A 72,089-nucleotide genomic window follows, 5' to 3' on the forward strand; every position below is an offset into this window, starting at 1 on the left:
GAAGGCGTTCAAGGCAACGTGGGATGATTCAAGCGCATCCGAAGAAGAGGAGTCCAACACCGAGCAAGTTGCTCATTACGCGCTAATGGCTTTAGGAGAAGAGGTATGTGATTTACTTAATGAAGATTTATCTTTTGAAGAACTCTCTATCGCTTTTCATGAATTATTTGATGAATGTAGAACTATTAGCAAGAAGTTAAGTATCTTAAAGAAAGAGCATGCTTTGCTACAAGATAAGTTTGATAATATTCAAACTCCTCCATGCTCTAAGTGTGAGCATTTAGAAGCAATAAAAAATGAAAATTTGCTTCTTAAAGAAACCTTAAACAAGTTTAAGGTTGGTAGCAAAGGATTAGATATGATCCTTGCACACAAGGGTCACATCGCAAATAGAAATGGAATTGGATTTGTAAAAGGATTACATCAAAATCCTACCACTTTCATAAAAGGACCTACATTACATGTTTCCTCTTATATGCAATGCAACTTCTGTTGCAAATCCGGACATATTGCCTACAAATGTCTTTTTAGGAAAATGAGTTCACAAAAATTAATATGGGTTCCTAAAGGAACTATAAAGGATTCGATAATAAATAACAAAGTTAGTGGGTCAATTTTTGAGGCACCCAAAATCAAATGGGTACCTAAAAATCATCCTCTTTTGTAGAAAAACCCACAAGCTAGGAGCAAGAGATGGTATCTCGATAGTGGATGCTCAAGACATATGACTGGAGATCCATCTCATTTCTCTATGCTCACTAGCAAAGAAGAAGGGTACGTCACCTTCGGAGACAACAACAAAGGCAAAATCATTGGCAAGGGAACTATTGGTAACAAATTTAGTTTTTCCATTGATGATGTTTTACTAGTTGATGGATTGAAACACAATCTCTTAAGTATAAGTCAACTATGCGATAAAGGTTATATCGTTAGGTTTGAATCAAATATGTGCATTATTGAAAAACCAAATCATAACATGACTATGATTGCTTTAAAACAAAATAATGTCTATACCATCAATCTTGATGAACTAAGTAATGAAATGTGCTTCTCCGTCGTAAATGATGATGCTTGGCTTTGGCATAGGAGATTAGGCCATGCAAGCATGAAAACAATATCTAAGATCTCATCTCAAGAATTAGTACGAGGAATTCCAAATTTAAAGTTTATTAAGGACAAAGTATGCGATGCATGTCAACTAGGCAAACAAATAAAAACAAGCTTCAAACCAAAAAATCAAATTAGCACTACTAGACCATTACAATTGATCCATTTGGACTTATTTGGACCAATTGATACAACAAGTCTAGGTGGAAGCAAATATGCTTTTGTGATTGTGGATGACTACTCTAGATACACTTGGACCTATTTCTTAGCTCACAAAAGTGATTGCTTCAAGTGTTTCTCTAAATTTTGTAAACTCACTCAAAACGAAAAAGGCTTCATGATTTCATCAATTCGGAGTGATCACGGTGGTGAATTCCAAAACCGTGACTTTCAAAATTTTTGCGAAAGTAATGGGTACAATCACAACTTCTCAACTCCAAGAAATCCTCAACAAAATGGAGTAGTTGAAAGGAAAAATAGAAACCTACAAGAAATGGCAAGAACTATGTTGAATGAACAAAGTTTACCTAAGTACTTTTGGGCCGAAGCTGTAAATACGGCTTGCTACATTATGAATAGAGTCCTAATAAGACCATCCTTATCCAAAACTCCCTATGAATTATGGAATAACAAAAAACCAAACATCTCCTATTTTAAAGTTTTTGGTTGTAAATGCTTTATTTTAAATGAAAGGGATGCTTTAGGAAAATTTGATGCTAAATCCGATGAAGGCATCTTTCTTGGTTACTCTTCCGTTTCTAAAGCTTTTCGGGTTTTTAATAAAAGAACTTTAGTAATTGAAGAGTCTATTCATGTAGTTTTTAATGAAATTTCCGATTTAAAGAAAAATGATTTTGATGATGATCTTGGTTTTGATAATTTGAATTTAAATGAACCCTCTCCTCAAAATAGCCATTTGAATGCATCTTCTTCCGAAATTTCTTTACCAAAAGAATGGAAGTATGTAGATGCTCATCCAAAAGAGCAAATTATAGGAGATACATCAAAAGGGGTTCAAACTCGTTCTTCTTTCAAAAATTTTTGTGCTAACGCCGCCTTCCTTTCTCAAATTGAACCTAAATGCATTGACGAAGCCTTAAAAGATGATTTTTGGATCATTGCAATGCAAGAAGAATTGAACCAATTTGAGAGGAATGAGGTATGGAAGCTTGTTCCTAGACCAAGTGACCACTTAGTCATAGGTACTAAGTGGGTCTTTAGAAACAAGCAAGACGAAAATGGTATTGTGGTTAGAAACAAGGCTAGATTAGTGGCCAAAGGTTTCAACCAAGAAGAAGGTATCGATTACGAAGAAACCTTCGCTCCCGTGGCTCGATTAGAAGCCATAAGGATGCTCCTTGCCTATGCTAGTAGTAATAATTTTAAACTATTTCAAATGGATGTTAAAAGTGCTTTCTTGAATGGTTTTATTTCCGAAGAAGTATTTGTCGAACAACCTCCCGGATTTGAAAATTCTCTTCTTCCTAATCATGTATTCAAATTGACTAAAGCTCTCTATGGCTTAAAACAAGCTCCTAGAGCTTGGTATGAAAGGCTTAGTTCCTTTCTTATTTTAAATAATTTTACCAAAGGCAAGGTTGATACTACATTGTTTATTAAACATTTTGAAAATAATTTTCTTATTGTGCAAATTTATGTTGACGATATTGTGTTTGGCTCTTCGGATGAATCACTATGTGAATCATTTGCCAAATGTATGAGTCTTGAATTTGAAATGAGTTTAATGGGTGAATTAACTTTCTTTTTGGGATTACAAATCAAATAACTTAGTGATGGTATATTTCTTAACCAATCCAAATATACATTAGAATTGTTAAAACGATTTAACATGGATAATTCAAAAGCAATAAACACCCCTATGAGTACTGCGACTAAGTTAGATATGGATGAAAATGGTGAAAGTTTCGATCAAAAAACATATAGGGGAATGATAGGTAGTCTACTCTACCTCACTGCGACTAGACCGGATATTATGTTTAGTGTAGGACTTTGTGCTAGGTTTCAATCTAATCCTAAATTATCTCATCTTAAGAGTGTTAAAAGAATATTTAGGTATCTTAAAGGAACTTCAAATTTAGGATTGTGGTATCCAAAATCTGAAAATTTTGATTTAATAGCCTATGCGGATGCCGATTTTGGCGGATGCAGAATTGATAGAAAAAGTACATCCGGAACATGCCAATTTTTAGGACATGCACTTGTTTCTTGGACTTCCAAGAAACAAAATTCAGTTGCACTATCTACGGCAGAAGCCGAATACATAGCTGCAAGTGCATGTTGTGCACAAGTCATTTGGATGAAAAATACATTAGAAGACTATGGAATTCACTTTAAAAATATTCCCATAAAATGTGATAATACTAGTGCCATATGTCTTACTAAAAATCCAATTCAGCATTCTAGAACTAAGCACATCGACGTTAGGCATCATTTCATACGCGATCATGTCCTTAACAATAATGTTGTTCTAGAATTCATTGACACAAAGCATCAATTAGCAGATATATTCACAAAAGCTCTGAACGAAGATCAATTTGAATTCATTAGAAGGGAATTAGGCATGTTAAATTGTCCCTAAAATGAGCTTCACGAAAAATGACTCGTTCTTTTCCTTTCTTTTATGGATTTGATTTCTTCTTCAATTCAAAATGATCCATTAAAGTATAACTTATTATCTTGAGGGAAGCAAACAAAAAAAAGGGGGAGGGTGAGGAAGAAAATTTTTTCCTCCACGGGATGCCAGCGGTGGCACCGCCAGATTTGGCGGTTGCACCGCCTGAGCGCTCGGGCGCCAGGCGGTGACACCGCTCGGTTTAGCGGTGGCACCGACCGAGCGACCCTTATTAACCCAAGGGGTTAGGGCCGGCGGTGACACCGCCCCCAACCCGAAGAGAGAGTTCTCAAAACCCACTCCCATTTCCTCTAACCCTCATTCTAACTCTTAGAAACATTGGAGAAGGATTCTTGGTGGTCCAAGCCTTCCATCTCTCAACATAATCTCCACAAGGTAACTCTTGAAATCCCTCCTTTCTTTTCTCTTTCTCTTGCTTATTTTTAACAATTGGTATCATCATCCTGTCTAGAAAATGGCTCCAAAGAGATCAAAAGGAATAAGGATTCAAGGAGATTCATATAACCATGACCTTTTTAGATCAAAAGAGGTAGCCCTTAGCTTTCCAAAATTTGAAACACGATGTGTCCATAAGGGAAAATACATTGATTTGGATGAACTAGAAGACTTAGATCCAATTAAATGGTTTGCTCAACTAGAAGCTCTACCTCTACTACAAATAGATGAACCAATCTATCCACGGTTAGTGAGATTGTTCTATACCAACCTATATGAAGACAATGATAGCCTAAGCACTTACATTCTAGGAACACCCATTAGAATTTTTGACAGCACCATTTGTGAGCTAATTGGCATAACTGAAAAAGATAGGGGATGCTATTTTAAAGGTAAATGGGACGTCAAAAAAATAGGAGCAACCTATTCCGAAGCCGTGAAAACAATTTTTGCAAATCCAAACCTTGACTTCCTACCCAAGAGCTGTGAACACTTAATGCCTTTCAACTCTAAAATTCTTCATCACATTATCACGAGCATCATATTCCCCAAACAATTTCATCTTGACGAAGTAAGTCAATTAGAGATAGGAACCATGTATTGGATTATGACAGGTCAGCATAATTGTTTCGGGTACTTGATTCGCCAACACATGCAGGAAATTATGACTAAGGATACTATATTGCCGTATGGGAGGTTAATCACTAGAATTCTTCATACCTATGACATTTGCATTCCACCCGATGAAGAATCTATTCAAAATGATCGATATAACATAATAAATAAAAACCTGCTAAAAAAACTTAGGTGCACTTTTAGCAATGGCATATGGGTTAGGCAGCCTAGAAGGACGGATCCAATTCCTATACCAATAGAACAACCCGAAACACCAATTCTTATGGGAAATGAATCTCCTCCTCCTAGTCCCTTTGGAGCAGCACCTTCAGCTCCTGTTTCCTCCTCTGAAGATATCATTATGGCGGAGCTATCTCAGATCAAATCACAGCAAAAACAAATTCAGAATCAACAAGTTGAAATTTTGAAGACACTACGACAGATGAATGAAAAAATAGATATCATGTATCAGCACTGTGGATTACCTCCTAAGGATTAAATTGATGTATCTTTTTATTCTGTCCTGTTTGCTGTTAAAAAACAAGTTCATGTTTGTCATCGATTGTACGATAACTGATCTTTCCTTTAGATAACTACTGTCTTAATCTGCATAGATGATGATGTCTTTTGGACAAACTATTTCTGGAAAATTTGAATGAAGAACTTTGATAAATGCTAAACCTTTTTCTATGATCATCAATTAGCTGGCTTGTCTCTTTTTGTTGATGACAAAGGGGGAGAAGTGATGACTTCCACCAGAACGATAGCATGGCTAATATGAATTTGTGATATGAATGTCTTATATGACTTGCAAATCCTTGAAAATATCACAAGATTGATATCATGAAATTTATATTGAAAATCTTTATCTTCTATCGTAGCAAAACTCGTCCCGTATCATTTAACTTATGATTTTCATCGAAGTTTCGTACTCACTATTGTTTAATGAGGATAACGATAAAGTTCCACGATTAGAACTTATCGGGTTATGATTGAATCCAATGGGATGGAATTCAAGTGTTTTTTCTTTTTCTCATAATATGGCATATAGATAGGGGGAGTTATGTTTAACTCCGTCATCAATTGATTGTCATCATCAAAAAGGGGGAGATTGTTGAATCTCGGATTTTGATGATATAATCAATTGGTGGGTTAATTGATCTAATCCATATTATTGAGTTAAGTGTGCAGGATTAACTACGATAATCAGAAAACATAAAGCAAGGATACCGGAGTCGAGCTCGATGGACGTTTAAGAGACCGAAGAATCATCGGAGATGCTGCCGGAACCGTCCGAGAAGAAATCGGGAACGTGTCGGAAGTTCGCCGAAGAAATCGTCGGAGGCTCGCGGAGATCACCAAGAAGGCTCGGCTACTCGTTAAAGTCATCACAAAGATTGGGAGCTTGCAGGGAGTCCGTCGGAAGAAGTTCGTCGGAAAGCTCGCCGGAACAAGACTCGACGTTCGCGGTTAAAAAACTTGCTTAGGATGTTTTTTTTATGTAGTTCACCTGTAATTAGGATTAGGATTAAGAGATAATCCTATATCCTGGTTAGGGGCCAACTGGGCCCAAAGTCAAATTTGGTTTGGGCGAAAAATAAGCCAAACCAATGAATTGGAAAGCCAGGCGGTGGAACCGCCTGGCTGGGCGGTGAAACCGCCCAGCACCCGAGTGCTGGGCGGTGACACCTCCTTGGCTGGGCGGTTGCACCGTCCAGCACCCGAGCGCTGGGCGGTGGCACCGCCTGGCTGGGCGGTGGAACCGCCAGCACCGGGAACCCTAAGAGAATTCAAATTTTGGAGCCCAAAATTTGAATCCTCTTGAGGCCTATAAATACCCCTCAAATCTCAGCTGAGGTTACAACTTTTGAGAAGCATTTTGATTGAGAGAAAAGTCTTAGAAAGTCTTAGCAAGTCTTGTTTTCAATTTGCTAGAGAGTTCTCCTCCTTCTTTCTTATTGAAAATTTGTAAGAGGTTGAGCTGCTTGTAAAAGGTTGTAAGAGGGGTGTTTACCCTTCCATTTCAAGAGACTTGCTAGTGGAAGGTGGGAGCCTCATCGAAGAGGGGCCTCGCAAGTGGAGTAGGTCATTTGACCGAACCACTCTAAAAATCGGCGTAATCTCTGGTTTGCTTTTTATTATTGTCATTTACATTACTGCAAATCTTCTTACTGCTTTAGTTCCTTATTACTCTTGCTGCGCAACTTTAAGAATACGCCTTCAAGTTAAATTTCTCAAGTTTCATTCTTAACGTACGAAAGATTTTGATTAAAATCGAAGTTTTAATCCGCTGCACTAATTCACCCCCCCCTCTTAGTGCCGCTCCGATCCTAACAAATATCACATTGCAGTCATAATATATTCAAGAACTAAAAACAGAAGCATACTTAAACAATGACAAGATGCTGAGTTTCTCTTGCTGCCATAAACACTTTTCCAAATTGCAAATTTATAACTATCTATTACATCATTGAATTGACATTGAAGTATAGATGATAGAAAATTAAGCATGAAGCACGGCTATCCATTCCTTGGAAATCTTACAAACGAATAATGCTTATAATAATTGTAACTTCAACCCAGTGATTTAAAAAGCGCTAGGCGCCAAAAGGCACCAAGGTCCAAAAACGCCCGAGGCGCTAGGCGCTCGCCCGAGCGAAGCGAGGCGCTAAAAAATAAAAATATAAAATATAATTAATAAATATAATTATTTAAAATTATAAATAAAAATATAAAAATATATAATATAATTAATAAATATAATCACATTAACAGTATAAACCTGCTGACGGAGAAACGAGGAAGCAGCGGCGAGCGGCCGCGGCAGCGGCAGCGGCGAGCGGCCGCGGCAGCGGCAGCGGCGGCGAGCGGCGGCGAGCGGCGAGCGACGGCAGCGGCGGCGAGCGGCGAGCGACGGCAGCGGCAGCGAGAAAGGGAAAGGGAAGGCTCGCGGGAGGGCTCGCAGGAGGCGAGAGGGCTCGCGGGAGGCACGAGCAGCGGGAGGGCTCGCGGGAGGCGTGAGCAGTGGGAGGGCTCGAGGGAGGCGCGAGCAGCGGGAAGGCTCGCGGGAGGGCTCGCAGGAGACGCGAGCAGCGAGAGGGCTCACGGGAGGCGCGAGTAGTGGGAAGGCTCGCGGGAGGCGCGAGCAGCGACAGCGGCGAGCAACGGCAGCGGGAGCAGCGGCAGCGAGCGACGAGATCGCGATCGGGATCGGGATCGGGATCGAGAGCGGTAGCGGCAGCAGGTTAGTGTTGGGTTAGGGTTAGGGTTAGGGTTGGGGTTATATCGGTTTAGTTGGTTCGATTGAACCAACTAACAACCGAACCAGGACCGAACCAGACCTAAAATTCTGGTTCGGTCGCCTTGGTTTACCCAGGCGCTCGCCCGAAACGCCCAGCGCCTGGGCTCGGGCGAGCGCCCAGGCGGCGCCTGTTTGAAGCGCACCGCCTGGGACATTAGCGAGGCGCTCGGGCCTCGCCTCGCCTCGCCCGAGCGCCTAGGCGAGCGCCCGAGCGCCTTTTGCAATCACTGCTTCAACCTAAGGAAACAGGATGCTATCTAACGAGAAAATGTATTAAAAAAGATAACTTATTAAGTGGCTTCATATGCACAATTTACTTATTCTGCATTCTCTTAACAAAATTATTCCACTTTATTAAAGGAGCCAATGATACCAAGCCACGCATCAAGGAACAGACATGAAATGGAGTATGGATTAATCATCAGAAGTGAAAAAACATCATGAGAATTATAAAACACAAAAGAAATCATGAGTGATGTAACAAAATACATCTGATTCGAACTCACAAAAAGCCAACAAGATTAGCAGCTTTTATTGCAAAGAAGTATAAGTAATAGGAGAGCAATTTACATATTTATATATTGTACAAGGAGTCAGTCAGCATAGTAAACACCTAATAATTATTTCAGTCTTCTTATATTACTTACAAAATCAATTTCCTGGCAGCTTTTGAAGTAGGAAAAAGTCACAAAAGAGTCTAGGCAGATCTATGAAGTTATGATAAATAGAAGAAACAGATTAAATACTTCTGTACCAGTCATACACTATGCATCTTGCAGTATTGTTTTAAACACTTTAAAATAAGTATCGGCAAATAAAAATGTATAGAATACAATTCCAATTATAGGCAGAAAACAATCAATTATTCAAAGCCTTCAAAACACAAAAAATATTCAACTGAACCATCCTCATCATACGTATTCACAGCTTTACCTCTTTTATTCTGAAGCCCCAGCAAGAATGAATTTTTCAATAATTTTAGCACATTTCTTCACTCAGATTATATAAATTATGAAGACAGACTCTTATGAAAGCCACCAAAAGATTTATACCACATCTAAGAGGTATTCATTATCTCTGTAGCTTTCCAAAATAAGATCCTGGAACTGTGCAGGGGCATATATTGCCCCAAAGATATTCCTAAGACTCATATATCACTTCACCCTAATGATGCCTATTCCAACCAAACAAAATATTAGCTAGATTGTTTCGTCTTACTTTTGCAGCACCTATTGCACCATAATATTTGGATTGAACTCCTTATTCTAGTATAGTAAAGATGTAAAAGGCCATTATATCATAAATGCAAGCATGTCATACGAATTACAAAGTGCGCCACTCAGATCAAAGAAAACAGAAGAAGGATCTACGCACCTTCAGACTGAGATACTAAGGCATACTGAAGAGTAACAAAAGGCATGGCCAACAATATCGCTTTCTATTGCCAGTGCTGTCTAGACTACATTTTCTCTTCATGTCTGGCAGGTCTTGTTCAACTTGTGATATGCCTCAAAGATCAATGCCTAAGAACCTGTCTCAGCATTTAAGCAACAGTGCAGTGGATGATGGCATCAACTTTGCACAAATGATTTGGTATATCCAACAAGAAACCTTCTTTTAATTTTTCAAAGAAGAGCTTCTTTGTCAATCTGATGCTTCAACACAATGCTAAACCGCTTTGCTTATATCAGCATACTTCTATTACAAACCTCAATTACATTATCCATAACTCATCTTTACAAAAAGAAGGGAACATTGAATAGTAATTGTTGACAAGTAAAGACTGCCTTTTATATAGAGACAGTTTAGCCATGATGCTTCAACACAATGCTAAACTGCTTTGCTTCTATTAGCATACTTCTATTACAAACTTCAATTACATTATCCATAACTCATCTTTCAAAGGAAGGTAAGATTAAATAGTAACTGTTGACAAGTAAAGACTGCCTTTTATATAGAGACAGCTTAACCACGATGACTGAAAACAGCGTAATCAATCCTTAGAGCAGGGTTCGTGGTATCATGGCATACGGCCCAATATGAGTGGTGCATACCAATCAGATAGGGGACCAATACTTTGACCATCTTGTACCAGGTGGTATATACTAACAGGCTCTATAATGCTCTAAACAGGCATATACCACTTGGTAATGGTCGAAATCCGACCATTACCGATGGACGGCTTATATCTGACCCTATCCAACAGTTAACTCCATTTGAAAGTGTTTTTAAACCCTTTCCTCCCCCTCTTGCACCCCCTTTCACTCTCTTAAACTTAATACTCTCTTAATCTCTTTCTCACTCACTTTTCTCTTAAAACTTCACAAAGCTGCAATTTGTGGATTAGATCTTAGGAGGCTAATTAGGAAGAGTTAACACCCAAGTTAGAGGAAGAACTCTCTAATCAAAGGCATGTAGACAACCTCTCAATTGCATTCAGCAACCTACTCAATCCAGAGACATGATAGCGACATGGACAACAATGCCTCGACCGACATTGGTGATACCGTCGGGGAGTTGATGATCCTATCTGCATAGCTCGAGGGTGGTGCATGGATCGAGGAGCAGTATTTTACGTATTGTCACGAACGATCATCGCGCACCCGCAACAACTTCATTCAATGAACCGTTCATCGCTTTTGCATACTTGTACAGATATATGGCAGTATGTTTTGCCTTGGTTTTGTGTGTTTTTTTTTGCTTGAAAAATATAAGCAACAATAGTTCGTAGCGCTGCAATGCGACTGCTCACCGTGCCGAGCCAAACTGCCCCAAAATGGCTCCATATTCGCATGTCATGGTCTGTTTTTTGTAGACCACAGGCTCACACGAAACATCAATCATCTCAGCACCATGGAACCCCCACGGTGGCACCAGGGGGGATGGGACTTAGGGGTAGTGATATGAATGAGCAAGTTGATTTAATTCTGCTAAAGACCCTTTAACTATTCATGGAGGACCAATGACGAGAGCTAAAGCTAAAAGGATGAAAGAAGCCTTAACTTGTTTAATGGAAGGCATTTGGAAGGAGCAAGCTAGTCAAAACTTGGTCAAGGTTATATGGATACAAGAAGAGCCTAAAATAGTCAATCTGATTCAAATAAGTCCATATCGTGAAGAGAAAGTCCAGCCTTGAAAGAAGGATGAATTTTTAGCCCATTTTGAAGAATAAAGGTTATTCAGCCATATTGGACCATATTAAGAATTATGGGCTTATTCATGAATAATCATTCAAATCAATTCAAGGCAGATTCATGAGTAATCTACATTCGTATATTAGAAATATGAATGTCATTTAATATATTTAATGAATTCATTCCCTTTGTACTTGGCCTTTGTACTATATAAACAAGGTTGACTCCCTTTGTAAGGAATACAATTCAGAAGTGTATTCAACTTTCAACACGGTGAGTGTTTTGTTTTTAAGTTCTTGCATAAACTTTGGAACTTATCAAGCTTTTCTGCTTGTGGCGTTCAAAACACAAAAATCTTTGTTTTTCCTTTCAACTTATCAAGCTTCTTAGTTTATGACGTTTTAAGGGAATCAAAGTGCTGTTCTAATTACTTTATCAAATTTTCATTGATAAAGTGATTAGAATAGTTCCCCTAACTTCAATCTTGAACGATCCATCTTGTTTCAATTCGTTGGAATGGGTCAATTTACATTCCATGTGTATCATAGCTCTTTAGCTATCGGGGTGTACGGTTGCTCTGATACCAAATGATGGAAATCATCAACTTAACAACCATACACCCCGATAGCTAAAGAGCTATGATACATATGGAATGTAAATTAACTCCCTCCAACGAATTGAAACAAGACAGATCGTTCAAGATTGAAGTTAGGGAAACTATTCTAATCACTTTATCAATAAAAATTTGATGAAGTATTTATAACAGCACTTTGATTCCCTTAAAATGCCACAAACTAAGAAGCTTGATAAGTTTAAAGGAAAAACAAAGATTTTTTGGTTTTGAATGCCATAAGCAGAAACGCTTGATAAGTTCCAAAATTTATGCAAGAACTTAAAAACAAAACACTCACCGGTGTTGAAAGTTGAATACACTTCTGAATTTTATTCCTTACAAAGGGAGTCAACCTTGTTTATATAGTACAAAGGCCAAGTACAAAGGGAATGAATTCATTAAATATATTAAATGACATTCATACTTCTAATATACGAATGTAGATTACTCATGAATCTGCCTTGAATTGATTTGAATGATTATTCATGAATAAGCCCACAATTCCTAATATGATTCAATATGGCTGAATGACTTTTATTCTTCAAAATGGGCTAAAAATTTATCCTTCATTCAAGGCTGGGCTTTCTCTTCACGATGTGGACTTATTTAAATCAGGTTGACTATTTTAGGCTCTTCTTATATCTATAGAACCTTGACCAAATTTTGACCAGCTTGGTCCTTCCAAATGTCTTATAATAAACAAGTTAATGTTTCTTCCATCATTTTATCTTTATCTCTTGTCATTGGTCCTCCATGAATAGCAGTGATTTAAAAAGCGCTAGGCGCCAAAAGGCGCCAAGGTCCAAAAACGCCTGAGGCGCTAGGCGCTCGCCCAGGCGCTCGCCCGAGCGAAGCGAGGCGCTAAAATATAAAAATATAAAATATAAATAATAAATATAATTATTTAAAATTTTAAATAAAAATATAAAAATATATAATATAATTAATAAATATAATCACATTAACAGTATAAACCTGCTGACGGAGAAACGAGGAAGCAGCGGCGGCGAGCGGCGACAGCAGTGGCGGCAGCAGTGGCAGCGAGCGGCGGCAGCGGCAGCGGGAAAGGGAAAGGGAGCGGAAGGCGCGAGCAGCGGGAGGCCTCGAGGGAGGCGCGAGCAGCGGGAAGGCTCGCGGGAGGGCTCGCAGGAGGCGAGAGGGCTCGCGGGAGGCGCGAGCAGCGGGAGGGCTCGCGGGAGGCGTGAGCAGCGGGAGGGCTCGAGGGAGGCGCGAGCAGCGGGAAGGCTCGCGGGAGGGCTCGCAGGAGACGCGAGCAGCGAGAGGGCTCGCGGGAGGCGCGAGCAGCAGGAGGGCTCGCAGGAGGCGCGAGCAGCGAGAGGGCTCGCGGGAGGCGCGAGCAGCGATAGCGGCAGCGGGAGCAGCGGCAACGAGCGACGAGATCGCGATCGGGATCGGGATCGGCAGCGGCAGCGGCAGCAGGTTAGTGGTGGGTTAGGGTTAGGGTTGGGGTTATATCGGTTTAGTTGGTTCGATTGAACCAACTAACAACCGAACCAGGACCGAACCAGACCTAAAATTCTGGTTCGGTTTACCCAGGCGCTCGCCCGAAGCGCCCAGCGCCTGGGCTCGGGCGAGCGCCTAGGCGGCGCCTGATTGAAGCACGCCGCCTGGGACATTAGCGAGGCGCTCGGGCCTCGCCTCGTCTCGCCCGAGCGCCTAGGCGAGCGCCCGAGCGCCTTTTGCAATCACTGATGAATAGTTAAAGGGTCTTTGACAGAATTATAATCAATTTGCTCATTCATATCAAGTAGTATCGGGCGTTGAACAATCTTCACAAGTTCGCACGTTAACTTGATAGGAACTTGCCTTCGTGCCCAACACCCGGTGAGCAGTTGTTTACGGACTTGTAACTGTTCGTTCTACCTTCTAAAGTTCTAGTTTTCTCCTTCCTCTCTTTTCTTCCTTGCACTCAAGGTGCTCGCTAAATTGCTTGTAAAACTTCCCTCTTCACGAGACGTCGAGACTTGTCTGTCGCTCGTTTTCAAACTAATCAACTTTTTGTTTCACAGGTCCTTCGGGACCTGTATGAGGTTGCAACTAGGCTGACCCTTTGGAGACGCATATGTTGCAAGGACGCCTCATGACTTAGGCAATCCTAGCTAAGTCTGTGACGCAAGGGTGCTTCACGATTTAGGCAACTCCAGCTACGTCTGTGACTTTGCCGCAAGAATGCCTCATGACCTAGGCAATTCCAGCTAAGTTCGTGATAGTATGCCACCCAATATTCAGATCATAAAACTCGATGTGATCGTTAGTCATTCTTCTCTAAGCAATATTACAATGATAATTGGTCATTCTTTTATGAGCAATACAGTGACCGATCTAATGATACAGAGCAATAGATCAGTAGCAAAAGTAGAAGTTTCAATATTCTCCATGCTCCACACTAATGCATATCATAATCATACTTACCTCAAGAGTCACCTCGGACACATATGATTCATAATGATCAAACTACGACCATCATCACTTTAATGTAATAATGACACATGATGTATCAGTATACCATATCGTGGAATCAATTTCAAAATTGAGTCTGATAAATATATCAAATTGATATACAGATACACAGGATCGTGGGCCCCGATCTATCGCCCATGGAATCCCATTGTTCTTTTTAGCTATAGAACTAGGTATATCCGTTGATCGATTATTAATTCATTTGAATCTTAAGATTTAAGTTGTTTAATAAATAATCTAACAATTCAAATCATTTCTTTGTAGACAATTCAATATCAAAGGAATGATGGTCCGGAATGTACCACATGTTGAATCTCGGATTTTGATGATAAAATCAATTGATGGGTTATTTGATCTAATCCATATTATTGAGTTAAGTGTGCAGGATTAACTACGATAACCAGAAAACACAAAGCGAGAATACCGGAGTCAAGTTCGATGGACGTTTAAGAGTCCGAAGAATCGTCGGAGATGCTGCCAGAACCAACCGAGAAGAAATCGGGAACCTGTCGGAATTTTCGGAAGTTCGCCGAAGAGATCGTCGGAGGTTCACGGAGATCACCGAGAAGGCTCGGCTACTCATTAAAGTCATCACAAGTTCGGGAGCTTGCTAGAAGCCCGTCGGCAGAAAGTTCGTCGGAAAGCTCGCCAGAACAAGACTCGACGTTCGCGGTTGAAAATTTGCTTAGGATGTGTTTTGGTTATGTAGTCCACTTGTAATTAGGATTAGGATTAAGAGATAATCCTATATCCTGGTTAGGGGCCAACTGGGCCCAAAGTCAGAGTTGGTTTAGGCTAAAAATTAAGCTAAACCAACGAACTAGAGAGCCAAGATTGAAGCCCAACTAGTGGCTGAAAACACTGTAGTCGGGCTGAAAACACTGTAGGCGGTGGCACCGCCTAGCTGGGCGGTGACACCTCCTTGGCTGGGCGGTTGCACCGTCCAGCACCCGAGCGCTGGGCGGTGGCACCGCCTGGCTGGGCGGTGGAACCTCCAGCACCAGGAACCCTAAGAGAATTCAAATTTTGGAGCCCAAAATTTGAATCCTCTTGAGGCCTATAAATACCCCTCAAATCTCAGCTGAGGTTACAACTTTTGAGAAGCATTTTGATTGAGAGAAAAGTCTTAGAAAGTCTTAGCAAGTCTTGTTTTCAATTTGCTAGAGAGTTCTCCTCCTTCTTTCTTATTGAAAATTTGTAAGAGGTTGAGCTGCTTGTAAAAGGTTGTAAGAGGGGTGTTTACCCTTCCATTTCAAGAGACTTGCTAGTGGAAGGTGGGAGCCTCATCGAAGAGGGGCCTCGCAAGTGGAGTAGGTTATTTGACCGAACCACTCTAAAAATCGGCGTAATCTCTGGTTTGCTTTTTATTATTGTCATTTACATTACTGCAAATCTTCTTACTGCTTTAGTTCCTTATTACTCTTGCTGCGCAACTTTAAGAATACGCCTTCAAGTTAAATTTCTCAAGTTTCGTTCTTAACGTACGAAAGATTTTGTTAAAATCGAAGTTTTAATCCGCTGCACTAATTCACCCCCCCCTCTTAGTGCCGCTCCGATCCTAACAAGTGGTATCAGAGCAAGGTTATCTCTCATATTTGGTTTAATACCCAAGAGAGATGGCTTACTCCGGCATGCAAGAGGGCCATTCTATTGCACGACCACCTTTGTTTAATGGGTCGGATTACACATATTGGAAGACTCGCATGAGAATCTTCCTCATTTCTATGGACTTTGAGCTTTGGTCTATTGTCGAGAATGGATTTAAAAAATCTTCTCTTCCGATGAGCGAATGGGATGAATCGGAGAAGAAGGTTTTTGCTTTAAATGCAAAGGCTATGAATGGCTTGTTTTGTGCACTAGACAAAAACGAATTTAATCGTGTTTCAATGTGTGATTCGGCTTTTGATATTTGGAGAACTCTTGAGGTCACTCATGAAGGCACTAGCCGAGTGAAAGAGTCTAAAATCAACATCCTTGTGCACTCTTACGAACTTTTCCGAATGAAACCAAGTGAGTCCATCGGAGACATGTACACCCGGTTTACGGATGTCATCAATGGACTCAAAGCTCTTGGTAAAGATTTTACTAACTTTGAACTAGTAACTAAAATCTTAAGATCCCTCCCTAAAAGTTGGGATCCAAAAGTTACGGCCATTCAAGAGGCTAAAGACCTTAAAGCATTCCCTCTTGAAGAACTCATTGGGTCCCTAATGACCTACGAAATGACATGTCAAGCTCATGACGAGCTCGAGAACCCCCTTCCAAAGAACAGGAAGGATATGGCACTCAAATCACAAGAAGACCACTTGAAAGGAACATCAAGTGATGAGGACAGTGACAATGACATTGCACTTTTGACTCAAAAATTTTAAAAATATTTAAGAAAGAACAGATTTAAAAATAATACAAAAAATAAATTTGAACAAAAGAAGGACCAAGTGATTTGCTATGAATGCAAAAAACCGGGACACTATAAGAACGATTGTCCTCAAGCCAAAAAGAGAACATCAAAGAAGAAGGCATTCAAGGCAACGTGGGATGATTCAAGCGCATCCGAAGAAGAGGAGTCCAACACCGAGCAAGTTGCTCATTACGCGCTAATGGCGTTAGGAGAAGAGGTATGTGATTTATTTAATGAAGATTTATCTTTTGAAGAACTATCTATCGCTTTTCATGAATTATTTGATGAATGTAGAACTGTTAGCAAGAAGTTAAGTATCTTAAAGAAAGAGCATGCTTTGCTACAAGATAAGTTTGATAGTCTTCAAACTCCTCCATGCTCTAAGTGTGAGCACTTAGAAGCAATAAAAAATGAAAATTTGCTTCTTAAGGAAACCTTAAACAAGTTTAAGGTTGGTAGCAAAGGATTAGATATGATCCTTGCACACAAGGGTCACATCGCAAATAGAAATGGAATTGGATTTGTAAAAGGATTACATCAAAATCCTACCACTTTCATAAAAGGACCTACATTACATGTTTCCTCTTATATGAAATGCAACTTTTGTTGCAAATCCGGACATATTGCCTACAAATGCCCATTTAGGAAAATTAGTTCACAAAAATTAATATGGGTTCCTAAAGGAACTATAAAGAATTCAATCATAAATAACAAAGTTAGTGGGTCAATTTTTGAGGCACCCAAAATCAAATGGGTACCTAAAAATCATCCTCTTTTGTAGACAAACCCACAAGCTAGGAGCAAGAGATGGTATCTCGATAGTGGATGCTCAAGACATATGACTGGAGATCCATCTCATTTCTCTATGCTCACTAGCAAAGAAGAAGGGTACGTTACCTTCGGAGACAACAACAAGGGCAAAATCATTGGCAAGGGAACTATTGGTAACAAATTTAATTTTTCCATTGATGATGTCTTACTAGTTGATGGATTGAAACATAATCTCTTGAGTATTAGTCAACTATGCGATAAAGGTTACATCGTTAGATTTGAATCAAATATGTGCATTATTGAAAAACCAAATCATAACATGACTATGATTGCTTTAAAACAAAATAATGTCTATACCATCAATCTTGATGAACTAAGTAATGAAATGTGCTTCTCCGCCGTAAATGATGATGCTTGGCTTTGGCATAGGAGATTAGGCCATGCAAGCATGAAAACAATATCTAAGATCTCATCTCAAGAATTAGTACGAGGAATTCCAAATATAAAGTTTATTAAGGACAAAGTATGCGATGCATGTCAACTAGGCAAACAAATAAAAACAAGCTTCAAACCAAAAAATCAAATTAGCACTACTAGACCATTACAATTGATCCATTTGGACTTATTTGGACCAATTGATACAACAAGTCTAGGTGGAAGCAAATATGCTTTTGTGATTGTGGATGACTACTCTAGATACACTTGGACCTATTTCTTAGCTCACAAAAGTGATTGCTTCAAGTGTTTCTCTAAATTTTGTAAACTCACTCAAAACGAAAAAGGCTTCATGATTTCATCAATTCGGAGTGATCACGGTGGTGAATTCCAAAACCGTGACTTTCAAAATTTTTGCGAAAGTAATGGGTACAATCACAACTTCTCAACTCCAAGAAATCCTCAACAAAATGGAGTAGTTGAAAGGAAAAATAGAAACCTACAAGAAATGGCAAGAACTATGTTGAATGAACATAGTTTACCTAAGTACTTTTGGGCCGAAGCCGTAAATACGGCTTGCTACATCATGAATAGAGTCCTAATAAGACCATCCTTATCCAAAACTCCCTATGAATTATGGAATAACAAAAAACCAAACATCTCCTATTTTAAAGTTTTTGGTTGTAAATGCTTTATTTTAAATGAAAGGGATGCTTTAGGAAAATTTGATGCTAAATCCGATGAAGGCATCTTTCTTGGTTACTCTTCCGTTTCTAAAGCTTTTCGGGTTTTTAATAAAAGAACTTTAGTCATTGAAGAGTCTATTCATGTAGTTTTTAATGAAATTTTCGATTTAAAGAAAAATGATTTTGATGATGATCTTGGTTTTGATAATTTGAATTTAAATGAACCCTCTCCTCAAAATAGCCATTTGAATGCATCTTCTTCCGAAATTTCTTTACCAAAAGAATGGAAGTATGTAGATGCTCATCCAAAAGAGCAAATTATAGGAGATACATCAAAAGGGGTTCAAACTCGTTCTTCTTTCAAAAATTTCTGTGCTAACGCCGCTTTCCTTTCTCAAATTGAACCTAAATGCATTGACGAAGCCTTAAAAGATGATTTTTGGATCATTGCAATGCAAGAAGAATTGAACCAATTTGAGAGGAATGAGGTATGGAAGCTTGTTCCTAGACCAAGTGACCACTTAGTCATAGGTACTAAGTGGGTCTTTAGAAAAAAGGAAGACGAAAATGGTATCGTGGTTAGAAACAATGCTAGATTAGTGGCCAAAGGTTTCAACCAAGAAGAATGTATCGATTACGAAGAAACCTTCGCTCCCGTGGCTCGATTAGAAGCCATAAGGATGCTCCTTGCCTATGCTAGTAGTAATAATTTTAAACTATTTCAAATGGATGTTAAAAGTGCTTTCTTGAATGGTTTTATTTCCGAAGAAGTATTTGTCGAACAACCTCCCGGATTTGAAAATTCTCTTCTTCCTAATCATGTATTCAAATTGACTAAAGCTCTCTATGGCTTAAAACAAGCTCCTAGAGCTTGGTATGAAAGGCTTAGTTCCTTTCTTATTTTAAATAATTTTACCAAAGGCAAGGTTGATACTACATTGTTTATTAAACATTTTGAAAATAATTTTCTTATTGTGCAAATTTATGTTGACGATATTGTGTTTGGCTCTTCGGATGAATCACTATGTGAATCATTTGCCAAATGTATGAGTCTTGAATTTGAAATGAGTTTAATGGGTGAATTAACCTTCTTTTTGGGATTACAAATCAAACAACTTAGTGATGGTATATTTCTTAACCAATCTAAATATACATTAGAATTGTTAAAACGATTTAACATGGATAATTCAAAAGTAATAAACACCCCTATGAGTACAGCGACTAAGTTAGATATGGATGAAAATTGTGAAAGTTTCGATCAAAAAACATATAGGGGAATGATAGGTAGTCTACTCTACCTTACCGCGACTAGACCGGATATTATGTTTAGTGTAGGACTTTGTGCTAGGTTTCAATCAAATCCTAAATTATCTTATCTCAAAAGTGTTAAAAGAATATTTAGGTATCTTAAAGGAACTCCAAATTTAGGATTATGGTATCCAAAATCTGAAAAATTTGATTTAATAGCCTATGCGGATGCCGATTTTGGCGGATGCAGAATAGATAGAAAAAGTACATCCGGAACATGCCAATTTTTAGGACATGCACTTGTTTCTTGGACTTCCAAGAAACAAAATTCAGTTGCACTATCTACGGCAGAAGCCGAATACATAGCTGCAAGTGCATGTTGTGCACAAGTCATTTGGATGAAAAATACATTAGAAGACTATGGAATTCACTTTAAAAATATTCCCATAAAATGTGATAATACTAGTGCCATATGTCTTACTAAAAATCCAATTCAGCATTCTAGAACTAAGCACATCGACGTTAGGCATCATTTCATACGCGATCATGTCCTTAACAATAATGTTGTTCTAGAATTCATTGACACAAAGCATCAATTAGCAGATATATTCACAAAAGCCTTGAATGAAGACCAATTTGAATTCATTAGAAGGGAATTAGGTATGTTAAATTGTCTCTAAACAATAAACTTGTTTGATTGGATTTTCCGTAAAGTTTTTCATCTTCTTTCCATCTCTCATTCTCCTTCAAATTCCATATGACATGTTGTGAAATCTCGAAATCGACTTTGATGACTTGATTATGAATTTCAAGTTAGCGATTTGATTTAAATAAGTTTTATCTAAATCATAATCTTGATCTTGCAAAATTGGAATCACAAATAATATCTTTTGGCATTCATGAATTGATACTTACAAATATGAAAGTATTGGCATTCATGACTTGAATTTGATTGAAACATTGTATGCTTAAATTAATCATTCTCCTATGTTTCAAAAATTCTTTAAATGCCTTATGTGATGATTAAAAAGTAATGTTGAGATTTTCATGAATTTGACGATTTGAATGAGTTTGTATTCGAATTATGATCTTGACTTCGTGAAATTACTACTTGAATTTTTTTATCCCAATCTCTCTCTTATACATCTACAATTTCTGTTATTCATAGAAAGAAGAGATTAGATAATATGAATGCATGCTGAATTTTCCTCTAAAATGAACTCTGCGTAAATATTTTTGCATACTTAATTTTCAATGATAAAATCGTTGTATGACAAAATATGTGCTTCAAGTCTCATTTTCCTTTTTGTTGATGACAAAGGGGGAGAAAAGTGATGACTTATATCATTCTTAATAGCATGACAAAATATGAATTGCAAAATCCTTGAGAAAAGTGATCGATCGATGATTATCTTATATGCCTTGCAAAATCCTTGAAAATATCGTAAGATTGATTGATCATATTGAATGCATGTCTAAAATGTATAATCATGCAATTCAAGTTGAAAATCTTTATCTCTTGTCATAGTAAAATTTGTCTCTTATCTTTCGACTTGAAAAAGATTTTCATCAAAGTTTCGCATTTACATTATGCTTAATGAGAATAACGATAAGTTCTACGGTTAGAGCTTATCGGTTTATACTTGAATTCAATGATGAAATTCAAGTGTTTTATCTTCTCATAATATGGCATATAGATAGGGGGAGTTACGTTTAACTCCGTCATCAATTGATTGTCATCATCAAAAAGGGGGAGATTGTTGAATCTCGGATTTTGATGATAAAATCAATTGATGGGTTATTTGATCTAATCCATATTATTGAGTTAAGTGTGCAGGATTAACTACGATAACCAGAAAACACAAAGCGAGAATACCGGAGTCAAGTTCGATGGACGTTTAAGAGTCCGAAGAATCGTCGGAGATGCTGCCAGAACCAACCGAGAAGAAATCGGGAACCTGTCGGAATTTTCGGAAGTTCGCCGAAGAGATCGTCGGAGGTTCACGGAGATCACCGAGAAGGCTCGGCTACTCATTAAAGTCATCACAAGTTCGGGAGCTTGCTAGAAGCCCGTCGGCAGAAAGTTCGTCGGAAAGCTCGCCAGAACAAGACTCGACGTTCGCGGTTGAAAATTTGCTTAGGATGTGTTTTGGTTATGTAGTTCACTTGTAATTAGGATTAGGATTAAGAGATAATCCTATATCCTGGTTAGGGGCCAACTGGGCCCAAAGTCAGAGTTGGTTTAGGCTAAAAATTAAGCTAAACCAGCGAACTAGAGAGCCAAGATTGAAGCCCAACTAGTGGCTGAAAACACTGTAGTCGGGCTGAAAACACTGTAGGCGGTGGCACCGCCTAGCTGGGCGGTGACACCTCCTTGGCTGGGCGGTTGCACCGTCCAGCACCCGAGCGCTGGGCGGTGGCACCGCCTGGCTGGGCGGTGGAACCTCCAGCACCGGGAACCCTAAGAGAATTCAAATTTTGGAGCCCAAAATTTGAATCCTCTTGAGGCCTATAAATACCCCTCAAATCTCAGCTGAGGTTACAACTTTTGAGAAGCATTTTGATTGAGAGAAAAGTCTTAGAAAGTCTTAGCAAGTCTTGTTTTCAATTTGCTAGAGAGTTCTCCTCCTTCTTTCTTATTGAAAATTTGTAAGAGGTTGAGCTGCTTGTAAAAGGTTGTAAGAGGGGTGTTTACCCTTCCATTTCAAGAGACTTGCTAGTGGAAGGTGGGAGCCTCATCGAAGAGGGGCCTCGCAAGTGGAGTAGGTCATTTGACCGAACCACTCTAAAAATCGGGGTAATCTCTGGTTTGCTTTTTATTATTGTCATTTACATTACTGCAAATCTTCTTACTGCTTTAGTTCCTTATTACTCTTGCTGCGCAACTTTAAGAATACGCCTTCAAGTTAAATTTCTCAAGTTTCGTTCTTAACGTACGAAAGATTTTGTTAAAATCGAAGTTTTAATCCGCTGCACTAATTCACCCCCCCCTCTTAGTGCCGCTCCGATCCTAACACCACAAAGCTACTCCTCAAACTTCGAGAAAGATATGTGCTATTATTCTTTCCTAATTTAGATTATTTTTGCTAAATTACATTAAATTATATTTATTTCCAACTTAAAAACCCGAATCTAATGTTTTTTATTTTTAGAAATTTTTGGAGTTATTTTTAGCCATTTTTTCATGTCGTAGGTATGCCCCACTATACCAACACATGATACATTGGCATAGAGCCGTATGTACCGTACCACTAACTGGTACTCCGATTTGAACCGATAAGGCAAACCTTGCCTTACACATCAAGGAACAATCACATGATGAGAAATAAAATCCTGCCTAGTGCACTACAGCTATTAACAATGTCATGAGGTACTAGATGGCTTGATAAAAATACATCTGTCTTAGGTGAGATTCTGAAAATGGTAATCAGATGCCAGCAGAAATGTTGATTGATACAAGATTGACTCTCTTTCACTTCATTTTGTTATGAAGACAAAATTTAACTTGTATGTCGAATCTTACATCCAACAAGCAAACAAATGAGAAAAGCATCAAAATCACGTGCAGGACCTCCACAACTATCCTTGTCCAGCTTCCGACATGAATCCAAACAAAATCTGCAAGCATGGCTGTCGCTGCCCAAGGATTGCAGTAGCACCCAATATGGTACAAAACAATGACATATTGGTCCGGATTTGTACTAATATACGGACCACCCCTGTTTTAGGCAGACGACCCAACTCAAGGAAAAATTTAAAAAAACCTAAAATAGAGATGGGACCCATCCAACTCAGCATTAAAAAAGAAAAAAACCTAAAATAGTAATGAGAGCTCATGAATGCAAGACCTCTTCTCGTGATGCTGCTTTATGACACCACTGTCGTTTGATGTCATGCCAGCCTTTTGTCGCCGCTGCATCTTCTCACGACACTGATGCCACCGCCATTGTCGTTCGACGTTGAGCAATTCTTCTTCTCATTGCTGCCTTCTTCTCACAATATCACAACCACCGCCATACCGCTATTGCCATTCGCCAATTTTTATCTCCCTAGGCACACTCCCACTTTCCTGTTCGTCAAGCATTAACCGATTTGTAGGTCTTCTCTTCCTCCTCTTTTTCCTTCTTCCTCCTCATATGCTTCCTCTTCTTCCTTCCCCCTCCTCTTCTTTCATTGTCTCTCCTTGTTTCCTCTTCCTCCTTTCTCCCTCCTCTTCCGCCACCAGCCCTTCCTCCTTTTTTTCTTCCTCTCTGAAATGCAGGTACATACCAATGCACATGGTACATCGGAACTGATCGATATGTAACGGTCCAACCATATTCCAAAATGGGTTCAGCACTTGAAACGGGGATCTTTACTGCTGCCTACCAAGTCAAGGTCAGTGAAAACTAGTTTGCACAAAGTACATGCAAAAAATCTAGGGTTCATTCTTACAAAGATGCTAGGAAGAATCGGCAAAGATTTCATGAGGCATGAGCTTATGCTTTCCACACAATTGGTTTAGGCAAGCAATACAAGCACTAGTGTGTGAATGATGGTGCCAAATAGTTGGCATGACTGAATAAATAAAGTTGTCTTTGGACTGAAAAGGAAATTGCTAGTGAGATTTATGGTGAAACATATGAAATCATAGACAAAAGCACAACATCATCTTCAATATCATGAAAACAACCTCTTTGCTTGCAAGGGCAAAGCTACAATGGGCCATACAATTTAACATCATCTTCACTAGAACATCATAGGATCTATTAAATGATCCATGATCACCACATCATCAATAACATTTAGCATCATCTATGCCACATGTTTAGGACTAAATAATAAGCTAACGTAATGATTCTACAGAACAATCGTGAATTGGTATATTGTAGAGGACAACAAACTTGAGCTCCAGATTGTAGTTGGTTCCAAGGAGCATTGTCATGTTGTCATGCACTTAGCTGGTTTTTCCTAGTCATACGGCACCCTTGCGTGTCCGTCTGCAAAGGTCAGCCTCCCCGAAATCTCCTATGGTCCCTTAGGACCTACAAAAAAGAAAACGGGTTAGAGAAAACGTCTCACTCAGGAACCACAAGTAATCATTTCATTAAACACTTCATAACCAATGCAAATTACAAACAAACTTTACAAGCTCTGAACGGTCGCACAACAAAGGATCCAAAATGGTCCACCACAAATCGAAATCCCCACAAGTGCCCACATGACACAACATTTACTTGCAAGCCTAGGATGGCCAACAAAACCAAAAAAAAAAGGGGGTTGTTAAGCCTACTGCTAGCCTTTTTTATGCTGTGCAAAGCATAAACAAAACCGAAAGACACAGACATACATAAGCATTACATCGAACAACCCGTTTACAATTTTGTCCGTGATATTCTCCCCCACTTATTCCTTCGACGTCCTCATCGAAACCCTTGCTGACGCTGCAACTCCTCGCCCTTGCTAAGTCTTTAATCTTCTGCTCCAACTGCAATACACCTCTTGGCTCCCAACTGCTCTCCGCAGCTGTTGTTGAGTAGTCAAACTTTTAATATGTCATACTGCTTCAACTCACCAAGGACTTTGACTTTAGTGTGGGGTTAGCTGAGTTGTGTTGATTACTGTTGGTTCCTACGGATCCTTCAAATGAAAGAAAAGACCATCCTTAGTATGTGCTAGTCTCTCAAATGTCTCATATCGCTTGAACTGGGTAGATGCCCGTTAGAGCTTTAACGAGCATCGCCTCGTAAACTTTTAAAGTTTTTTGATCCTTCCTCCACAAAATTTGCCCATCAACTCTTCTCTCACTTAGTTGTCACTTCTAAGTAGGTTCGCATCACTTTCACTTTCGATTGACATTCTGTTGGGAAATGAAGCGGATAATCTACTCTCAATAGCACTAATCACCATTAGTGAGGATTTAACAACTATTGTCTTCCATTTGGTTTCTTCGAAAGTCTTTGAATACATGTAAAGCTCCTCTACTGGATATCTAAGAGAATTGGGGTACTTGGTTTTGCCCATTCTCTTAAGAGTTGAGAAGGCAAAGGGTACTTTGATTTCGCCCGCCTCCTCAAGGGTTATACTCTATACATCGAGCTGGTTACTAACCATCGCCCGCTCTTTGCTCACACTTTTGGAACACTTGAAGTGTTTGCACTCCTTGCGTTGAGTTAACTACTGTGATTCACCTTCTCAATATCATCGAACTTCTGGAATGTAGGAAGTTTTCACCCCAACTTAGAGTAAGTCTCTAATAGTTTTGGTTGCCTCTGGGATTGTACCGTCTTCTCCATCAATCCAACCATCTACTCCACTGAGTAGCAAAGGTATAACACCATGTACTATCGGCTTCGTTCCTTGGTCGTGCACTCTTGCATCGACCCGAAGTCCTCCATTTTCGGCTATCTTGATGAGAAGCTCATTGACACCGGTCTTACGAAGTTCCCTGGCCTCTGCCCTTCAGCCTTGTCTCGGTGCTTGGAGTTTGTCTCCCCATTCTCCACCTCCTCGGCCCCTTTCATAACCAAGCGCTCTCCCTCCATGAGAGCAAGGGATCGATGACTTCGCGGAAGTCCCACCTTTGCAATACCATGGTGCTGCCATGCCCATGGCCCTACTATCCGTCAATTCGTATTTGCATCATTTTCTTCGTGATCAATAGATATGCCTCTATGGTACTACTCAAAGTTCACCTTCATTCTAATCGATGCTTGGTTTTGGGTAGCTCAGTCCCTCTAAACTCATCGTCGCTTCCTCGCCCCTTTCGACCCCCTGCTTCAACACCTTTATGTTTTCCAAGCAGTTCCCCTTGGTCGATGGAAAGACAGACTGCAACTCCCATGTATGATCTCTGCCATCATGTTGTAAGGTTTGCATCGATTTTGTTCTCCTTAGCTTCCTTGGTAGCAACGTTCGCTTGCTCGACATTTTCCTCTGACTTGCCGGGCTCCCTTAAGCGAATATGAGCTCTGGAGTAGTCCAACTCTCCAACCGCTTCGATCATACATATGCATGATCAAGTCCCCTCCCATGGGACTCATTGGTTTTTAGGTAGCTAAGTTACTTTGGACTTGTCATCATTTCCTCGCCACTTTTGACCCTTTACTTTAACATCTTTGTGTTCTCCAAGCAGTTCCCTTTGGTCGATGGAAAGATAGACTGCAACTCCCATGCATGGCCTTTGCCATCATGTTGCAGGGTTTGCACCGATTATATTCTCCTTAGCTTCCTTGGTAGCAACATTCGCTTACTCGGTCTTGTCCTCTGACTTGCCAGGCTCCCTTAAGCGAATATGGGCTCTGGAGCAGTCCAACTTTCTAACCGCTTCGATCATACCTCTACATGATCAAGCCCCTCCCATGAGACTTATTAGTACTTGCATTCGAACTTTTCCCTCAGTGGTACACAACCCTCATATACTGATGACCAAGGCTTTCATCCGATGCAAAATTCGATACATGCACGAAATACCCGCTTCTACGGTACCATGGCTTTCACTCCTAGTAGCTCCCGATCATACCTCCATATGATATAGTCCCTCACGGGACTAGATTCGTCTGTATCGCATTGCCATGAACTGTTCCACCACGATCCGCTACACCATATCGCCTCCTGGTGATATCTCTATACATTCTAATCCTTGTGGGATAAACTCGAATTATGATCCCTCCATGTGTGGCCTCTACCAACATATTACAAGGCCTCTTCCACCTTTGATTGTGTTCGCTCCTTTGGCAATCGACCTTCGTCCACCCGCTCTCTAGTCACATCTAGACGAAACACCGCTCTAGGACAGTCTGTCGTCTAGTAGCTCTCGAAGTCCACCGACTTCGTTGAATTTAGTGCATCATTGTCTGGATCCTGGGCCTCTACCCTACTAGCAAAATCTCCACTGTACACCGCTTCCTTCGTGGCAACTTAAATAGTAGTACTATGACATATTATTCAAGAGTACCCACCTCCGCATCCTCTTATCCCGTGCCAAAGCCTTCTGAACTCAACTTTGCCTCTGCAAGTTGACTTGCCTTGGTTCCTCCATCAAATGCTTCTCCGAGATAAGGTGCATATGCCCAGAAGCCCCCTTCATCTTTGGCACTATGCAAGATGAGTCCGCTCCATCAGAATGAAGGACCCATGGAATGACATAATCCCGCTCTTGCCTCTACAAGAGTTCATGTCCTTGACCTCTGTCCAAGGAAAGCTCTATGCCTTCGCTCCATATTCTATCTTTTATGTCGGCTCCCTTCATACGGCTTGGGTACTTCGCCAAGTTACACCCAAGTTGCCCCGCTCCTTGATTTGCATTGAGTTAATGATGGTCCTCACGCCTACCATTCCATGGGTCAACCCTCCATTGAGTTTGATCTCCATATCGACTCCAAGTGTGCCTTCATTTGTGTTGCCTTGGGTCGCTCCCCCCCTTGATCTCGCAATGCATCCCCACAATGTATTATCTCAAGCGAGATCATGTGACGACTCCTCGCCGCTCGCTCGGTCTGTTGAGCTTTGTGAAGTTGTTTTGAAGTACTCCTCAACATGTGTGGTCTGTTGCACATGGTTCTCCCTCTTGAGAGCCGGGACTTATCCCTCCTGGATATTTGTCCCGTTGAAGCAACTTCTCTCTTTGCTTCATTCTTTCTAAAAGTTTCGGAGACCACCATCCCCTTAGACTACTCCGCCTTGCTGAACAAACTGTGTATTATTCTACCTCCCGCAAACGCACTTGCTAGATTACGACTCCACGTCAATACAGCCCTCGCTGCACCCCTCAAGACCTAGCAACATGCTGAACTCGCTGCACACTTTAGTCTCCTACGAACGTATCCTTCTCATGTTGAAGAGAAAGTTTTAATGCTCCATGGCGTCGAGTTTCGATCGTCTTGGAATGACCATGAACACTCCATCATTCGCATACAAGCCCTTACATGAATATCAAATTCTTCGAGTTAGCAATTCCCCTCACCTCTATGAGCTTTGCACAACTCTTTCGGTCGGTGAATAACTCATTCCACCTTGCATGGTCTCATCCTTTACCAAGTGCCTCGCTTGCCTTGAGCACCATTAAGTATGGTTGTCAACGTTGAGCCGTAGCTCAAACTCAGCCATCTCAACCTTTGTGCGCTACACATTCTTCCCAGCTTGCTTGTCCTCGTGGTGCCTCTTACGCAAAGGGTTGGTCATTCCTCTGAATGCCAATCTCAGATGCCCACTCCTCTGAGCGACTCCTTTTCCCTACATCTCTATGCTCGATTTCCCCCAAACGGTTACGCGTGTTAGCTGACGTCCCGCTAGGTTCCCCACGTTTGCATGTCAAGTGTTTCTATGAGTGTATATCCAGCTCTGATACCATGTGTCACGCACTTAGCTGGTTTTGCCTAAGTCGTGCGACACCCTTGCGTGTCCATCCGCAAAGGTCAGCCTCCCCGAAACCTCCTATGATCCTTTAGGACCTATAAAAGAGAAAACGGGTTAAAGAAAACATCTCACTCGGAATCCACAAGCAATCATTTCATTAAACACTTCATAGCCAATGCAAATTACAAACAGACTTTACAAGCTCTGAACGGTCGTACAACAAAGGATCCAAAATGGTCCATTACAGACCGAAATCCCCACAAGTGCCCACATAATACAACATTTGTTTGTAAGCCTAGGACGATCACCAAAACCAAAGAAAAAGGAGGCTGTTAAGCCTACTGCCAGCCCTTTATATCCTGTGCAAAGCATAAACAAAACCGAAAAACACGGATATACATAAGCATTACATCGAACACCCCGTTTATAATTTTTTCCATGACAGTGTTGTTAGTATATTTGACTCCTAATACACTTTGAAACTTTCATAACCGAGGCCTAGCATTGTAGAACCTTAAAATCTCAGCTTTTAATGAGAAATCATAATTCGAATTCCTCTTCTCAGTGACCCACTAAGGATAACAAAGTGCCTGCAACAGCAGCTATAATTCAGTTGAAAACTATAAAGAATATTTTCCAATTAACCTCACCTAAAGAAGCTAACCTATGAATGGTCTAGCATCAACCTAACTTTTCATCTAATCTTCCTAAACAAATGTAGTGTATATTTAAGATTAGATAGATGGAAATGTTGAAGAATTGATTGAAATTAAGAAAAGTTCAAACATTTAATGTTTTAAGTTTTAACAAACCCTAAGCCCCAACCTATTACAAAGTGGAAACTTCACTGAAGTAGCGACATAATCTTTGGACACAATGTATGATAATAATTGCTGTATGATTGGGTAAGAGAGTGCCTCACCTTTCTGCATATTCATGTCAAAAACAATATTTTAGATCTTTAATAATTGAAGATAAATTCTCCGAAAACGGCACCATGAAAACTTTCGGAAGTTAGTATCAGTGCAGAATACACATGTATCAACTAGTAAATTTGCATATTAGTCAAAATTAACTTATCTACAAGGGTTGTGAAGTGTGCAGCTGACAAGTCTAAAAGGACCTTAAAAAGTACTATTTGTAGAGTGAAAGAACTCATGCCATAGCATTGACATTTCTCAACCATAGCAAGATCATCCTGCCTTCCAACGAGTAATCATATATTTTCTACAAGTAATTATACATAAGAATATTAAGCTAAAAATAAGAAAAAAAAATCAACAAGTGGACCCAAATCTTCTTATAATTGGTTCAACCAAACTTGCCACAGTCTGACTGATCTTTACAACCATTAATTCATCAAAAAATCGCACTGTGAAGAGACATGAGTTGACTAGAAGAAATAAAGTCATAGGCTCACGGGTCAGATCAAATCAAGGACTGGAATATTGTTACATATTTGAGGAAATTATTAGGCCCTAGAAGATTTTACCATTGAGGCATGACATGGTACCAAAGTTTTCTTCTAACAAGTAAACCTAAAGATACCCGTGATTATCCAGTGAAAAGGGGGAATCTTTTTTACATATATTGTATTTTAACATATAAACCTAGAGACATCATTTGTATTTTCAAACAAAATGGTGATTTCTTCAATTTTCTACACAACAGAAAATAGAAACAAAAGGTTGATCAATTTCCATTTTTAAATTATAATCCAAAAGATTTCATGGAGTAAATTTTCTTAAGTAAGAATCATTCATTGCCCATATATCTTAAGGAATTCTACATTTATAGAACCTTCAGCCAGATAACATTCATTGATATCACATTTACCAGATACTGAACGTGAGCTTTTTCTCTGAATTAGAAGAAAATCAATATAGCAACAAGCAAAAATCTGAAGGGAGAATCAGAACTCTTTAGCCTGACCAGAAACTAAGGATTTAAATGTTAGTCCAACACCAGTTTCAGTAATCTACCAAACCAGGTATCTTTTTGTACACTGGGCAGTATACTGAACCACACTTCCCAGTATCACCTAAAAATAATAAAATAATAGTACTAACCAGTGTCTGTGTCGGTCCTTGGTCAAATCTGTAAATACTGGTCAGTGTGCAATGTGCCAACATGTAATTTGAACCATAATCATAACAATTCTTGTGGCCAAGCTCCAATAGGCATCCTACAGAGCACAAATAATTAGACATAAACAATTCTTTAAACCAAATAATATAAGGCACACTTTGAGACCATGATCACAATTAAGTTCAATAATGCTTAAGAATAATGATGGTGTTGACCACAATATGTGTTGGCAATCAATAGAACAAATTAACCTATCAAGCATAATTATAATTCATTTTTCTTATTTAGCACTTCTATTCTACAATACAAAGCATAAAGGGGTGACTATGAGAATACTGGAAAAAAGGACAGAATATGGGATATATATTCAAAACAAAAAAAGAATTATATTTAGAACAGAAAATTCATCATGAAAAAGTACTTCATATGATAATGATTGATACGCAAGTGATCATAATCCTAGATCACATGTCGGGTCTGACATCTCCTCCCCAGCAATCATCTAAATGAACTAATGTTAGTACAATACTATGGTTCATGTAATTAACACAGGAGAAAGATTGCATACACATGATCATGAGAGCAAACAATATTAAAAAATTGCAATGAAGCCTTTAAGCAAGTAACCTTTAGTAAAAACAGATCTAGGCTTTCACAAGAACGTGGTTGACAGATCTTGTGGTTTCTATGTTTTATATTGGATTTGCCATGTTGATATTTGTTGCAATAAGTGAAGATCTAAATAAGCCATAAGTGAAAATTTATTGAATTATTTTGATTTTATTGGATATGGTAAGAAAGGATTACAGGAAGTAGTGAGACAGAGAAATGGACTAACTCATAGAGACAAGCCTAATGGACAAAATACCTAGGTTTTTTACTATTGAAAACATCAAAATAGTCAGATCAATGTTGCTTAGTTGCTAATGATTCTCTAAGATGCATAAATAACAAAAATACAATACAGATGTAGATGCTAATAATTCTTGACTTTTGCTATGACATGCTGGAGATCAGCATTACACACAAGTAGCAGATTATTTGGAAAATTATAATACTAATCCAAGAAAATTTTTAGTTCCCAGAAATCGAAAAGTTAAATATAAACTTGTTAAAACTAACATGTTCAGCTTTCTTCGACTTATCAGTAGAAAATGTTTTCCTTGGATTCAACTACTCTACTTACTATCTGGCATCCAAAAATATAAATTCCCTTGCCTGAAGATAAAGAGACAGATAAGGCTCTAGCATCATATAAGAGCCAAGGGTTGAAGTGGATTGGAAGGCTTTTATGAGACAAAGTTAGCCTTTTCCATTCCATAAGTGGATTGGAAGGTTTGCATAAAAGCAACATCCAGAAAAACTACCAGCAAAGGTCATCAAAACAAGATATGATAAAAGTCTTGTAGCATAGAAATGTGCAAAATCTTATCAATGTTCTTAAATATGCAGCACAGCAGCATATAAATGCACATAAGTTTCATGATCATTGGACGAATTTTACCTTACAAACACAGATTTATACAAGAGATTAGCAACAATACTCGATACAATAAATATCAATATTTCAAGGGAAAAAAGATGAAGGCAAATTTACCGGTGGCAAAATCGGGAGAGATGGGTAAAGCAGGACCGATTTGATCTCGATTTCCATGCGCGCTCGACGACAAATCGAAGACCAACCTTTACAATTTGAAGCAAGGGCTGTTTAGGGCATGAGAAGTTTTGATCAAAAGTAGAAGATAAAAGAGGGATTGCAAAGGAAATACCAATACGAGGACTAGTATAACACGCAAGCTTTCTTTCCCGTCGTTTAAGATGTTGTCATGATGACTTCATATCCATATTTCACACACACACACATATATATATATATATATATATATATATATATATATATATATATATATATATATATATATATATATATATATATATATATATATATATATATATATATATATATATACCTTTAGAATGTTTTGAAATTGAATTATTATTATATACATATTCCTCCAAATAACACCTTCAAATTTAAATTTTAATAATTATTATGAGAAAAATGACATCGATGATGTGATTGTCACCTCATGTGGAGGATGATATATTAGCATCATCTCACTGTCATAATACCAATAACCTCATATCACCATCATATAGATGTCATGTCGATGCCACATCGATATCATATCAAAAATGACTATCATATCAACATCAAAATGATCAATACATTAGTGTTGGATAATAGTCATGTAAGTAGCATGTGATTATCATGATTATCAACACATATCTAATATGTGATAAGCACATAATCGATATACAATGGATATACGATTGACACTTACAAATATTATCCCCCATAATATATCATGGATTCAAAGAGTCCGACATAAAAGAATTCTCCCACACACTTTTTCTCGATACCATTTAAGTCATGGATTAAATATAGGGGTGTTCAAAATGATTCGAACTGAACCAGTAAGATTCAAATCAAACCAAAATGAAAAAATCGAACCTATTCAAAATTTAATCTGATTCGATTAACTAGTTAATCGATTTTTAAATTTAAGTAATTTAATATATATATATATATATATATATATATAATGAATTGATAGCGTTCATTAAATTGGTTCAGTTTAATTGAACCAAACCAAAATTTGGATCCAATTTAACATATATTCTTAAAAACTTTATATTTTAAATATTATTCTAAACATTCTAAGCAAATGAAATTATACACAAGTGCTTTTTTATTTTTAATTAAAAGATACTATAAAAAAAATAATGACTTCATATGCAATACTTTTTTTAATGATGATGATGTATAATGATACATACAAATTAATAAAAAATTAAAAAAATGATTAAATACATGAGAGATGAGATAGCGAGTAACATTCATGAAGGAAGAGCTATAAACTCACAGAGTTTAGATTGAGTTGATTTTTTTAAACTAAAATCAATTCGATTCGATTCTGAGTTGGTTAAACGAACAAAAGAAGAATATTCTCTCAAACTGAAATCATCTGTAGCCTTCAAAATCAAATTATTGGTGAATTGGTTCAAACCGAATTAATTCTATTTGAATTTAATTTGATTTTTCAATTTAATTTAAACACCTCTAGTCAAATCTTCCGAGCCCAAAATTAACTTAACCATTAGATGGATATTTATCAACAACATTCTCGATACAGTTCTATAGGGTTCAACCTCTTCATCAGAGTCTATGGGATTTGACCTCTTTAGCGTCGAATATATTTGATACCTTCGAGATCGAATGAGTATGGTGTCAGTCAAGATTGTAATAGATATATAATGAATATCAATTTTGAATCTATATTCAAATCAAACAATCAAATTCTTGTTAGGGTTCTTTTTAACATATCAAATATGGATCAAACAATTGTTTTATAGAATCAAAACCGAATAGATCCAAAATAATGGATTAAGAATGTTTCCATAAAACTTATTTAATCCACTATAATATGCATGAAATCCTACAATAATTGATAAACATATTAACACGGAAGCGTACCTGATGAATCAATTAGAGTATTTTCTGAATTGATCGGTGATTTGGTCTTCCAATTGCAGAGTACCTTTTGAACTTTAGATTTCTCCTTGACGGGTGAAGAGAAACTTCATTTGATACTGCAACCGGGGACCATAACCTTATTTATAGTCATAACTGATGAATCTACAATTATGATTGTATTCATAATTGATGAATCTGCAATTATGCTTCAAGAGTTTCATATTCCTAACTTATCTCGTCATTAAGTTAGGAACATGGTATCCACACAATTAATTTTCATAACAATTATGTCCTTTAGCCAAATAACTTTACTTTAATTGGATCACTTTAATTTTGGCTAATCAAAATAATGACTTAACACATTTAATTATACATGTGTGACCCTTAAAATTCCAACAATTCTATGATAATAATAATAATGATTCCATACTAAAAAGATAAAAGATGAATTAAGCCACTAACAATATGATTGTTAGAAAGATCTTAGCAATATGATTGTTCTATGATTGTGTGATTGCATTAAGAATGATAAGCGAATGATAAATGATAAGTGTGAAGAATGATAAGTGATTGATTGCCTTACCAACCTATATAATGATGTGATTGCCTTAAAGTGTAAAGAATGATAAGTGATCCATGATGAGATTCTCACATTACTTCAAGGTTATAAGATTAGACCGATAATATAACATATATAAATACTTTTTAGAAAGAGAGTATCATAAATTGATTGCAAGAGATTAATTGGATAAAAAAAAACTAGGGACTGTTAATATGATTATTTTTTGGAAAAAAAGTTAAAACAAATATTTATAAGAACAAAATATTACAAAGGTGAAAAAAGTTGATGATATAATTAAAATATTTTTATATTATTAGAATATATTTTGAATGGTATAAGCATTTATTCTCTCCTAACACTTGGATAGTCAAACTAAAAACAAATAAATTTATTAAGAAAAGTCTTAAATTAAAGATTTTATTATTGCAAGGGGCTTGAATGATCATCCTAGGAGAAAATTTTAGTGAACCTAAGGAAGTGCACATAAATTTGGATAAGGGAAAAAAGAAACATAGAGGGTGGTATGAGTTTAGCTTTTACTACAAATTATGGTCTCATAATTATTAATACTCAAGAGAGAGCAGATAGTTTGGTTAGAAACAATCACTAATAAAAATCATACTTTAAACATTGATAAGATTGTGAATTGAAAAAAAAAGAAGTGCTAATGTAGAGCATAATATAAAGCTCGTAATAAATTTGTGATATAATATGTACCAAGAATAGGCATCAATTATTTTTATACTGCTAAAGCTAGGAAAAGAATTAGAGAAAACATAGGTAACATTAAGTTCATAAAAGATGAAGAAAAATACTTATCAATGATATGAAGATCAATAAAAGATGAAAAAGGGTCTTTTATAAATTATTTAATAAATATTTTGTGTATAATATAGACGAGAGCGATAAGTTTAGAAATTATTTATTTATTCATAAAACTAGAGTAGATAAGGTAAAAAAAAAAAAAAAAAGATAAAAATAGGTAAGGATGATGGATTTAATATTATGTCTATTAATGTTTGGAAGAGTTAAGATGATCAAGTGATCTATTATACATATATATATATATATATGTATATATGTGTGTGTATACTATATATATATATATATATATATATATATATATATATATATATATATATATATATATATATATATATATATACATATATATATATATACATATATATATATGTACATATATATATATATGTACATATATATATATATATCATATATATATATACACATATATACATATATATACAGATATACAGGACAATGATCTATCGAAGTTGTGCTTTCTCTAATTTTCATTCTAATACTCTCATTTCTTTCAGTTAGGATAGAACAATTCCTTTTATATTTCTAATAAATTCAATTCGAACAAAAAAATTGAATTATAAAAAAACATATTAATTTGTACAATATTATTTATAAACTATTTGGCTAAGGTGCTAGTAAACGTGTCGAGGTCAATGATCATACCATTGTCAATTGGGAACAATATGCTTTCATTTTGGGTAGAATTACTCATTGCAAATGTACTTCAGAGGGTTCGTCCGTATTTTATGAATGATTGATTTAGTGCTCTCACCAAGATGGATTTCTCAACCAAATATATAGCATTGGATTTATTATCTCATATAAATTCCAGTAATTCAAATTAGTATAATAGCAAAAATAATATCTGAAATGTTAATCATCTCTTTCTATTTATTTATTTTGATTAACAAATTTTTTTAGGTTATTCTTAATGAATTAGTTAGTCGAAGGAAATTTATGTCTTTCACATCGACGACCGAGGTCGTGTAATATCTCATCTTATGTTTATCGATGATATATTTATTATCTTTTATTGAAAGGATAAACAAGTTAAGAGTCATCTCATGAAGCTGAAAACTTGATGTTCTTCGTTTCCTGGATTCATCAATGGCTATGCGAGATCCTCTTGATCATGGAAATATTTTCGTTAATAGATTGATATCATCAAGGTTTCCGAAAACCTATTAACAAAAAAGCTTCCATGGCTCTGCAGAATGTGTCACGGCTGCACAATTTTTCTTGTAGCAGACCAACATATTTTTAATACGAGTGAAGGACATCAATGGAAGATAATTATTATTAATTAATATGAACCTTGATTAAAAGTAATTTAATCTGAATTTTCTGGATTTCCAATGATACACATAATAATTAATGCTACATCAAAATTCATAACAAAAATATGCAATTTCAAATCTTAAGCCTTCAAGATTATTATTTTTATTTTTATTTGTGGTTCACAGCTGATGTTGAATTCCTTCCCCTTGTTATGTTTCCAAGCCACCACTATTTTTCTGTGTTTGCAGGTATCTGCTGTTCCACATGCGGTGCCAACAAACAGTCTCACAAGGATTATGGCAAAAGAAGGTGTTTCGTAGCATTCCCTATCTCAGCTGCTATCGATCAATGGAGGTCTAATACTTTCTGAGGACACCAAAAAAGAAGCACTCACAGTGGTGGTCACCGGGAATCCACTAGTGCTCTTTCGTGCAGGGCCCCTTTACATGAAATTTGTCCCCTACCTTGGATGTGTTCATGACCTGAGAAGCACTCTTGGCCTTGCACCACCATGTCCACCAATGAATGAACGCAGTCCATTCCTTCGATTCTGCTTCTTTGACAAACAAATGGGTGTGGATAAGGCAAAAGCAACTTCACGTTAATCCACGCCACGACTTCTATCCAGCGCAGGAAAAGAGAGATTACTCCTGGCCAAGGAATTTTGCATTTAGTATCATATCAAAATGCACAAGGCATGTGTTCGTTCGCTCCAGTCTCCGACCGGGGACCCTTGAAAGCACGATGCATGACCACATCATCGCAGGCCTTTTTATCGGAGCCTCACTCTTGCACTCACCTATCGTTTATCGATCGAGCATCTTCCTCCTGTTTTGTTACTCGTGTGCTGCAGTAGCATGAAAGCTAAGCAGCAGGTGTTGATGGCTGCAAACGCTTCATTAGGCTTCCAAGATGCCATGGACAGAATCTGGTTCCATAGGAACATTCTTTTCTTGGCGCCTACTGGATTAGACCTCCCCGCGATGAAGAAGATGACAACCTCGTCAGAGACGCAAAACTCGGAACCGGTTCCACGGTGCAACTCGCACAAGGTAATCACCATGAACTCAGGAATACATACCGACTTAGGTGCTGACATCGATGTTTGGCAGCCTAAATACAAGAACAAGAGACCAACAACATTGGTTCTTGGTTTGCGAGAACCGCCTACGGGAGTACTCCGGTCATGTCCTTCGTTCCCGACGACGAGTTCAGATCTCAAGCGTGAGAGCAGGAGCGACAGAAGAAGAAGCAGAAGAAGAAGAGCGATGAGCAGGTCGCGAAGCTACAGGAGCGTGACGGAGCTGGAGAACTACGAAGTGAAGGGTTTCATGGACCTGGGTTTTGTGTTCCGGAAGGAGGAGTTGAGCATGGAGATCATGAACATAATCCCAGGGCTGCAGCGGCTGGGAAAGGAAGGGAGAGATGACGAGGCAAGCAGAGAGGAGGAGGAGGAGGACGACGAAGGCGTGGAGAGGCCATATCTTTCTGAGGCCTGGATGAGACATGATCTCTCAGTCGTCAGCCCATCGCTGCAGCCGAGATCTCCGTATGGAGCTGACATGAAGAGGCAACTCCGTTTCTGGGCCAGAGAGGTGGCTTCTGTCATCCACCACAAATATGTCAAGAACTTGTAAGTCTTACGAATACACATAATTATACGATCTCAAAGTAATTAATCTCAAATGGGTATTATATTTTCTGTTGGATAGGATTAGAAGAAAGTGTGTTGTCATAACCCTTCATCTCTATCGACAGTTCTCAGGAGAACCCCTATTTTGTGTGCGTACATTTATGCGTGTAATGTATGATATGATAGTTGACGATGTAAAATCTGTGTGAATGAATTCTCCTCAATAAATCACAAGTTTGTGAATGATTTTTTTATTAATCCCTCGTATTAGTAAATATATTACTTAGTATTTTTCTTCTTTTTTTTTTATTCTGTAATCCCAGGAATCCATCACGTGAGAGATTGATGGAGAGTATATATATGATTCATATAATATTTACAAATTATATATATATATATATATATATATATATATATATATATATATTGCTAATATTCATATAGAAAACTCAAGTTCACTATAGTTTATATCAGTTGGTTCGAACTAAAAAGATATGTAAAAATACGTATCTTAATTTTTCTATAAACATGATGAGTTTCTAAATGATGTCACCGTCATTTAAAATATAAATAGCAAAAACTAACTATAATGATTCATAGGAAAGTTCTTTTGATTTTGTAAACATTCTAATAGACTATGATTCTCTAATTATCTAATCAATATAAGTTTATTCTGCTACCATAAAGTGTATATTCCTGTTTTTTAGCTTAAACGTAAGGTTAATTATTGTTTAAAAAAATTATTATAGTGAAATAATTTTTTTTCTGTGTCAAAATGGATTTTTCATCAAAATACTAACTCGTTACCAAAAGTAAATATTAACCAGAGCAAAAATAAATCAATAATAAAGTAAGACATCGAATTTTTACGTAAAAAACCCAATGTGAAAAAAATTACAGGACCGTAATCTACTTCAAACTTCCACTATCACTAATAATAATAATCAGTTTATAATAAGTTTTCTTCACAATAACTAGAGGATCATAATAACATCAAGAACATATATCTTGGCTCAACAATAATATTTCATAAAAAAAAAATTAAAATCTCGATAAGTAGGTATAGCATAAACGTATTTTAAATAGGATAAACTACATATTGGTACCATTAAGATTGTAGAGCTTATTGCAAGATTTTTTTATAAAAAATTTAGGTCAAAACTAATAAAGTTTAACCACTTGATCATCTATCAAAAGTCTCAAAACATTAACTTTCTCTCTCCTCTTCTCTTTTTATTATTTTTCTTATGCCGCCATAGTTTCCTCCATTCACACACCTCTTCCATCCGTCCAAGCCCACCTATGGGCTAGACCCAATAATTCTCCCCCTTCCAACTTATATGGTGGGTTGTACTAAGCCTGCTCTTCACTTACATACTTCAAGCTTCTCCTTAGGTAAAGATTTTATCAACATGTTTAATTCATTCTCATTAGTATGCATCTTTTCCGAGTGCAATTCTTTCATCTCAAATATATCAGGAATCTAGTGATATCTTACATTAATATGCTTGGATCTAGAATGATATGTTGAATTCTCGAAGACATGAATGACACTCTTATTATCATAGTAAACAGTATATCCTTCCCGTTTCAAGCCTAATTCATGTAGAAACTTTTTCATTCATAAAGCTTTCTTACAGGCTTCAGTAATTACTATGTATTCTACTTCTATGGTTGATAAAGCAATACAATTATGTAAATTAGACTGCTAAAAGATTGCTCCCCCTTACAAACCATCAAGAATCCCGAAGTGAACTTCTTGGAATTAGTATCACATGCCATGTGTACCTCTCTAGCACAGGTTCACCACTTCCGAAACATAAACACTACTTAAAAGTACCTCCTAGATATCTTAATATCCATTTCACTACTGCCCAATATTCTTTACTAATATTAGAGAGAAATTGATTGACAATTCTAATTGCATGAGCTATATCTTGTCTAGTAACAACTACAACATATATCAAACTACCTACTGTAAATGAATAAAATATTTTTTTTTCTTTTTCACTTGTAGGATATTATTTTGAACTAAACTTGAAATGACCTACAAGTCGAGAACAAATTGCTTTGACTTTACTTGTGTTAAATCTTTTAAGAACTTTTTCAATATATGTCTATTGAGATATTGAAATCTTTCCATTGTTCCTATTATGAAGAATCTTCATATCAAGTATTTGTTTTGTCAATTCTAAATCTTTTATAATAAAAGACTTAGCTCTTTTTTAAACTTCTCAATTTTACTAGCATCATGGCCAACAATCAATATGTCATCAATATATAGTAGGAGAATAATAAAATCATCATTTGAAAACTTTCTTGTAAACACATAATGATCAGATGTAGTTCTTTTGTACCCTTGACTCATGATAAAGGAATCAAACTTTTTATACTACTATCTCGGTGCTTGTTTGAGTCCATATAAGCTTTTCCTAAACTTGCACACTAGATTTTCTTTTCTCTTGACTTTAAAACCTTCTGGTTGCTCTATGTAAATTTTTTCTTCTAAGTCACCATGAAGAAATATAATTTTTACATCAAGTTGCTCAACTTGTAAATTCAAATGGGTAGCCAAACCAAGAATAACTTAGATAAAGAATATTTTTACAAGAGAAAATATTTCTTCAAAATTAATACATTTCTTCTAACTAAATCCTTTCACAACTAGTCACGCTTTGTATCTTTGTTGTGGCTATTATTTTCAGTCTTTATTTTGTAAACCCATTTATTCTTGAGAATTTTTTTCTTTTAGGCAACTTTACCAAGTCATATGTGTGGTTCTTAAGTAAGGATCTTATTTATTCTTGCATGGTTTTAACTCACTCATTCTTCATTCTTGTGCTCATGTAGAATAATTTTTTGGTAAGTTTCTGGCTCTCCCCCATTAGTAAACATAACATACTCATATGGAGGATATTTTGTAGATGGTTATCACTCTTTTGTGGATCTTCTCAATGAAATTTCAATTGGTGGTGGAGGTGTTTGCTCAAATTGTTCAATTGGTTCAATATCATCAATTGTAGAAGTATTATCACTAACATTCTCACCATAATCTTCTTTTTTTATCTCCCCCTAGATCATCATGAATTACAAGTGGAGAGATTTGACCCAAACTTCAAGGAATATAAATAGAGGTTTTTGGCTTCTCAATATTATCACCATCATCAAACAATTAGTCTTCAAGAAACATAACATCTATGCTTTTAATAATCTTCTTGTTTATTGGATCACATAATCTATACCTAAACTCTTCACGATCATATCCCAAGAAAATATATACTTTTGCCTAATTATCAAGCTGAGACCTCTCATCTTTGGGAATATAGACAAATATTTTACACCCAAAGACTCTCAAGTGATCATAAGATATAATTTTTTTCTTTCCATACTCTCTTTGGAACATCACATTTCAAATGAACTGATAGAGAAAGATTTATCAGATTAATTGTAATTCTCACAACCTTCCCCAAAAATGACTTAGGTAATTTGGCATGGGAAAGCATATACCTAATCATATCTTCAATGGTTTTGTTCATCATTTCTGTCACATTGTTTTGCTGAGGAGTTTTATGAACTATTTTCTCAAGCTTAATACCATAGAACCTATAATAATTCTCAAAAAGACCCTTGTACTTGCCACCATTACCTACTTGAACACACTTTAGATTTATGCTAGTTTATTGATATGAAACTGCTTGAAAACATCGAGTACCTGATCTTTAGATTTCAAAGCAAAAGCCCAATTTTTTTTAGAACGGTAATCAATGAAAGTAACAAAATAAAGAACACATCCAAGAGTTCTAGTTTGCTTAGTATAGACATTAGTGTGAATCAAATCAATAACATTTGATCTTCTAGATGACAGATATGTATGAAAGACAACTCTATGTATTTTTTCAACTAAGCAATGATCACAAGATTTAAGAGATGTACCTTGCAAATATGGTAAGAACTACTTTTTAGCAAGAGTTTGAAGTCCCTTTTCGCTAATATGACCAAGCCTCTTATACCAAAGATTTATGCTTTCACCCTTTTGAATTGCATTAATCTCTTCTTTGTATAGCTTAGCTTCCATGACATAACAAGAGTTTAGCTTCTTTCCTCTCGTCATAATTAAAGAACCTTTAGTGAGCTTCCATTTGCTTTCACCAAAATAGTGTGTAAATCCCTTATCATCAAATCTGCTTGTAGATATCAAGTTAAGACGAATATCTAGAACATATCTAATATCTTTGAGTATCAATTTGTCAATATCAGTCTCTAAGCAAATATCTCCAATACATATAATCTTAGATGCACTACTGTTTCCCATTTTGATATTGCCAAATCACTAGTAGTGTAAAATCTAAAAAAATTACTATGAGAAATAACATAAAATGAAGCCTTAGAGTCAATTACCCAGTTACTATCCTAAGCTACAAGACTAACACATTCGTCGTCACAAACAATAACGATATCACTTTTAGCAACAACTGTATTTGTCTCTTTCTCATTTTTCTTCCTTTTATTCTGTTATCGCTTCCAAAATATATACTCTTTCTTCAAATGACCTAGCCTATCATAGTGGAAACACTTGATATCTCTTCTAGACTTGAATCTTCCTCTATAATCATGTGGATTTCTATTATGACTTCTTCCATATCTATCTTGTTTTTAAAAAATAAATGCATCAGAAGAAGATTCTCCTTATTCTTTCCTTCTAGCATCTTCATTTAGCAAATTGTCTTTAACTATATCTATAGTTAGAGTCTCCTCTAACGTGGAGTTATAAATTATCATCACATATATTTTTCAACTTTCCAATAAAGACTTGAGAAATAACAATTCTTACATCTCATCATTTATATTCATTTTTATAGCAATCAACTTATTTGCAAGACTCTAAAATAGACTTATATGCTTAATAATATTATCAACATCTTTATTCTTCAAATTGATAAGCCTTCTGAGGAGAGAAATTATATTTCTTACTGTCTTTTTCATAAAGAGATTTTTTAACATTTGCCAAGCAACATCTGGTTTTATCAAAACTATGCTCATGTAAATTTATATATATATCCTTCTTCTAATGTAGGCAATAGCTTTTCTATGTTGAATCTCTCATTCTTATATTCCATAGTAGAATGTTTATCTTTAATTTTGATGGGCTTATACAAATCTTTGTAATAAAGTAAATTTTTCATCATACACCTCCAAATGGAATAATTTGATGAGTTCAATTTAATCATGACTCTTCCATTTCAATCACAAAAGAAAAACTAGCATCAAATAACCTAGTTTTGATACTACTTAATTGGGAAAAACTATTATAATGGAACATTTTTTCTCTTTTTTAATATCAAAATGAGTTTCTCATCAAAATACTAACTTATTACGAAAAATAAATATTAACTAACATAAATAGTAGAATAATTAATTAATCATAAAGTGAGACACCAAATTTTTACATGAAAAACCCGGAAAAATCACGAGACCGCAATCCACTTCAAACTTCAACTATCACCAATTATGATAATAGATTTATAATAATTTTTTTCTAAAATAATTAGAGGATCATGATAACATCAAGAATACATATTTTGATTTAACAATAACACATCATCATCATCACCGATGTATTTCATGAAAGAAATTTTTTAAATTTCACCAAGTGAATATAGCATAAAAGCATTTCAAAGAGGAGAAATCGTAGATCGGTACCGTTAAGATTGTATAACTTATTATAAAAATTTTTACATAAAATTTGGATCAGAATCGATAAATTTAACCACTTTATCGACTAACAAAAAAAACCCCAAAACCTTACCTTTCTCTCTCCTCTCCCACTCGCGCACGTCTCCACTTCCCTATTTCTTTTTTTTTCGTTTTTTTAATAAATCAGATGTGAGGTTAAGCCCACCCACCAATTATGATATTTTAGACTTCTTTTGTAAATAGTTTTTGTACTCATAGACTATTTGGGATAGTGTCGTTGTTTGTCATTGTAAATAATTTTGACAATAAAACCTGATACATAGTTAATTGAAATAAATATGCAATTAACTATAACCGATCGGGTTATTGTTTTCATTCGGACTTCATAATTCGTTGAGGAAATTCTTGCAATGTTAACTATTTTATTTACGTTATTTTGGATGATCTAATTTTTGTTTATGGAACCCAAATGCAATGGAGTTTATGATGACCAAACTTTGCCCAAAGAGGTGGTGAATTAGTGTGGATACTTTGGTCATTGTAAAAATATCAGAATAATAATATGCATGTGTGGTATGATGATCTTGTTAATCCAAAAGCTCGTCTAGAAGATCTTTCAAAATCTAACTAAAGCATGAATACTCGAGGAAGACAAATAAGATCCTTGCATGATCTCAAATGTTTTCCTATTATATGCATCCTGAAACGCTATGTTCGTACCAAACATGGTCAGATCTCAAGATATGACAGCATAAAATCATCAAGTGGAAGGCAACAGATGACAGCAGAACATCAACAGTTGTCTCAATGTCTGTTCTTAGTTCCATATGTTCAGAAACAATACACAAGAAAGCTCAAGAAATCATAGAAATAGTTGTGCAATCCACCTCAAACTGCTCTCACTCAAGACCAATTTCACACCAATATCGATAGTACAATAAACAAGTTCGGTGTTTGCACCATACTCACCACCAGGCACTTCTGTCAGTTGCTGCTAGAGCAGGCTACCTGCTCCCACCGTTGCTTGTTTGCTCGACGCACGTAGTTACATCTTTCAGTGGGGCAACATCCAGTTTCGGAGGACTTGAATTGCGCCTAATTCTTGCTGGAGACAATATGCTGCACTTATCCGCCACTGGATACGAAAGATGCTTCTTTACCGCATTAACAGATCCCCTCTCGGGAGTTTCCACATTGTTATTTGGTGGCCTCTGGAACCGAGATTTGGCCCTTGCTGATTCTGTCGATGCCAAGTAGCTTGGGATGCTGGGAGAGCTTGCTAGGCTTGCATCATCCCCGAATGATGACCCTGCAATACTTTGCCTCCTTCGACGCCCTGATTGCAAGCTGGCCATGCTTCTCGAGTCGTCAGTGGCGGCAGCTCTTGAGCTCACTGATTTCTCTTTTCCTGCAGATGAGTGTTTGGAAGGGGGTGTCAAGGGTGAATGGTGGCTGGAGGAATGGCTTGACTTCTGATGATCCACTGGAGTCCTTTGCAAATTGGTATCCTGATGTGCATATAATTTGATTATTTGCTCCCCAACTCTTGGGCTTGCTTTCTTTGCGTGGTCATTGACATCTTTGTTTATTGCATTGTAGTTCTCCCATGGCCTAGATACCATCCAGCGCTCCAACCAGCTCCAACCCCATTGTGGATTGTTTGGGTTTGTGAATGTCGGGGTTACTTCTCTTGAAGAGTTCTTCCACTGCTTCAGAGCAACTCTTCTGGGGTTAAATCTTTATATCGACTACTTTATGCAATTAGGAACTATGAAAAACCAAAGTTATATATATGGAAAAAGTAGATTTTTAGTTTGAAAATGGAACTGATACCACCAAGACATAGAACTCAAGGATCGAGAACAACAAGGACATTTAAGAAAATGTGGAGTCAATGCCCAGTACCTGATGAGAAAATGCATACGCTAGTGCCCTTTCTCTTCTTATAGCAGCCTCTTGCTTGTTAACTAGATTTGCTTCGATTTGTTCTTTTGACCAGAGACTGTCATCCCATTCCTCTCCTACCTAGTACCATCAAAAACAAAAAAGAGCTCTCATAAGTCAATGTGAAAAGAATTTAAATGTTAAAAGACATAGGCACCACATTATTGATGCAAATAATATATTTCCTTTTCTTGAAGAAACAGTTTCAAATATAGCTACAGCTTGATTAAACAGCTCAATAGGAATACTTAATATTTGAGATCATTTAAAGAGGCAGTCCTTCACTTTGAAGTGGAAATTACAAGTTACATGAATTGAATGTGCACTATGTTGCAATCAGATCCTGACTGTAAATTATGTTGCAGTCAGATTATATACTGGACTCTTTTTTCTGCTTATTAATCTAAATAATCATTTAATTCTTAACCTATGCTGCACATTTATTTCTTACTTTGCACATTTATCATACTGCACCTTTAGAGAAAGACCAAAGAAATTTATACTACAAAACAATCAAAAGAATATTTTTGCCTCTTGGTTTAATCAGCGATATCGCCTTCAATTGGCGAAAAAAAGGCAACTCAACATATAAGGTTCTACTTCTACACACATGGGTTCTGAGGAGCATATGCAACCCTACCCGAGTAGGTTATACTCTCTATAATAATACACTACTGTGATATTGCCCAATTGGCAAAGGATAAACCTTGCCATGGTCTGGCAGGAAGATGTTCATGCAACCAATCCCAAGTAGTTTGGAACAAACTACTCATTGTTGTAAAATAAATTAATGAATGACGAAGGTGTGTTACATCCATCTAGACTCCACTGAAATGTCCCTTTGACTACTTACAATAATCTACACCTAGCTGAACATACTTTACCATAACCAACAGTAATCTTTGTGCAGATAGTGTTTGCATCCATCCAGATTCCATTTAAATGTCCTTTTGACTACTTGCAAACTACAATATAGATCTAGCCAAACATACGCCACCATAACTATCGGTGATCTTCATGCATATCAGTTATCTTGGTGCAGATAGTGTTTTGATGGATAGGCAGATAGCTATAAAAAACCGAAGCATGAATAGATTTTGTATAATTAGTGGAAAATGAATTTAGGCATTTACTTTTTGTTTCTCAAGTTCCATTTCATGTTTCAGCTGTAGCTGCCTTTGCAGAGCTTGGTTTTCTTCTCTCATTCTGATCCTCCTTGAGCGTATCTGTGACTGAACTCTGGCCAGTGTTTGCATGCAGTGTAATGTGTTTGACGTCTGATGCTTGGCAGCATTACCGTCAACTAATGTCTTCAACCTGACAAGTCTCCTCAAGCCTTGCAGTGCTATCCTTGCCTGATGAAAGGTTTAGGCATAAAAGTAACAATTCAAATTGAAGAATAAACTGAGAAAAAAAAACAAAAAGTAGCTTCACATAGCAGGGACAACTGAAGAAGCAAAGCTTAGAAGATTACATTTGACACAAGATGGTCACCATTACAAGTCTGATTCTAGACCGTATTATCACGGACAAACTTCTAAACAAGATGTTGGATGTAATGCTTATGTGTGTCCGTGTCTTTTGGCATGTTCATGCCTTGTACAGCATATAGAGGGGCGGCCGAAGGCTTTAAAGTCCCATTTGAGTTAGGTTGGTGGCCTCTTAAGGCTTGTAAATAAAGGTTGTGTCATGTGGACACGTGCGAGAGCTTTTCGGTCTATAATGGACCATTTTACCCTTTGTTGTGCAACTGTTCAGAGCTTGTAAAGTCTGTTTGTAATTTGCATTGTCTATGAAGTGTTTTTCGGACATGTTTGCTTGTGGATCCCGATTGAGGTGTTCTCTTTAACCCGTTCTCTCTTTTGTTGGTCCTAAGGGACAATGGGAGGCTTCGGGGAGGCTAACCTTTGCGGACGGACGCGCGAGGGTGCCGCACAACTTAGGCAAAACCAGCTAAGTCCGTGACAGATGGTATCAGAGCGGGACAAGCACTCATAGAAACACTTGACATGCAAACGTGGGGGACCTAGCGGGGCTACGTTGAGGGCAGTCAGCAACGCGCGACCGTTTGAGGGAAAACGGGCATGGAGATGTAGGGAAAAGAGTCGCTCAGAGGAGCGGGCATCTAACATTGGCATTCAGAGGAATGGCTAACCCTTCGCGCAAGAGGCACCACGAGAACAAGCAAGCTTGGAAGAATGCGGAGCGCACAAAGGTTGGGATGGCTGAGTTTGAGCTACGGCTCAACGTTGACAACTATACTTGATGGTGCTCAAGGCAAGCGAGGCGCTTGGCAAAGGATGAGACCATGCAAAGTGGAATGAGTTGCTCAGCGACCGAAAGAGTTGTGCAAAGCTCACAGAGGTGAGGGGAATTGCTAACTCGAAGAATTCGGTACTCATGCATGGGCTTGTATGCGGACGATGGAATGTTCGTGGCCATCCCAAGGCGACCGAGACTCGGCGCCATGGAGCATTGAAACTTTCTCTTCGGCATGCGAAGGATACGTCCGGAGGAGGCTGAAGTGTGCAACGAGTTCAGCATGTTGCTAGGCCTCGAGGGGTGCAGCGGTGGCTGTATTGACGTGGAGGCGCAATCTAGCAAGTGCGTTTGCAAGAGGCAGAACAATGCACAGTTTGTTCAGCAGATCGGAGTAGTCCAAGGGGATGGTGGTCTCCGAAACGAAGAGAGATGTTGCTCCAACGGGACAGTTATCCAGGAGGGATAAGTCTCGGCTCTCCAGAGGGAGAATCATGTGAGACGGACTTCACATGTTGAGGAGGAGTACCTCACAAACAACAACTCCACGAAGCTCGATGGACTAAGCAAGCAGCGAGGAGTTATCGCATGATCTCGCTCGAGAGAATGCATTGGTGGATGCATTGCAAGATCAAGTGGGGGAGCGACCTGAAGCAACTTAAATGAAGGCACACTTAGAGTCGATATGGAGATCGGACTCAAGGGAGGGCTGACCCGTGGAATGGTGGGCGCGAGGGCCACCATCGACTCAATGCAAAAACGAGGAGCGGAGCAACTTGGGTGTAACTTGGCGAAGTACCCAAGCCGCATGAAGGGAGCCAGCAGAGAAGTTGGAACATGGAGCAGAGGCACAGTGCTTTCCTTAGATAGAGGTCAAGGACATGAACTCTTGCAGAGGCAAGAGCAGGATCATGTTGTTCCATGGGTTCTTCATTCTGACGGAGTGGACTCATCTTGCATGGTGCCAAAGACGAAGGGAGCTTCTGGGCACATGCACCTTATCTCGGAGGAGCATTTGATGGAGGAACTAAGGTGACTCAATTTGCAGAGGCGAAGTTGAGTTCAGAAGACCTTAGCACGGGGCAAGAGGATGCAGAGGCGGGTACTCTTGAAGAATATGCCACAGTGTTGCCATTCGAGTTACTATGAAGGAAGCAGTGCGCAGCGGAGATTGTGCTGGTAGGGGCAGAGGCCCAGGATCCAGGCAATGGTGCACAAATTACAGCGAAGTCGGTGGACTTCGGGAGCTACTAGGCGACGGACTGTCCTAGAGCGGTGCTTCATCTAGGTGTGACCCAAGAATGGGTGGATGAAGGTCGATTGCCAAAGGAGCGAACAAAATCGAAGGTGGAAGAGGCCCTGCGATGTATTGGCAAAGGCCACACATGGAGGGTTCACAATTCGAGTTTATTCCACAGGGATCAGAATGCAATGGAGATGTCACCAGGAGGCGACATGGTGCAGCGGATCGTGGTGGAACAGTTCGTGGCAATGCGATACACACAATCTAGACCCGTGAGGGACTAGATCATATGGAGGTATGATCGGGAGCTACTGGAAGCTCCACTTCGGTGAACAACACGACGGCGAGAAGGGCTATGGATTCAAGGAGTGAAGGCCATGGTACCGCAGAGGCGGGTCTTCCGTGCGTGCATCGAATTTTGCATCGGATGAAAACCTTGGTCATCGGCATATGGGGGTTGTGTTCCACCAAGGGAAAAAGTTCGAATGCAAGTACCAGTGAGTCCCATGAGAGGGACTTGATCATGCAGAGGTATGATCGAAGCAGCTGGAGAGTTGGACTGCTCCAGAGCTCATATTCGCTTAAGGGAGCCCGACAAGTCAAAGGACAAGGTCGAGTAAGCGAACGTTGCTACCAAGGAAGCTAAGGAGAACAGAATCGGTGCAAACCCTATAATGTGATGGCAGAGGCCATGCATGGGAGTTGCAGTCTGTCTTTCCATCGACCAAACAGACTGCTTGAAGAACACAGAGGTGTTGAAGCAGGAGGTCGAAAGTGGCGAGGAAGCGACGACGAGTCCAGAGGGACTTAGCTACCCAAAATCAAGAATCAGTTAGAATGGAGGTGGACTCAGAGGAGTGCCACGGAGACATATCTACTGATCGTGAAGAAAAGGGATGCAGATGCGAGGCGACGGATAGTAGGGCCATGGGCATGTCAGCGCCATGGTACCGTAGAAGCGGGACTTCCGTGCAAGTCATTGATCCCTTGCTCTCATGGAGGGAGAGCGCTTGGTCGTGAAAGGGGCCGAGGAGGTGAAGCATGCAGAGGCAATCTCCAAGTACCGAGACAAGGCTGAAGGGCAGAGGCCAAGAAACTTCGTAAGACCGGTGTCAACAAGTTTCTCATCAAGATAGCCGTAAGTGAAGGACTCCGGGTCATGCAGGAGTGCACGACCAAGGAACGAAGCAAGCAGTACGCGATGCTGTACCTTTGCTACTCAGTGGAGTAGGCGGTAGGGTTGATGGAGAAGACGGTACAATCCCAGAGGCGACCTCATCTATCAGAGAATTACTCCAAGTTGGGGTGAAAACTTCCTGCATTCCAGAAGTTCGATGGCATTGAGAAGGTGAATAACAGTAGCTAACTCAACGCAATGAGTGCAAACACTTCAAGTGCTTCAGAAGTGTGAGCAAAGAGCAGGCGAAGGCTAGTAACCAGCTCAATGCATGAAGTACAACCTCGAGGAGGCGGGCGAAGTCAAGTAACCTTTGCCTTCTAAACTCTTAAAAGGATGGGCGAAACTGAGTACCCCAATTCTCTTATCTATCCAGCAGAGGAGCTCTGCACAAGTTCAAAGACCCTTCGAAGATAACGGAAGACAATAGTTGTCAAATCCTCACCAACGGTGATCAGTGCTATTGAGAGTAGATTGTCCGCTTCATTTCCCAACGAAATGCTAATCGAAAGCAGAAGTGATGCGAACCTACTTGGATGTGACAACTAACTGAAAGAAGAGTCAATGAGCAGATTTTGTGGAGGAAGGACCCAAAACTTCAGAAGGTTGCGAGACGATGCTCGTTAAAGCTCCAACAAGCATCCACCCAGTTCAAGCAGCATGAGAAAATTTTGAGAGACTGGCGCAGTAAGGATGGTCTTTTCCTTCATCTGGGAGATCCGCAAGAATCAACAAGGATCAACACAACTCAGCCAACCCCACACCAGAGTCAGAGTCATTGGTGAGTTGAAGCAGCATGGCGGATCAAAGGTTCGACTACTAAAAAAACAGCAGCGGAGAGCAGCTGGGAGCCAGGAGGCGCATTGTAGCTGGAGCGGAAGATTGAAGACTCAGCAAAGGCGAAGAGTTGCAGTGTTCACAAAGGCTTCGACGAGGACGTCGAAGGGATAAGTGGGGGAGAATGTCACGGACAAACTTCTAAACAAGATGTTGGATGTAATGCTTATGTGTGTCCGTGTCTTTTGGCATGTTCATGCCTTGTACAGCATATAGAGGGGCGGCCGAAGGCTTCAAAGTCCCATTTGAGTTAGGTTGGTGGCCTCTTAAGGCTTGTAAATAAAGGTTGTGTCATGTGGACACGTGCGAGAGCTTTTCGGTCTGTAATGGACCATTTTACCCTTTGTTGTGCAACTGTTCAGAGCTTGTAAAGTCTGTTTGTAATTTGCATTGTCTATGAAGTGTTTTTCGGACATGTTTGCTTGTGGATCCCGATTGAGGCGTTTTCTTTAACCCGTTCTCTCTTTTGTTGGTCCTAAGGGACAATGGGAGGCTTCGGGGAGGCTGACCTTTGCGGACGGACGCGCGAGGGTGCCGCACAACTTAGGCAAAACCAGCTAAGTCCGTGACAGTATGTTGAACCATAAATAACACTAAAATCTTTGAAAAGCCAGCTCATTGTTAAACACATTCATGAACGCATAAAGAAAATCGCAGATCAGGCCATGCATACATAGTTGATGGTAGGAAGACATTGTTGGCTCTACATCGTACCAAAAACACATGATTTAAGGAATCAGAATGGGAGGAACCAATTATTAAAGAGCTTGTAAGAAAACATAAAAAGATGGGGGCAGTTTAGTGTTGTTTTCATACACATGTTAGATGAATCTAATTTCATACACAGTAAATTAGATTCATCTGTTTCCCAAAAGTGCCCAATATCAATATATCAAAATTATTGTAAAGCTCTACAAAGTTCCTTTGACAGAAGACCATTAAATTCACACATCATCTTAACAAAACCTTATAGTATCTATAGCCATCGATTAAATAACAAAAATAGATCGAAAGAGATAAGTTAATCTATCAAGAAAATTACAGCATGTAGGACCATGCAAGGCCTTCTTTCTTTGTTACCCAATAATAACAGAAGGAAGTTAAGTAACCCTAAATTGCATTCTTTATTAGCATGCCTTATGTTTCTGAATGAAAATCTATGTAGCCAACTTTTGCTTCATAAAAGACTTCCATATCTAGTGAACTGTGAAATCTACAAACGAATCAAGCATGGAAGAACCAAACTTATACAATAAGATCGAATCAAGTATAATGATGTTATACCAGGTACCCACGAAAAGCAGTCTGGATCTTGATTGCTGCAGCCGCTTCTCTCGACTTGCCCATAAGTCTTGTGATGGTGAGTCCAACAACCGCTGCCGCAGCCTGAGCAGCAACATCTGCAGTTTCTGCTGCAGCAGCACTGGTGAGAGCCACATTGTAGGCATTCTTGCTGTGTTCATCCTCCACTTTCACCAATTTAATGCCCTGTGAAAGATGACAATCCGGCGGTTTGGTGGCATCAGTAAATGATTTCTCTGCCACTTCAGAAGGGACCGGAAGATAATGTTTGGGTCTCCTCAATTTCCATTTCCTCTTAGATTTGTGGCTCTTCTGGTTAAATGAAGAAGAAAGTAAACAACTTGATGACAAAAGAATTTGACAGGGACATCTCAGAAGCCAGAGGAAACCTGAATAAGAATTCTAACCTGGGTTTTTTTCTCATTGCTCTCAGGGTTGAATGCTCTGCTGACAGCAATAAACCACTTCCCTCTCCTTCCCATGTCGTTCTTCTTCCTCCTCCACTTGTACTACTGGATGACCCCCGTGCGCAATCCTGGATATAATAATAAATAAGAAAGCTAGTTAAGACCAAATCTCAACTCTTTTGCATTTATTTGATCCATCGGAAACAAAGAACACCAAGTGAAACATATATGCGCTTCTCCCAGAAATCAAAACATTGTACATCAGAAATACTTAATTTTTCTTTCCTCCTCACGAAGAGGGGAAACTTTAGAAAGGCCAACCAATAAACAGCATGAAAATTACTGAGCTTTCACTCAAAAACCGAAGCTACAACAATAAACTCCCGAGCTAAAGAGATCCTCCTTTTTCAGTCTCTGGGAGGTTCTATCAGAGGTACGAACAACTCTTTTGCATTTATTTGATCCATCGGAAACAAAGAACACCAAGTGAAACATATATGTGCTTCTCCCAGAAATCAAAACTTCGTACATCAGAAATATTTGATTTTTCTTTCCTCCTCACGAAGTGGGGAACCTTTAGAAAGGCCAAACCAATAAACAGCATGAAAATTACTGAGCTTTCACTCAAAAATCGAAGTTAGAACAATGAACTCCCGAGCTAAAAAGATCCTCTATTTTCAGTCTCTGGGAAGTTCTAGCGGAGGTACGAACTTTAAGAGAGAAGCAGCAAACGTTTACCAGGTCCAGTTGGTGGTGGTGGAACCGCCGGACCTCCGAGGAGCGCAGCTTTCCCCCGTTTTCTGGAACGAAAGAGAAAAAGTTCCTCGTTCGGTCGACAGGGAGAAGGAATAGGAAACAGGGCGACGAAGACAAGAAGGCGAGAAGGGAACCTGCAGGCAAAAGGAGAGCAGACACCAGCGTGGAGAGCACAGCCACCGCAGCTGGCGCTCCCCCGGCGACGGGCCCCACGGTCGCCGTGGCGCAGCGGGGTGGGGCCCGCACGCCCACTCCCTTGACAGCAGAACGCAGCTGTCGCCATCTACAGATTGCGATCACCGATCTTGCATCGATGACAGTCACTGTCGTCACCTGGGAAGTTGGTGATGGGCAACGTCGATCGTCTTTGACCGTTGGTTTGTCGATGTCCATTCATCAGGAATTTGCTGTAATAAAAAAAATATAAATAAAAAAATAAGAAAGTCTTTTAGTTTAATAAAATTCCTCTCTTTTTACCAAAATTATCCCTCGTAGGGTCTCGAATTTTTAAAATAAAAAAAGTAAACCCTCAATTATTTTTTTTATTTTTATTTTACTTCAAAAGCTAAAACTTTCAAAAACCTTTAAATGGATAAAATTATAATTCATGAAGTTTATTTGATATTTTCAATTCCTCGTTTCTTCTCTTCCGGTAACTAAGTTTCTCTCCTTTAGTTTCTCCTTTAATATATTAGATTTGACTAATATAAAAATGATAATGTGACAACCATGTATCAAAAAGATTTATGTGTTATTCATAGAACAAACTTAGGTGACAACATTAGATTAGCTAGTGACACATGTCTTTCAAATTTTTTTTATTAAAACTTAATATGAATAACTTTTTAGATATAATTCGATAAAATATCATGCTCGTTTCCAAATGTGTTGTCCAAAAAAAACTCATGATTTAGACCTACTTATATTATTTTTGGGACAATTCAAAAGCAATGTAATTGTGTCAAATAAAAACAAATTAAAATTATCCTGAAACCTTTGAACTGTTATTAGATGGACAAGAATATAACTTTTTTTAATTTCAGATAATTTATTTGGTTTTTAAATATTTTCATATTGTGAATACTCTAATTTTTAAATTTTATATAAAATTTAATGATTTCATATAATATTTTATAACATTTGAGCTTCTTTGTTGAAATTTTGGTAACCCACTTATAATTTTTTTAGATATAATTCAAAAATAATATAACTAGGTCAAACAAAATCAAAACAAGTTAAAATTTTTAGAAAACCTTTGACAAAAATATTATTATTTTTATTTTAGAATATTTATTTGATATTTTTCTAGTATTTTCATATTATGAATACTGGTGGTATTTCTAATATTCTTTACAATTTGACAAAATGTCACCACAACAAATAATACTTTTAGCTACAGTTATTTATTTGTATATCCTTGTACTTTTAACTGGAGCTATATATATATATATATATATATATATATATATATATATATATATATATATATATATATATATATATATATATATATATGTATGTATATATGTATATATGTATGTATATATGTATATATATATGTATATATGTATATATGTATATATGTATATATGTATATATATATGTATATATAAGATATAACTATGGGTTTTGCAACTGCAGGTAAAGGTCTACATGTTAGATATTTTTTCCCTTCAAATGAAGACCACATCAATAGTTCATATATCACTAAATTTCCATAACTCGAGTAATAGATGCTTTTATCTTACGAATAAAAATCACCGTAATAGTTTAGTTATTATCGTGATTATTCAACTACACACATTTATCCTGTAAAGAAAAACCACTGTAATAGCTTAGTTATTACTGTAATTATCTAATTACAGTAGTAGATTTTATTATTCAATTACAGTAATAATTTATATATTTATACTATTATTCCTTTATATAAATAAGTACTTTTATATAATGAAAGATAATTACTATGATATACTAACCACAATGATAGCTCGCAATTCATAAATAAAAAAATAAATATATATATATATATATTAATCATATTAATTGATATAAAAATTATAGTATCAATCTCCGGTACAGTACATCCAATGTCATATATAGATACACTGAAAGCTTTCGATAGCATAACATCAAAAAAGTTACAAAAGATATCATTCCTAATGCTTCTCTCAAAATAAGATGGCTATATTATTATTAAATATATAAATATAAATATAAAAATCATATGATAAAAGATTTTTTTTTTAATTTATCCTATATTATTTATTCGAGAAGCTCTTTCATCCAACAACATTTGCGATTGAATTCGCGTTTCTTTCATATCTTGAGCACTTTTTTTTTAAGTTTTCATTTACTTATCGAATTTCTTCGTCTTTCTAGTATATAGTCGATGAGATCTGAATACTATGAATTCATATGAAAGAGATGGACTTATGTTATAAGATCGAATATCTTTTAATACTTAAGAAATGATATCTTAACTTAGTGGAGGAATATCTGCGACTTAAGATTCTTTATTGTTATTATAATAAAAACAAACATATTCTTAAAAAAAGTTAAAATTAACCAAAATAAAAAAAATGACATCCGTAATGAAAAGATCTAAAGATACATAAAATTACTTCAAAAGTTGAATTCCTAGTCAAAATAAAGTAACTTGTGCTCGCATAATTTACCCCCACAAACGTAGATTATTATTCTTAAAGCAACATTGGTTACGTTGTAAACTTTTTTCTAGCTAGTCTTTGGACCACACTTTTAAAATAGATTTTAAACTTATTTAGAAGCTCAAATGTTACCAAATATTGAATGAAAGCATTGGTATTTTGTTAGAAAATTAAAGAAATTAAAAATTTCCAGAGTATTCATAATTTGAAAAATACTCTAAAAATATCAAATAAATTTTCTAAAATTATATATATATATATATATATATATATGTATACATATATATATGTGTATATATATATATATATATATGTATACATATATATATGTGTATATATATATATATATATATGTATATATATATACACACACACATATATATATATATATATATATATATATATATATATATATATATATATATATATATATATATATATATATATATGTCTATCTAAAAGCAATTGAAAAGTATAAGTGGTTCTAAATCATGATTTTTTAGTCTAACCTATTTAGAAGCTCAAACATTACGAAATATTCCATGGAGGCATCAAATTTCGTCAAAAAATAAAAAAATCTAAGTATTCATAATATGAAAATATCAGAAAAATATCAAATAAAATCTCTAAAATAAAAAAAATTATAAATTTGTCCATCTGGGAGCAATCCAAAGGTTTCCTAAGAAGTTTCCATCTGTTTTAATCAAGTTCTGATCCTATTATACTACTTTTGAATTGCCCTGAAAAACATGTTTTTTGAAACACATATTCAGAATATTTTTGAAAATTGTATAGAAACTCAAATGTTACACAATAAATATTGAAGGAAAGCATGACATTTTAACAAATTTTATCAAAAATTAAATAAATTAAAAAAAGTCAGAGTATTCACAATCTACAAATATTAGAAAAATATCAAATGAATTTCTTAAAATAAAAATAGTTGTTATATTTTTGTCCATCTAAAAGCAATTCAAAGGTTTCATGAAAATTTCAATTTGTTTCCATCAGGTTTTGACCTACTTATGTTGTTTTTGAACTGTCTTTAAATCATGATTTTTTTTATATTACAATTTCAGAATAAATTTTAAACCTATTTAGAAATTCAAATGTTGAATGCATCAAATTTTATCAAAAATTATTTTTTTTTTAAATTAGAATATTTATAATCTAAAAATATCAAACACACATCCCAAAATAGATTTAAGTTGTAATTTTGTTCATCTGGGAGCAATTCAAAGGTTTTCTGATAGTTTCAACTTGTTTTCACCAGGCTTTGACCCCAAAAATAATATAAGTGGGTCTAAGTCATGATTTTTTGGACCACATATTTGAGATATGCTTGAAACCTTTTTAGAAACTCAAATTTACAAAATATTAAATGAAAGTCAAATTTTGTTAAAAAGTAAAGAAATAATAAAAATTCAGATCAGAAAAATATCAGCTAAATTTTTTAAAATATAAAAGTTATGTATTTATCTATCTATCTATCTATATGTCTGGAAGCAACTGAAATGTTTCTTGAAAACTTTTAACTTGTTTTGATCCAATTATACTATTTTTTGAATTGCCCCAAAACTGTGTCTAAATCATAGTTTTTTTTTTACCACACTTTTAGAATAGGTTTCAAACCTATTTAGAAACTATTTTAAGTGAATCTAACTTTTTAAGTCTCAAAATCAATAAAAAAAAAGTTTAAAGGGTTAAAAATAAAATGCAATGGTTATTCAAATTTATTTTATTTTTTATATAGTATTTAAAAAAATTATATTATATATTTTTTTTTTTTTAAATATATAAATTTTATCATCAAATTATTTTTTATTACTTTATAGTTAATAAAATTATTATTTTAAATTTAAAATAAAATATATAATTAGTTAATATATAAATTAATATATTATTATATTATTTAATATTATTTATTTTAAATCGATGGTTCAATGTAATAAATTTGATAAAACATGGCTGAGGGTTTCTTTTATCATTTTAAAAGTTCGAAGAAATTTTTAGAAAAGGAGATCCTTGAGAATTTCTATAATAAGAGATAAAATTTATCTTTAAAAATAATATTATTTTATAAAATAATATAATATAAACGGAGATAAGGAGACGCAATAGTGAGTAAAAAACTCCAAGGTTTTAGTTTGATCTTACTTTAAATCGTTGATAACACAATTTGACCAAACGGAAGTCAGTATTAAACTTCTTAACATATCTAAAAAAAATAAAAAAACCAACTGTCTCTCGTCCTAGAGCAAGCTTTTTTCTCGCTATCTGACGATAGCAATCATTTCTTATCGAGCCCTATGACCTCCCGAGGAAGAACCTTAGTAGCTTTGCGATGCTTCTACTCTAATCGCTCATTCGCCCCTAGCAACCCTACTGTCGTTCCTGCAAGAGTGCGACATCTCTTCATTGCGATCGATTTCTCGCTTGAGGACGTTGTAGTTTATACTTATGCGTCAATCTAGTATTTCACTCCCATATGAAATATATTACTATTGACTTCCACTTTGTACGAGATCAAGTTGCCCGACATCAACTACGTATTTCTCACATACATACGATTGATTAACTATTAGACTCACTCATAAACTATTTTTATTATATCGGTCCAAGATTGATATCCTTGACATGAGCACTATCTTACGGAGGCATGATAGCAGATAAGATTTTTCTAATTGTATGAAAAAATCTCACTATTTTGTTGAGAAAATTTTTTTCTCCTAACTTGTATAAATAGAAAAAATATATTAATAAATTTTAATGAAAAATATATCTTATATCACTATCAACCATCCGCTAAGAAAACAAAACCCCGCTGCTGCAATACAAACACACTCTCTCATTTCTCCCTATCAACGCCTTAAGAAAACAAAAGAGAGTTTTCTTCTCCTCCAAACTTCTTCCCTCCTTCCTACCCAGATCAGTCCTCTTACCAAATCTTAAAGATCCTATTCGTTGTTTTTTTTTTTTTTTTTATATAGTTTATATATAAAGATATATTACATTAGAGATATAGTTGTTGACTAGTTTAAGCTGATAAAGATGTTGTGATGTCATTGCGATGTTTTGAGATTGCATTCCATCTTCATAATTATCATTTGAAAACGAATAAGAAAATAGTACCTTTTCACTCTATTTAATGTGCTAATTATTGAAATGGCTTTATCATCCCAATGCATAGAGTCAATTGGTTCATATCCAATCAGCAAAAGTACATCAAGTGTTATGGTATAAGCAACGAGATGGCTGTGCAGTAATGATTGTCAATTTGGTGGGAGTTTATTTTGCAAAATGCGTTTGTATATATATATATATATATATATATATATATATATATATATATATATATATATATATTTTAAGATATGTGGCGAAGATTTAATTTAATAAAATTTATCAAATGAAAGAGATTTCAAAATTTTAATTAATAGGTATGGTATATTATTACTGAATCAATATTTTAAATATATAAATTTATTGAATGATAATTAGGAATGATACATTATCTTTAAATCAGTTTTTTTCAGATTAAAAATATTTATAGGATGAGATTTTGAATCATCCATTTTTGAGTGAATATATTAAAATATTCCTAAGAATTTTAACAAAGTGACATGATCAAGTGCTTGGTGTAAAGCTATGAACGAAGAAATTATATCCCTATCGTAAAAAATCCTAACTTGCAATTCGTAGGTCTTCCGTCCAGGAAAGAATAATTAATTAAAGTGGACTCAATTCAAAAGCACAAGGCTATGGGATCTGGCAACCCACCGTCTATAATTTTATATTGATCAGGATTGTCATGATAGTGATATTAGTAAATGGGAAAATAATTTTAGTCATCTTCTTTAAAATATTTGGTGAGGACCTGCTTGCAGATCATTTCAAGTGTTCTTTATGATAATTGATCCTCTTACAATAATTTATTAGATTATTTAGATAACAGAATTTATTAGATTATTTAGTTTAGATCAATTAAATTATTCTAATTAGAAAATCAATTGATCGAGGACTATTAACATATTGATATCTTATGTTTTGATGAACTTAAAAGTTTTATCTAAATTTATTATTTTAAAATAATTATTAATTTTATTTTATTTTTTTTAAATTATGTTTATAATATTGATGTGATTGTTATCATGTACGTGACTATGTTAATGGTCTTTACTTAAAATATAATCTGTAAAAGGAGCTATGAGACCATAATAGTATGAAGTGAACATAGTCTAATAAATCATATATTAAGTATATTTCCTCGTAAGAATGATTATAATTGTTTATATATTCTTGTCGAGAGTAAGTGAAGCGATTCTTTTGAAGATTAGTGAGCTATGATAATTAGATAGTTCATTCATCTGTTATCGAGAGGAACTTATCTCTGTTTATTACTTTTTTTATCTAATAAAAGAAAAAAAAAAAAAGTTAGGACAAGGAGGAAGTATTGCATTGAGCTTCTAAATCCGGCAGAAGTTAATTTTACCTTAATTGCATTTATTCTCGTCTAAGTTGAGTTGAGACAGGACTTTGTGTTCAAAGTTTGTCTAAAGTCGGATGGTTAATCCGGAAAAAGTAGCCGGGAATTCTTTTGCACTGCTCCTTATTTACTACTTGTCCTTCTTAATTGCTTTTGTCTTCTCTCTCTTCACCACTCCGATGCTAGGAGCTTCACCTCTCCTTCACCATGTTACACTTTGAAGTCACCTTCCTGCTAATATCTCTCGATCCTTTGAATCCAACTTCATCACCCCTCTACTAACTACGACGTGTGACTACCTCATTTGACTCCTCATTTGACTTGATGAAGTAGATTAGTGAAAATAATCTAGACAGTAACATCACGTGCATCGTAACAGGGATCATTGTTATCGGTGGTGATGAAAAGCTTAATAAGCATCAAATATAGAAAGAAGGAGGAAAAATAACACAAATTAACATAAAAAAGAGACATCTTTAAGCAAATCATTGTTCTAAATGGTTACACAAAATGTAAGGATTTAAACAAATTATATAATCTCATAACCAAGTATGTATAATTCTTCGATGTGAAGACTTTTGTCGGCTTGCGAATGATGACTGACATGTTCAAATAAATTTGACGAGTATGATTGATACGTTAACGAACAACTCTCATTTTATTTGATCGTTAGAACTAGTAAGTATCTTAAGAGTTTTAATTAATTTTTAATTACTTAGGATGAGTCCTAACTAAATTCAAACTCTTTCACGGATTATGATTTAGATTATGGATTCAAGTGAAGTGAGAAGAATAATCTTTAGAAAATTAAGATTTGTTCGTATAGAACATTTTGAGTCTTAATGTCTCGATGAGAGGAAGAGGCAAGACAGTTTGGGTGCTCTTCATTTTTTTTTTTCTCTAATAGTAATAAAGAGGATAGAGAGAAGAGCTGTTTAGATCTTATGCTTAAATTTGAGTTAACCCAAGGAAGAGTGATTGTTTTTTTCGATATAGTAAAGAATTTAATTTTTTCTAGATAACGAGTTATATAATCATATTAAATCTTATATCAACTTTCTAATATGTTTTCTATTTGATGATCTGTGTTTCTCTCCCTACAAAATAGGTGGTATCAAAGTCCAAAAAGATTAAGTGATTAAAGATTTGATAAGAATGTCATCAAGTAAATACTATACGTCTTTGCTTCCTAATAATCTTATAAATAATATTATCGATGATAGCTCAAATTTGATTTAAAAAAAAAAACGTGCACGAGATAGAAAGGTGTGTGAATTTAAGAAAAAAAAAAAGTTCAAATTTGAGACTTTTGTTAGATGATCAACTGGTTAAATTTTATCAATTTTGGTCTAAATTTAATGTGAAGAATCTTTATAATAAGCTCAACAATCTTAATGGTATCGATCTATAATTTATCATTTTTGAGATACTTTTCTGCTATACCCACTTGATGAGATTTATAAACTTTTTTTTCATGAAATCTATCCATGATAATAATATATTATTGTTGACCTAATATCTCTGTTCTTGATGTTATTATGATCCTCTAGTTATTCTGGAAAAGACTTATTGAAAACATGTTATTATTGGTGATAGTGGAAGTTTGAAGTGGATTATGATTCCGTAATTTTTTTTCGTATTAGGTTTTTCACGTGAAAATTTGATATCTCATTTTGTGATTGATTCATTGTTCTACTATTTATGCTGATAAAAAAAAAAATATTTCGCTATAATAGTTTTTCCGACATCTATAAGAGTCTATAAACCGTATGAAGATTCATCTAAGCACTTTCTTTTCAATGGAAGGCTGGCTAAGGAGAACTAGTGGTTTGTGCAGCAGAATTTGAAGGTCAATTTTAGAGTTCCTGGACCGATGGCATCTTGGGGCTCGACTAGAAGATGGTGTTAAGTTGAGAAACAGGAGGCTAGGTGGCTTAGAAGCTTCATCGGGACTTTGTGGCTAAACAAAAACAAACCTAAGTTCCGAAATCATCATTCCAACCCCCCCTCAGCTTCTATCTAGATAGTTCTTCTTTCGAGTGTCGATCGAACAAATATAACTTCACTTCGTTACCTTATGTTGAGATTTGATTCATAATTATCTAGATAGTTATTATGATCTAGTGGTTATATGATGATTTCAATAATCACCTCAATCATGATCTAGTAGTTATAAGGTGATTTCAATAACTACTTCAATCTAGTAGTTATAGGGTGGTTGTCACTAGGTCTTGTAAATAGGACTGTAGTTCATTAAGCTTCATCGGCACTTCACTGTAGATGTTGTGGCTAAACAAAAACAAAGCTAAGTTCCGAAATCATCATTCCACCCCCCCCCCCTCCCAGCTTCTATCTGCTGCAAGGTTGTGGCTTGCAGTAAGATAGTTCTTCCTCCTGAGTGTCGATCGAACAAATACAACTTCACTTTGTTACCTTAGACCGACAGCAAGAATACATGCCTGAAATAATTTCATTGAACTTTGCCTTGAAATTAAATTTAACCATCGTTAAAGATTTCGGTACCGATTTATGACAAGTCATTTTGAGCCAAAACGATGTCTAATAAATTTCACCCGCTGCTCTTCCCTCCCTCCTTCCTCTCCATTTTCTCCCTCATCTGTGGATAATCTTTTCTCTTCTTTCCTCTCCCAATTCCCTTCCTCCTTTTCCTCTACCCTCCCTCACATTCCTATTTCTTAAAATAGAAATAACAAGATATTACTAATCCAAGATCAAATCAAATAGAAATTTTTTTTTTTATTAAAATTCTAAAAAAAATACTTACAATTCTTAAACAAGTCTTAGACTTGACTTAAATACTTGAGGCTTGAATTAATCTATATATAGATACCACATATTTATAAATATAAAATATAAGAATCCTTAATCTTTATAACTCTATCTAATTTTATTTTAAATCTTTTAAAATATATTTTAAACTAAGAATTCCTTATCTCTAAAATTTTATCTAATCTCATTTAAAATATAAATTATTAATTTATGATCTTCTAAAATATACTTTAACTTCTTAACACTTCGCTTTAAAGTATACTTTATAAATACCGACTTGATCTATAAAGTCACGCCCATAACTGTCACCAAGTATGATATCATTTATAGAAATACGACCCCAACTAAAGTGTTCTCCAAGATGCATGTGAATATTACCATCCAAATCTTCTTATACTGTATAGAAATCTACTTGAATCAAGTTGCTTCATTCAAAAACTTCTACAACTATTTGGAATACTTCTTGACTCAAAGTCTGATTCAAATTTATTAGATGGAAGTGTTAAGATCATAAAGGTACTAAGAGAAGGGGGGTTGAATTAATGCTTTCGAAATAAAGTTTCGATCTGAAAGTTCAATTGATAAATCCGCATCAAAAATGCATTTAACTTAGAATGCGAGTAAGGGTAATGAGCAACTAAATCAGTTAATAATAGCAAAGAAAAGTATAAAGATAAATGCAGACTAGATTTATAGTGGTTTGGTCGTCTCGACCTACATCCACTCCCGATTCCTCTCTCGAGATCATCGACTTTTACTACCGATCTTCTTTTCAATGAACGAAGATTAACTACCCTTGTTACAATCCTTTTTTTCTTTTCACAGGCTCATGGGAGAACCTTCACACATCTCTTTTACAATATTATCTTACACATCCCTTAGAATGACTTCTAAAGTCAAGAAGGAAGAGACTCTATACTAAACATTTTAATAGAGTTTACAACACTTATATCTTAAGAATTTTTGCTCTTTTTTTACTTCATCAAGCAAGTATGAGTGAGGTATTTGTAGACCCCAAACGACCATAAAAATAGAGTCAAAAATTTAAATATCTGGAATTTTGGGTATTGGTGGTACTATTGTCTACGCTTGGCATTTTTTTACTTCATCAAGCAAGTATGAGTGGGGTATTTGTAGACCCCAAACGACTATAAAAATAGAGTCAATAATTTAAATATCTGGAATTTTGGGTATTGGTGGTACTATCGTCTACGCTTGGCAATACCACCACTTGACAAAGCCTGAGAACTTGGGCTCTAGTAGTACCACTACTTGGTTGAGTGGTACTACCATTAGCTTAGACGATACCACCACTTGCTTGGGCAGTACTATTGTTGGGATTTTCAAAAAAAAAATATTTTGTACTCTTTAACTCACAAGCGGTACCACCGCCTAGCCCAACTCCAAGTCATTAAAATGACCTTCCAATAGGCCCAATTCAACCCTAGTTCAGGTCCAATATGCTTATGCTTATAATTAGGTTGGCATGACTATGCCCCAAAACCAACTCAATTAGACTATAAATAACTTTGATCAAGACTTAATAACTCTAATTATAATCATGAAGCCTTCAGCATATTGTCCGACATATCATCTACTCGTTTGACACTTCATCCTAACCTCTAATGCATCGTCCTTTCCTTCAACATATTATCTGATCCATCGATATGTTGACCTCTCACAGCATATTATCTTTTTAGCATAATACTCGATCTTTCTGGCCCGATGCCCGAACTCTTAATACGAAGTCCTTTGGCACGTCGACCAATCCTCCGGCCCCACGTCTAATCTCTAACATGATGCTTTCCGACCGAATGTCTGATTCTCCCACTTCAATAATTCAAGTCTATGATCAAAGTTTTCCTATGTTACTTATCTCAAATTCTTATTAGTTTATAAACTCATCAATTGATTTCATCATCAAAATCTGAGATTTAACAATCTCCCCTTTTTTTATGATGACAAACAATTGATGACAGAGTTTTAACTAAACTCTCCCTATCTATATGCTATTTTGAAATATAACAAACTCAAATTTAAAAGATAATGATAATCTTTTAATGCTAGTCTTTGAATTCAAGTCGAAATAATTTTAATCATAAATCATAGTGACTTGTACCATTTTAATTAAAATATCAAAATAATCATTACACAAAATAAAAACATCATCAATATGCATAAGTTAAAACATGATAATTTTTTCATGTCATCATAAATAATCATTACAATCGACTTTTCCTCCTTTGTCATCAATAAAAAAGAGAAATGTATAAGTTTTTACTTCTCTTTAAAATATGCAAGCAACTACTCTCTCTATCATCATCAAAAAGAAAAGAAGATAAGGATACCATGGATTCATGGTGCTATTTCTCTTTATTTACATAAATATATCAATCATAACATGAAAGACATGTAGAAGGCACAACATCCATACAACGATCAAATTCAAGAATAAACTTGTATAAATTAGACCTAGTACCAAATTCTTCGTGGAAACTAGCAGGCAATGATTTGAATATTTCATCTAGCAAAGGCCTACATATGTCTTTAGGCAATCCATGAGCAAAAATAAAATCATACATACCATCAACTTGAACTTTTCTTGGAATCCCAATAGCCTTAACACCTTTGGCTTCATCAAAACAAGTAGGTTGATGATCATCAAATGGTTCAGACAAGAAATAGTGACATATGTTTACATTGTCTCCATCTTTATAACATGTTGGTTTGATAATTATTCTTTTTTATCTTCTCAATATTAGAATTTTCCTTTTATGAATATCATTACTCCCCCTATCGCTTTGCTCCATCATTAGTGATGAAAAAATAATAAGAGTAGATATGGATGAGGAAGAAGATGAGTCAAAATCTGTAGGAGCATTAGATGACAAAGGAATCTTAACCACAGGTTTTGAACGTGTATCACTTTCACTATTATAATTGGTATTTAAAAAAAAATTACTTATGAAAGATAATAACAAAAAAATTTATCAAACACAACATCTCGAGATACCACATACCAATGTGTTTGTGGATCAATACATTTGTAACTTTTTTTTTTCATCATAGCCAATAAAGATATATTTCTTAGCCTTAGTATCAAACTTGCTTCTCTTTGAGTCTGAAATTTGAATATAACATGGAGAACCAAATACTCTAAAATGTTTAACATTTGGTTTCTCACCAAACATGAGCTCATATAGAGACTTCAAATTGATTGGACTAAGAGTTCAATTAATTACATAAGTTGCACATGCCATATCGTCTGCTTATAAAGTTATGGATAAATTCTTTGCATGAAGTCAACATTTATAAGTCTCTACGAGATATTGAATCTTTGTCTAGCAATACCATTTTATTATGATATATTTGTACATATAAATTCCCTTTTGATGTCATACTCTTTACAAAAAGAGAAGAATCAATACTCTCTGCTAGTGCATAATCTTTTATTTTTTTCTTTCAAAAGCACTTTCAACTATTAACTTAAACTCTTAAAATTTTGAAAAAACTTCTAATTTTTTCTTTACAAAATAGACCTAAGTGAACCTTGTAAAATCATTAATAAAGAGAAGCATATAACGAGAACCTGAATAAAATAGTATTTGAGTAAGTCCCATTAGATCACTATGAATAAACTTCAAGGGAAATTTACATCTTGAAAATGATTTATCAAAGGGTTGCCGGTATGCTTTGTCATATTTACACTCTTCATAAACTTCATTACTGCTAAAAGCAGTAAGATTGGGAAGATCACTCACTAAACTTTTCTACATCATCTTCAATTAAAAAAAATATATATAACTAAGTCTATGCTAGATTTGTACTCATCTTATCAATATAAGAGGTTGATGTTGATAAAATATATAAAATTTTGACCCTTTTACCAGTATGTACTATATCTGCATTTAATTCATTTATATTATGAAGAAACTTAATTTTATTAGGATAAAAAAATACATAATTTTTAACATCAACTGCATTTGCAATAGAGAAAATATTTTTCTTTATTCCTAGAATATGATACACACTCTTTAATATAATAGGATCATTGTCTTCGTTATGATAATACATTCTTTTTCCACTTGGTGAATAGTATTATTATCTATTGTGATAATTACATCATTACTTTCACAAAGATCGGTGAATTTGATAATATTATTAATGAGATGATGACCACATTCTGAATTAATAATCCAATCATATTCAAAATTGATAGATATTATAGCTTCAGTAGTTTCAACTATAAAGCATTTATCCTAATCTTCATATGTAACATTAGAATAATCTTCTTTATTTGTAATATTTTTTTCTTTAATCTTTACATGATAGTTTTTCTTTATATGGCCTAACTTGTCATGTCTATAACACTTGATCTTCTTTTGATTTATACGATTGTTCGAAGAAGCCTCTTGCTTATTGTTACCAGCATCATTCTTCTCTTTTTCATTATCATTATTCTTTTTATTATTTACTTTTTATTATTTATAAAAATAATATCTCCATCTAGATGGGGCTTAGACAACCATGCTACGGGGTAGATGGGGCTTACGCAATCATGCTACATGACTTCGGTCGAGCTAAGTGAGGTGGTGATGACCATTTTACTTGTTTTCACCGTATATGACGAGGTATACAACTACAATATATATATATATATATATATATATATATATATATATATAATTTAAGAATTTTAAGATTGACGAAAATAAGTCTAAATCAAGTTGATAGTCATATTTGACACTTGTTAAACCTAAAAACTTGAACAAGTTGAGTTATTCACCAAATATATATCATCCAACCTTTTATTAGTTGGTCCACTATGGTATCCCCACGTCCTCAAAAGTATTCAACCACAGTAATTTTCTTAGAAGAAAATATTTCCTCTAATTAATAACTTATATGTTACAAATTGAGCATGATATACAGAAGTGCATTCGCGACGATATGTCTATTGTTGGGCTGGCAGCCCACAGATTCAGCCCATAGTGGGCTTGGGCAGCCCACACCCACTCTTAACCTAACCCTAATTAACATTACGGGTGTGTGGTGGCTGCGTTTTGGAGGCAGAAAAAGGCATAAATATGGCAGCAACGTGGGAGAAGAATAGAGCCACGGGATTCTAAAGAAAAGAAGGAAAACAAGGCAGAAAAGAAAGAGAAAAAAAGGGGAAGAAGACAAGGACAACGCAGAGAGACTGTTCTCAATCATCTAGCAGTGTTCTCATATCAAGTTAGATCAAATCTACAGTAAACTCTTGCTGTGATTACTTGGAGAGGTTTTAGATATTGTAGGCAGTGACGTGATTATTGTATCCCAGTTATTCTCTTGAGATTGTTGCTAGGGTTTAGGGCAAGAGATTGAGATTTGTATATTCATTATTCTCATAGTGGATTATCTCTAGTTTACCCCGTGGTTTTTACCCTTCACATTGGAGGGGTTTCCCACGTATATCTTGGTGTTCTGTTTGATTGTGCTTCCATTTAATTCCGTTGCATATTATGGTCTTCTAGTATTTGTTCATATACAAAGGTTATTCCTGTTTATATCCCCATCAACTAGTATTAGAGCAAAGGGGTTTTGGTGATTTAAATTTTGTATTTGAACTTGGAGGCCAGTAATGTTTCTTGCATGATTAGTTTAAATGGAAACAATTGGATGATATGGAAACCAAGAATGAAAGATCTCTTGTATTGCAAAGATTTGTATGGGCCTTTGTAGGGGGATAATGCAAAACTCACAACTATGACAGATGATGAGTGGAAGAGGTTAGATCGAAAAACAATTGGATTTATTCGACAGTGGATTGATAATAGTGTCTTTCACCATGTTTCTACTGAAATTTCTGCATATTCTCTTTGGAAAAAGTTGGAAAGTCTCTATGAAAGAAAAACAGCTAGCAACAAAGCTTTTTTGATCAGAAAACTTGTGAACCTAAAATATAGAGTGGGTGCTTCTATTGCTGAACATTTGAATGAAATGCAAAGTATTACTAACCAGTTATCCTCTATGAAAATGTCTCTTGATGATGAGTTGTAGGCATTGTTACTTCTCAGTTCATTACCAAAAAGTTGGGAGACACTAGTGGTTTCCCTCAATAATTCTGCGCCAGATGGTGTTGTCACTATAAGTCAAGTAACAAGTAGTTTGTTGAATGAGGAGTTGAGAAGAAAGAGTTCGACAACATCTCAGAATGATTCACAAGCACTTATATCAGAGAACAAAGGAAGGTCAAAGTCTAGAAGCAGTTCACGCATGGGTAGAAGCAAGTCAAGATCAAGAAAAGATATTGTTTGCTATAATTGTGGTGAGAAAGGACATTACAAGAACCAATGTAAGCAACCTAAGAAGAGCAAGAAAAAGGGAAAATAAGTGGAGTCTACAGAGTCAAAGGATAATACTACAACTACAATGCAGGGTGGTGATTATTTGATTTTGTCTCCTTCTGATGATATTTTTTCTTGTGTGTGTCAGGATCTTGAGTGGGTGATTGACATAGGTGCTTCTTATCATGCTACACCACGGAGGGAGTTTTTTGCTACATACAGGTCTAGAAATTTTGGTGTTGTCAAGATGGGCAACTATGGCACAGTAGACATCATAGGCATGGGTGATATCCATTTAAAGACCAACCTAGGCTGCAAGTTGGTGTTTAAGGATGTGAGGCATGTGGTTGACTTAAGGCTGAATCTAATTTCAGTTGGAAGGCTAGATGATGAAGACTATGAAAGCATATTTCACAAAGGGAAATGGAAGCTCATTAAGGGTTCTCTTGTTATAGCTAATGGAAAGAAATGACATACTTTGTACAGGTTGCAGGCTAAAGCTTATAGTGAGCAGTTAAATGCTACAGAAAAATACTTCGGTATGGAGTTGTGGCATAGGCAATTGGGACACATGAGCGAGAAGGGGCTGCAAGCTCTTTCCAAGAGAGAGGTATTACCAGACCTCAGAGGTATACATCTGAACCCTTGTATTGATTGTTTGGCTGGTAAACAACATAGAGTTTCATTTGCTAGTGCTGCTTTGTTTAGAAAAATCCATGCCTTAAACCATGTTTATACAGATGTATGTGGTCCTTTGAGGACAAAAACTCCTGGTGGATCTGTTGATGTTCTTGGTAGAAGTGATGCACTTTATTTTGTCACTTTTATAGATGATTTTTCCAGGAAAGTTTGATCCTATACTTTGAAGACTAAAGATCAGGTGATTAATGTCTTCAAAGAGTTTCATATCAGGGTTGAAAGAGAGATAGAAAGGAAATTGAAATGCATAAGATCAAATAATGGTGGTGAGTATACAGGATTATTTAATAACTATTGCAGGTCACATGAGATGATAGTTCTTGGTACACCTTAGCATAATGCAATTGCAAAGAGAATGAA

General features: G+C 36.2%; 2 protein-coding genes and 1 long non-coding RNA gene across 3 annotated transcripts; 1 reads left to right on the plus strand and 2 right to left on the minus strand.

The window, feature by feature from the left end:
* Positions 1-23,236: 23,236 nt before the first annotated feature.
* Positions 23,237-33,045, minus strand: LOC135677933 (uncharacterized). The gene is made up of 3 exons (XR_010514779.1): positions 32,902-33,045; positions 31,286-31,401; positions 23,237-24,904 (listed from the first exon to the last, which is right to left on the minus strand). It is a non-coding gene; the product is annotated as an uncharacterized LOC135677933 (long non-coding RNA).
* Positions 33,046-38,214: 5,169 nt separating this feature from the next.
* On the plus strand, positions 38,215-39,394 carry LOC103972892 (uncharacterized). Its single transcript, XM_009387278.3, has 2 exons — positions 38,215-38,559; positions 38,620-39,394. Exons 1-2 carry the CDS (start codon positions 38,365-38,367, stop codon positions 39,142-39,144), a joined length of 720 nt encoding a protein of 239 aa, XP_009385553.2. The 5' UTR covers positions 38,215-38,364; the 3' UTR covers positions 39,145-39,394.
* Positions 39,395-45,633: 6,239 nt separating this feature from the next.
* On the minus strand, positions 45,634-54,901 carry LOC135677936 (protein IQ-DOMAIN 3-like). Its single transcript, XM_065190344.1, has 6 exons — positions 54,742-54,901; positions 54,004-54,131; positions 53,579-53,908; positions 47,912-48,133; positions 46,740-46,859; positions 45,634-46,540 (listed from the first exon to the last, which is right to left on the minus strand). Exons 2-6 carry the CDS (start codon positions 54,076-54,078, stop codon positions 45,839-45,841), a joined length of 1,449 nt encoding a protein of 482 aa, XP_065046416.1. The 5' UTR covers positions 54,079-54,131; positions 54,742-54,901; the 3' UTR covers positions 45,634-45,838.
* Positions 54,902-72,089: the final 17,188 nt, after the last annotated feature.

Source organism: Musa acuminata, chromosome BXJ1-1, assembly GCF_036884655.1.
Source record: "Musa acuminata AAA Group cultivar baxijiao chromosome BXJ1-1, Cavendish_Baxijiao_AAA, whole genome shotgun sequence".
Taxonomy (NCBI): Eukaryota; Viridiplantae; Streptophyta; class Magnoliopsida; order Zingiberales; family Musaceae; genus Musa; species Musa acuminata.

What these genes read in the sequence shown, in the direction of transcription:
- LOC103972892 (XM_009387278.3), top strand. Translation starts at nt 38,365, where the DNA reads ATGAAAGCTAAGCAGCAGGTGTTGATGGCTGCAAACGCTTCATTAGGC. An exon ending in CACGGTGCAACTCGCACAAG is followed by an intron (nt 38,560 to 38,619) that starts GTAATCACCATG and finishes GATGTTTGGCAG; the next exon opens with CCTAAATACAAGAACAAGAG.
- LOC135677936 (XM_065190344.1), bottom strand. Translation starts at nt 54,078, where the DNA reads ATGGGAAGGAGAGGGAAGTGGTTTATTGCTGTCAGCAGAGCATTCAAC. An exon ending in GCAATGAGAAAAAAACCCAG is followed by an intron (nt 53,909 to 54,003) that starts GTTAGAATTCTT and finishes TCATTTAACCAG; the next exon opens with AAGAGCCACAAATCTAAGAG. An exon ending in CGTATGCATTTTCTCATCAG is followed by an intron (nt 46,541 to 46,739) that starts GTACTGGGCATT and finishes GCTCTGAAGCAG; the next exon opens with TGGAAGAACTCTTCAAGAGA.